We start from the raw sequence: 72,089 nt of genomic DNA, 5'->3' as shown, positions 1-72,089 counted from the left end.
GGAGTTGTTTTTCTAATTTGCCCATAAATATGTTGGCATATGATGGAGCCATTTTGGTGCCCATAGCAGTTCCATTAACTTGCAGATAATGGTCTCCATCAAAAGTGAAGTTGTTGTTTTTTAGTACCAGCGTGAGCATTTTGACCAGGCATTCAGTAGGTGGATATTTCACTGGTCGGGGGTCCCAAACTTCTTTACATGCATCAATGCCATCTGCATGTGGAATATTCGTGTAGAGGGAGGTGACGTCCATAGAGACAAGTGTCGTGTCGGAGGGGAGTGGATTTAAGGCCTGCAATTTTCTAAGATAATCGGTAGTATCTTTGATGTGAGATGGTAAGTCCTCAACATGTTGACGAAGATGGAAGTCAACGAATTCCGATATTTTTTCCGTCGGATGACCGTTGGAAAACAGTTGAAAAGAATTCCAAACTATCCAAGATTTTTCCCGAGCCTCCCATGATAGCTTTTAGGCAACCCAATAGTCTGCGTAACCTGCTAGTGCGGGCTGAAGTGTCTGATAATAGAAGTACTTCTGGAGAATGTCGTTCGTGTGATGAAAAACGCTGCAAATGCTGCCTACAGATGCATCACTCATCAACTTTTCACAGTAAGGCAACAGAAAATAACTATAAGATATTTTGCAATGTTAACTGCAAAAGTATGAATGTTATTTACATTCTAGAATGTTCGGTTTGTGGCCTCCAATATGTTGGTGAGTCAAAGCAGCCTTTCCACAAACGTCTCAATGGCCATAGGAGTGATATCTCTAAGAAGCCACTTCTCCCAGTTTCTCAGCATTTCAGACAGTCTGGTCACACACTTGATGACTTTAACCGCATGAAGATCCTAGTGATTGAACAGAACATTCACTGGAGTGATGCCCAGCGACAGGTTCGGGAAAGCTTTTGGATAAAGGAACTAAATGTACATCATCCAAACGGCATCAATAAAAAATACTAAGTTTTATTTTTCACTCATTTTGGGTTGTAAATATACACAGTCACGTATATTTGAGTATTGAGTTTTGTTTTATATTATGATGTTCAGGATTTTGGATTAAATCAATAGACCAAAACTTACCTGTATTATTGAGCTATTTTTATACATATTATCAGTATTTTTAAAATAATTGACACCGAAGAAGGCTATTTGTTAAGCCGAAATATTTGTCAACACGATTTATTAACAACATCTTCGTATAATACCATCTTATATTAGTATCGTTGTGCAAATCTCTAGACTTATATATTTATATATATATATATATGAGTTTGAATTACGTGTATGTCATAAAAAATGAAAGCAACACGTTATGAATGTAATGCATGCTTCCGAAGCGCTTTTCTGGATTTACCTTTTTCACGCTCAATGCCGAATATTTGAAAGCCTAGGATGTATAAGAACCGAAACCGTTGACCATCTATATACTAGTAACCAAGAAGGACCTAAATAAAATTAGCCATATCAATCTAAGGTCAATTTTGTCTGAGGGAGTTGAAACCTTAGTTTCTTGATAATTTCAAAGTTTATAAACGGTAAATTTTAGAAAGGTTTGTATGAATTATGTTAGTACCTAAGTATTGACTACTAAGCTGATGATACCCTCGGGAACTGATAGTTCACCAGCAGAGGTATCGGACCAGTGTGGTGTAAAAAATAACATCTATATCTAGATAAAAATAAATACATCAAAGTCAGTAACTGAAATTTGGTTTTCTAGATAAAAGTATGAAACAAGAATGATTTTGAAGTCATAGAAATGCTTCAACATGTATGGCATGTTAAGTTTATGGATGTGTTTTTCTTAAAGGTTCAGGAAATATGGAAAACTGTCGTACGGTGACCTCTGGATGTTTATATCCTGGTTTTTTGGTCCCTCGTAGATAGTTGTTACATTGGCAGTCATACCAAAATCTTTTTATTTTTATATAGACGGGTAACGATCGTCGTATTGATGACTTAGGACATCTTTCAAAGGAGAACAGTTGCTTATGACAGTTTTTTTGGTGTTTTTTTTGTTGTTGTTGTTGTTGTTGCTCTATTTTCAAATTTAATTCTCATGAAATGAAAAAAAAAATAAAAGTTCGGTGGCATGATTGAAAATACATAAAACCTAAGGTATCTTGTTTATTTTAGGCAAAGGGACACCTACTTGTACCAAAGGTAAACCATATATTGAGAACTCAAATTACGTATGTTTCTGGTTGATCGAAACACTTAATGACTTCAATACTAGTTTAAACCTCTGTCAGAATGATAACGGAAGTTTAGGAATTATTCCAGATCAGAAGACACTGGATTGGCTCAATGTTTACAGGAAGGATGCCGGGTATGTACATTGGCAATTGATTAAAAGTAGAAAATACAGCATACCTGACATTTTCGGATAATTTCAATTAAGAAGTAATCATCTTTATATTCTGAACCTCTGAATCATTTCAATTACTGAATATAATTGTTCAAATAAAAAATACACTAAACAGAAGAAAAGCTCGTTATATTTAACGCTTGAGTCCTAATTTAGTGCATACAAACATTTGTATAATAATTGCTGTACTAATTATTGAAAAATCCTTATTTACATTTTGTAAATTTTATTGCAAAGCTACTCAAAAAAGATATGCATGAAATTTCTATGTATATTGCCTCCATATAAACCCTAACATAATCCTTTAAGAACCCAGGACATAACTTCTGATGGTAGATTCAGAGAGTACTTGTAACGAAGTAAAAATGGTATGAAAGCCTTTGATTGACTACCACTGATTCAATTCTGCCACTGATGTTCTGTTATTCACCGGGGATTCCATCTCCACAGTAGCCAGTACTAATGTTTCAACATTGAAAATGATTATTATATTCATTATTATCAGATGAAACTCACTGAAAGTTAAATATCGTTGTTTTTACCAGTCTTTGTTAATGACCAATTAATTTTTAAGCTCCATGTAATTTTGATATTTTTGACTTTTCAAAGATTTTAACTTTGAACATTCTTTCGTGTTTTATAATAGTATAAAACATTTAGTTTAACTGCCCCTTACACTAGTATTCCTCGTGCAATACATAAACAGGGATTGAACGAATAAGTCCAAATGTGTTTCATAGAAAAGAAAGATCAATATCTTATAGGAATGACAAATAATTCTTTGTAAAAAATAAATGTAATTCAAACAAAAAGTTCAATCATCAAAATGCCTGAGTTTTTAAAAAAGAAATTTATATATTGAAAACAGATCTGTAACCTTTGAAGGATATTATTTTAAACAGACAATGGGAATTTTGGTGGGAACTTACTGTGTCCTTCTTCTTACCGACTTTTCCTTTATGTTTATGAGGCAGACCGTATCTAGTATACTATATCTCAAAAAGAAGCAATCATTATCCCTAATTTCGAGTTTCGATATCCGATATATACACGATGTCCTCGCACTGAATAATTAAAAGTTTGGAGTCTCTATCCGAATGAACTTGAATTAAATGTCTACCAAATTCAAGAATTGGATGCCTCTTTTTGTAATTTTATTGGAGTGTAAAAGGGTTGAACAAGGCAGATTTTCACACTAAAAATGTACCTACGATCAACGCTTTTACAACCATATAGAATTACAAAAAGAAGCATTCAATTATTATAATTACATTTTTATGATACAACTATGAAATTAAGAGTTATGGAAAATTTTTTGTTTGTTTTTCTATGCATTGTTGTAACGTTGTAATGAGAGGCACGAGCTATCATGAATGTTAAACGACAGGATTTATAACAATATTTCTAAAATTGCCCGTTTATAAATTTTGAAATTGTAAAAAAAACCTAATGTTTCATCTTCTTCAGGCAAAGTTGGCCTTAGATAGATTGGGCAATTTTTTTATGTCCTTTGTGGTTCATAGCTCTTCAACGTTTTCGGTCCTTATACATCCTTGGCTTTCAAATATTCGGCTTTGAGCGTTCCTGATGAAGGTAAATCCAGAAAAGCGCTTCGGACGCATGAAATATATAACGTGTTGTTTCATTTTTTAAAGTTAATTCAGAAATACAATTAGGTGTTGGAATGCCTCCCGATTACTTTCAGCCAATCAAAAGTACGGATTCTTATGAAACATACATGTTATGCAATTATATATATAGTTAAGGCAACTTCATATCTTGACTTACATCTATTAATGACAATGTTTTTCTTATTGTGCATTTTATGCATTGCTCTCTGTTGTTGATCATTTCTCATGTTGTAAAATGTTTTCGTTGCTATAGCATATTTAATAATTTCTGCAATAAAGTAATCATCCATTCTTTCATTCATTTAATGAGAATCTTTTCCACCAATGAGACGATTTCAATTTTTACATTTTGTTATGGAATATCTGTGTCACAGATGACCACATATACGCCCCACTTGTCGTGACCATAATTCCTTCCCTTTTTTCTCGATTGTAACATCACAAAATTGTAACATGTCATGAGCAACAAAATGGGTGCCGCCAGTGGAACATAAACTGCTAATTATTCCGGAGCACCGGATCTTATTCCCGTCTTTTTGTTGGGTTTGTGTTGCATAATATTTATTTTTCTGTGAGGATTTTGATAACTTATCTTTTTGTTGTTTTGCCTTTTCTTCTTTTTTTTCAATTTTCAACTTATGGTGTTTAGTTGCTCTCCTGGCATCTTCTCACTCTCTTCATCCAGAAAAGCGCAAGAACGTGCAAAAAGATAGATATCTTTACCTTTGACTGAATGAATATTATTATAAATTATTAAAACAAAAGTTGAAACGCCATGATAGGATATGATTTATTTATTCGTTGTTATTGGCTTTCAAATAACTTTCAATAACTGAAAGATTTCGATCGATATTTTGTGTCTTTTGTATTTAGGCAAGTTTTTATTTTGCGCTTAACTCTAATCTGATGATTTGGGCCAATTCCAACTGATGTTTACAATTTGTTCTTATATTGTGCTGTTTAATCTTGTTACATTCTATATGTGCCTGTCCAAATTCGCCTGTAATTCAGTGGTTGTCGTTGGTCACTGTCTGTCATTTTTCATTTTCGTTTATTCGAATTCAGACCGTTACTTTTTGCATTTGAAATGTTTGACATTTTGTCATGTTGTGAACATTTATATCTGACTAAACGGCATGTGTTTTGTGCATTGTTGAAGGCATTACGGTGACCTATAGTTGTATACATCTACTTCATTTGGGCTCTGGTCGAGGGCTGTCTCATTGGCAATCATACCACATCTCCTTAATTTTGTAATATTACGATAATGATGGTTGAAGATTATATATTGCTTTATCAACGTCTTTTCGAACTATTTTTTATTGATTGCCTTTTCATTGGCGTATTATACCTAAACTTTTTTTTCATTCTATTTTACATGTAATGGAAAAGTCACTAGATCGTGTTAATTAGTTCTTGATAAATTAGCATGTAGCACGTAAAATGACCAATAACACACAAGGAAATCGAAAATAATGAAATACTGGAAAAAGAAAACAAATCTATATGAATTTCAGTGTTTTGTTCCTGAAAATCTGTTTTCTTACGGTAAACCATGAAAATAGTAACTTTAAAATGAAAAATTAATGAACAAAATGTAAAAGAATTATATCAATAAACATCAGGCCATACCTATGTATTTTGAATTCTTTAATGGACACTAATACCGTTTACCGTAAACATTATATTCAAATTGTTTCAATGATAATGCTATTGAAGGGGTTTCTTTGTACAGGAAAGATTTGAAAGAATTCTACATCGGTTATAAAAGAGACACTTCGAGCAGTCTTGTGACATTGGATGGCCGACATCAAACCTGGGCACCATGGAGAAGTGGGCAACCAAGTGGTGCTACGGGTGCTTCCTGTGTAACGTCGTTTAATTTAGATGGTACTTTCTGGGAAGAACATTGTACTGACACATACTATGCTATTTGTCAGTGGCCAAAATTTCTTGGTATGGTGAATATTCATTATGTTCATATCATGTATCTTAATCAGTTTTTCACAATATTTAAGAATAAGAATTCAAAATTATATTTAATGCTAAGGATCCGGGAATATGCAAATCGAGCAAATACTTCATTCAAGTTTATTGTGTACATATATTTATATATGTTTGTTCAACCTGTTCAAATTTGTTTACAAAAACAAAGTTTGGAAACTGATTACATAGAATAAACCAGTTGAGATTCGGAAAACATTGATTAGTTGGCTAAATGTTGCAAATCAAAATAAATTACATGAAACGGCCGCTATAAAGTAACTTTTCAAATTAATATCAATTAAAGAGTAAACGTCAATCGATGAGCAATGAAACAACTCTGGCAAATTAACCAAAAGACAACAAATAATATGCAATGATGTACTCGTATCCAAACCATTTGTCAAGCTCTAAATTGTTCCACATCTATGTAGATTGGTAGTGAATTCAACAGTTATAAATATTGAGAAGTAGTATACACGTAAAAATCCACAACAAAACGAACAAAACGGTTCAGTCATATCCCACAGTTAGGGTTCACGAGAAAAACGTGTTTGGGATAAAACAGATAAGCGTTAGTTCGTTCAAAACGATACAATGAGCATAGTCGGCGAATGGTTTCGTGTAAACGCACTAACGCTTTTCCATTGTGTCTCATAACTAATGTTGTGACGACTTTTTCTAATAACAGTTCCTTTCTTTTGAAAATTACACACTGTTATTTGTGAACTTAAATCTCTAAATTACAATTGAATTAGATTTATACAGTAACGTTGGTTGTTTTTTTTTTTTTTATAGTAAATGAAAATTAATACAAAATCATATGAACGTACAGTAGAAGGAATATGATTCAGAAATTTTTCAGTATTAAAGCATGATGTAACTAGAAGAAATAGTGTAAATAAACTTTTTGATTTACATTTTTATATTTTACGAATATGTCAAAATATGCAGCGAAACAGATGAAATTGCCAAAAAACATCAGAATAGCTATGTTCTAATTTTTTACGAGTTACATAAAATCTCCGATAGTAACCGAATAAAAACTAATATCAATCTTTTCTTTCTTCTAAAATATCAATGATAACTAAAAAAGGAAAGCTGAAACCGAGATTCGAACTATGTCTACAAGTTTCATTCTCAGTTCTCATATGACAGTTGTTATCCATTCGTTTGATGTGTTTGAGCTTTTGATTTTGCCAATTGATTAGGGACTTTCCTTTTTGAATTTTCCTCGGAGTTCAGTATTTTTGTGATTTTCCTTTTTTCTCAACGTTAGCTTTTCGACTCATGCTAACCTTGCGGTAAAAACTAATACTATTCAAACGTCGTTTTAAAACATATAACATACCATACGCAAAACTATAAATCGCCTTCAATCTAGACAAGTTCTGAATAAGTTCAGCACAATCTGTCAAATACATATCATTTAAACATCAAAGTCATAAAACAAAAGCATTCAGAAAGGAGAAAAAAAACCTAATTTGGGCCAATTCTACTGTTATCAATTATAAAATGATAACATTTCACGTGATTCTTATATTCTATTGCATGTCAGACTACTGTTTATCAAATTTTGTTGGAACAAATATGACTTAAGCATGTCTTTTTGTAGTCAAATATTGCTGTGACGTCTGACGGCCTTTTCTATCATTTTTTGTGGTCGTTGGACATCAGATCGCAGTATATATGAAACACGTTGAAATAGCCGTAGAAGATCCATTTTCAAGTAGATATCTTAAATATCATTCGATTTCTTGTTGATTTTACTTCAAAAATATGTAATTTTTTATTTACGTACTAGCTAACTAAATGATTAAAAGAAATATACAAAGTTAACTTATTTCGGGAATGGTGCACTATAAACGTAGGATACAAATTTCAGTGTGCTCAAGACGTATGTTTATAGAATACTGTTCAGGCATGCTTGATACAAAAACAAGAATATTCATAAAACTTGATGATGCATTGAACCTATTGCTGTCGCCTTTTTTCTTCTTTTTCTACCAAAAAAGCCCCTACGTCATTAATGATGTTTCAAATTATACATACTTTTGGGAAATCTTCATTTCTCATGATCGTTTCATGATCCTATAACCACCATGACTTATTTTGATTTAAATAGGTAAATTCGGAGTCTTTTGACGTTGAACCTGAGACACGTTCAATTCTACTAGCTAAGCGATATTTTATAATTTTCAAAGATTTCTTATAACTTGTCAGAATTTCAAAATTTAGAAATCAGTAACTCTTTTTTTCAAAGGGATAAAGATGAAGAGGAGATTCTTTTAATCTATTTGTTTCAATCAGGTTTTTGTCATTTTTTTTGTTAGTAACTCTTTCAACGTTAATTTTACAATTGTTGTTTACATTTTTGTTTGTATCTCTTTCCATGTTAATTTTACCATTGTTGTTCTTTTTTTTACTTTCAAATAGTTTTTGATTTATACTCGATTAGTTTTTTCTTATTATAATCAAATTATCTCTGACTAATAAAATTCAAGGTTTGGGTTTACATTCGTATAAGATGTATTTTAGCTACAGGGATTTGTAACTTGAGCATTTAATAAATCTAAAGCTTGCCAGTATCTCAATTTGAAGCTTCAGGTGTTTAAATACTATTAATCAGCAATATAAAATACTTTAAAAAAAATAATCATTTTCTATTGGAGTGACGAAGTGTATGCTAGCTAAAGCACATTAGAAAAGTATAAAAAATTGAATCCAATGCTGGGTTTTTCCTTTTTCGATACATAATTTAAAATGGAGGCGAGAGTCTTCAGATGTTTTCAGTCTTTTTTCTACTGTAAAGAATTCCAGAAAAAAAACATGTTAAAAAATTATGAATCAGGATTTAAACTGTCAAAAGAAAGAGAAAAAACTATAAAGACTGTCATTGATATACAAGCGAATAATAAAATATAGAGATTTAGAGCATTAACATATGTATGTGAATAGATCCTTTGAATCATAAAATGCTGGTTTTTTTTTTAGAAAATTACGGATATTTGGAAGATCGAACATCAATTAAAATGACAGAACCTTTGATCTTATTAGATATTCATAACTCACGAATTTTAGTTTTAAGACTTTCTATGTCAATTTCATAATTTCCACAACAGCAACATATGTTTTCTAGACACATTCATTAACCAAGTGCATATCACTAAAATTAACATGAAAGTCTTTAGCTATGAATATTAAACAGATGCTTATGTTTTGAGGTTGTATATCAGGTCTTGTTTCGGAATATTTATGACTGTAAAACTTAATCAAATCAAATCACAGACTAAAGGCCACGCACATTTTCTGAAAGAAATCTTTGAAACATTCCGTTTTAGGATTTTCAAATTAGTTTTTATCAATTAAGTTTATAGATTGTGATTGCTGTGGCTTTGATTTGTTATAAATGTTTTAATAAGAAAACAACTGCTAAAGTTAACTCCATATTATCATAAGCATTATCATTAATGTTTCTTTACTTATGTCTATTTGTACAGTAATTATTATATGTAACATGCTATTATGCAAATTATGGAATTTGATGCGACTGTCATACAAGTGAGAGGTTTAGCTAGCTATAAAACCAGGTTTAATCCACCATTTTCTACATAAGAAAATGCCTGTACCAAGTCAGGAATATGACAGTTGTTATCCATTCGTTTGGTGTGTCTGTTTTTTTTATTTTGCCATTTGATTGGGGACTTTCCTTTTTGAATTTTCCGCGGAGTTCAGTATTTTTGTGATTTTACTTTTTTTATGCTAATATATAAGCCGATGTTTGGTTTGATAAAGTATTCGTATTCGTAGATAAGATTATTAATATAAAAAAGAAAATTCGACAAAGTGCAGAACAGAGCTAAATAACAGAGTCAACGCTATTTTAAGTCAATACTGTCTGCGAGAAAGGTAACCTTAATTTTGCATTTTTACGTTATTTATTAACCTAAATAACGATTGTTTACAATTCAAAAGTATAATTGAAATCATGGCAGTTCTGACAAAACTGTGCTGGGTGGATGGTATTCTTGAGGCCAAACAGTCCACATTCAGTGGTACGTTTATAGTGGTAGATTTTGGCATCAACAGTTAACCCTTCTTCAATTCTGACAATTCGATTGAGAAAACAAATAAAGATAACTGACAAAAACCTGAGGGAATGAATAATGTTGTAACTTTTGTTTGCTTTGTTTTGCAAGAAATAAAAACGATACTATTATATCTGAAAGAAAATTAAAAAGAAAGTGTGCAATTCGTCATCCTATTAATATTATTGTTATATATCAACGCATGACAGTTTAATTTAATCGTGTCATTCTTTTTTGTTTAAAGCGACATTTTGGAACCCAACACCGACTAATTCAGCAACAACAGAAAAAGTTGTATCAAGTAAACACAAAATAGAAACTTCCACAAGTAAAGTAATATTCAGATCTGTAACAACGGCACACAACTTGGGAACTACAACAGATCAATCTTGCCGGTGTACCTGTAAAACAGTAAAAGTTAATTCTACTTTAACTGCAGAAGACAAGGCTAAAATAGCAGCAAATATTTCAAAGGAACTTTCTGTAAATGTAGAGACTTTGTCGTCAACTATTCGATCAAAGACTTCAGCTAAAGACGACAGACCATCTTCAGCTGGTATAGGATATGTAGGAGTGATACTATTGGTCACTGTCTTTGGTGGACTTATGATTTTAGATCTTCCTGTTTTCTGGACCGATGTAAAATTACGATTGAATAATTTGAAATGTTGCCAAAAATCATAGCGTATTCAATGTTAACTTTCACTACACAATAAATCTTATAACTGCCTTATACACTCTATGTTAGATAGGGTTTTCCTAATTTTAATTACATAATTTAAACTGTCTAACTTGCTCAAGACTTAAATGTAAATATTAAATTTTGTTTGCAATCTAGCAGAATTCAATCTTGTAATTACTTTTATTGATATTTTCTGCTGAAAGGATTTTTACATCAAGTACCACTCCAGGTAGATGTAGAGAGCAATTACGTTAAACATGCATGTCGCTAAACATAATTGTTTTACTACGAAAGGAAACACGTTTCTTCTAAAAAAGTAAAATCACAAAAATACCGAACTTCGAAGAAAATTCAAAACGGAAAGTCCCTAATCAAATGGCAAAATCTAATACTCAAACACATTAATCGAATGGATAACAACTGTCATATTCCTGACTTGGTACAGGCATTTTTTTATGTAGAAAATAGTGGATTAAACCTGGTTTTATAGCTAGCTAAACCTCTCACTTGTATGACAGTCGCATAAAATTCCATTATATTGACAATGATGTGTGAACAAAACAAACAGACATAATAGGTAAAAATGTCAAAAATAGGGATACAGCAGTCAACATTGTGTTATAATCTTAATCACTATAAAAACAAACAAATATGTAACAAAGAAGCACAAAAAGGCATATAGGCAAAGCACATAAGCAAAAATGAAAGACAAGAACACAAAAATTGTACCATAGAGCAATAACACAATGATGGCATGTATAAATATAGAGTCACGTCAAATGGATATCACCAAATACAGACTAAACAGTAAAAGTAATATTCATAAAGGCAAATAAAAGAATACTATAACACGTTATTAAGATGATAAACAACGTTAGTACCCAGAATCTATACTTCAAGACCATCGTGTATTATTTGTGAAGTTGATACGGAATATTTATCAACAAGGTCTTGGTACCACCCTATGAACTTGTTTAAGCGTTTTTAAAAGCTTTATACATTTGGGCATAACATCTTTGGTTCAACCGATTTCTCACAAGCAGTAACGCTTTGTTAAAGGAAACTCTAGCTCTTAAATATAAATCGCTAGCTCCTAAATATAAATTAAGATACTCCATAATGACATAAGGTTCGCGTAGCTTGTTTGTATTGAGAGATAGTTTTGGTGGGGAAATTAGAATAATGCTTTTTGTTGTTGTTAATTTTGTACCCAACCCGAATGCTGATTTCTAAATGAAGGTTAAAGTTTTAAAGAGACTTGTTTGCATTTGTAGTATTATTTATTTCAAGTTTTTTTATGCATCATTTTGTAATTCAATGAACGTACTCATCAAAGTTTGGATAATTCAGTGAGGACATTTGCAAACGAATAACTTTGTGAAAGAATAATATTTATATATGTATAACGTGAGGGTACCCACATTGCACCCATTTTGACAGTTTTTTCACCTACATTTATAAATGATCCAGACATAAATTTCCATTCTGTGTTTATTTGGTAGATGTATCCTTATTTACTTTATATTTTTCCACAATCTTAATTTTGAATCCATATTGAATCATAGAAAAATGGTCTTGGTACCTTCCTTTGAACTTTGATTGGGTTTGAACCGACCTCCAACCGATCCATAATTCTGTAATGAGGAGTACCTAAATTGCATACATGCTTAAATTAACCTACATAAAAATCGAATAACTGATGTTTTGTTTTATATCTCCAAATATTTAGAACAATTTGACAAAAGTCCATGCTTCCTATTCGTTTTTCAAGAAATGGATGCCTGTAACATATTTTGATTGCTCATTTTTAAAAGTTGACTTTTTGTGGACGTTGCGTGGCGACGGTTCCGTAGATTTTACTTTTTCCAGTGAAAACGTCATCTGTTGATAAATAGTGTGAACGTTTTGTATACTAGTAAATCTAAATATATTTAGCTATGTTGAAAGACGTGCATGATGTCAAATCATAAAAAATACAAATTATTTATTCTGTAAGAAAACTTTTCCCAATTATTTTTGATGAATAGATGCAATTTGGGTATTCGGTGCAATTTGGGTACTGAGACGTTATATAGACAAATGATGGTACAGAATATGGCCTAGTTTAAAGTAACTTGGTGAAGTTGGTGGTTTTTCCTCTGATAATAATATTAGAAAAATATAATATAGATTCCAATTTACACATTGGTTGTAATGAATACCGTGATTTCACAGTGAAATAAAAACCGATAATTTCACTAATCTGACGTCATACAACAATAGATGTTGTCAAGACATTGTCGATGACGTTGCATCAAAACAAATTATGCATGCGCGGTAAAAGATATAGTAACTGATCCTTGCAGTTTGTACTTTATTTTTAATTAAAAGCCCCTGGTCAATGTACTAAAAAAATTAACTAATCGAAGAAACGCAAATTTCAAGTTTTAAAGCTTATTCCAGAAAATCATGAGGAATAAGGTATCATTTGTTCTTTGGTTCCAGATTAATTAAAAAGTTCCCATATAATATTTTAATCAGGAATTTTATGTTAAAGCACATATGGAGTCCCTTTATGTTTTACATTATTTTATTTTATATTGTATTTTCTTGTAGACTTTTTACACTATTGTTTTGAATATTTGCATTAAGAAAAAAAGAACCGTTTGTGTCGTTATCTTCTTTCATATATAACGGCAGTTCTATATTATGTGTTAATACTTCAACGGTAAAAATAATGTGCAATGAAAATAGAAATTTAAACTTTAATGTTTACGGTAGCAATTTACTGCACCAGATGAGTTCTATTCAGTGATTCCCAAGGCCAAAATATTTGAAAACCAAAACTTATTCAAAATATTAAATACACATTTTTAAATATTATTGCTAATGTGGTTCGTTCTGTTGACTCTGACAATATAAGTATGGGAATGTTCGTCAACAGTCCCTATTATCCGTTTAACATAAATCAATGGTGAAAAGTGTATACTTTAACTTTGAGTGTTTTAGTACAATTTGAGGTCACGTGAACATTGATTCAATATGTATTTAACCGACATTTTATTCAAAACAAAAACGTATGAACAGGTTAATTGTTACGGAGGTTAATCACTAATAACAATTATCATATGAATCAATAATGCTTGATATCAGATGATTTCAGTTGAAATGTTGTTAGATATTGAATAAAAGTTATCGTTATTTCCCCTGTTGTTGGTTACATCTTGACATATTGTGCAGTATTTTGGCAATGCCTATACATATTGTGCAGTATTTTGGCAATGCCTATACATATTGTGCAGTATTTTGGCAATGTCTATACATATTGTGCAGTATTTTGGCAATGCCTATACATATTGTGCAGTATTTTGGCAATGCTTATGTATATTGTGCAGTATTTTGGCAATGCCTGTACATTTGTTCAGTATTTTTGGCAATGCCTATACATATTGTGCAGTATTTTGGCAATGCCTATACATATTGTGCAGTATTTTGGCAAAGCCTATACATATTGTGCAGTATTTTGGCAATGCCTATACATATTGTGCAGTATTTTGTTAATGCCTATACATATTGTGCAGTATTTTGGCAATGCCTATACATATTGTGCAGTATTTTGGCAATGCCTATACATATTGTGCAGTATTTTGGCAATGCCTATATATATTGTGCAGTATTTTGGCAATGCCTGTACATTTGTTCAGTATTTTGGGAATACATGTACAGATATTTTCGCTTATTAAGACTGTAATGAAAAGGAAAAATGTATGGTACAGCCACATCTTCGATACGTTTTAATCAAAATTAATCTCTAAGCTATAAAATAACGTCCGTCAGATATATTAAAGAAGTTATATTTTTGTCTGAAATATTTGCATCAGAGCTTCAAAACTACAAAAACTGTCACAAAGGTTTGTTTGTGTTATTGGATCAAAGTTTTGATATGAGCAAATACCTCACCCGTAAAGATAGTGTGCAACCAGATGTATGATTCAAAGTTGTTATGTGGGTAGACATCTTTTTGGGTAAGACCATGAATATCATATGATTGGAATCATCAGCTAAGGATTACACTTGACCCTTGGTATCGTCCTTCTTCTTTCGGTAGTCCATGTTTTGGTACAAACATGATCAATATCATACCTTTCTTAAAAATCTGATGATAAATTTCGAAATTGTTAAGAAACATAGGTTAAACTCTCGCACCCAAAATTGACCTTAGATGGATTTGGATTTTCTTTTTATTTTCCATTTGGTAAAATAGCTACTCACGCATACAAGTACAATTCATTTTTTGTTGGATTTTATAGTTCCTAATAAATAGTCCCAAAGGGTATCATCATCTCAGAAGTCAGTGTTTTTGTTCTGACATGAATTATAGTATACTTGTCTTAAAAATGAGACAGAAGACACCAAAGAAACAATAAAATCAAAAATAGACAAAAATAGACAATATCATGGCAAAAATTTTAAAAAAGACGACAAACAAACAGTCTACAAAACGTTATATTTAAAAAACAAATCCCACCAAATACCAGGGGGGTCTCAGGCTCTCTCGCGTGATGAGAGCCTGCTCCACATGTGGCATCCGCCGTGTTGTTGATCACAAGTAATGATTAGGTGAAAAATCCCATTCGGTGATGTAACAATCGAGGTAAAGAGGACTGGATTATAGCTATGACAATTGAAACATAGCCGTGGTCGTCTGTGACACAGATATTCCATACCGGTCAACTAAATCATGATGGCGTCCGTAAAAATTTTGAAGGAACAACTTAAACTTTAACTTTTGGAATCCTTGGTTCGATAGCTTCCTTGTAAGCAGCAACCCTTTGTTTAGGACACCAGGATAGGAAATGCAAATTCTAAAATGTCGTATGGGAGATATATACAGGCGTTGCTGGAATGTTTTTTACATAGAAATGGAAAGTTCACAGTAGGAAGGCTGAAATCACCTTTATTGTCGTAAAGTTTACCGGCCCTCAGTGTCAATTTCAAGATGTAATATAAGTTTAGATATCAAGCAGATTTAACTGTATTAACGACATTAACGGCACTCATCTTTCTGCACCAGATGTGCATTTCGACAATTAATGTCTCTTCATTGATGCTCGTGGCTAAAAACGTTATAAAAAATAAAAAGCTTATAAACCAAAAAGTACAATAGTATCGCCAAAGACGGACAAGGAATCAGAGCTTTGCACGAGGGAGATATATTTCTTAATTTAAAATAACTTACAAAATTTTGAAACAGGAAATTAAAAAAACCCACAATATCCGTATTTTTATGCCGGTACCGAAGTACTTGCTACTGGGTTGGTGATACCTTTAGAGGATAACAGGCCACCAGCAGAGGTTTCAACCAAGTGGTAGTTATAACATTAAAGGCACCAATCTTTCTGCACCAGATGCGCATGTTATGTGATGGCTAAGTTCTTAATATAGGTAGATAATATCGTGAGCTGACTTAGCTATTTTGTGTGGAGCTACAAAATATTTAGTTAGATAGATCATTAATGAATCTTATACATCATTGGCTTTCAAATGATTTGGGTTTGAGTGTTCCAAAAGTAAATCCAAAAAAGCGCTTCTGACGCATAAACTTATAAAGTGTTATTTTATTTTTGTTTTGAAGCTGGATTGTCTTTTGCATTTAAAATCTTTAATGATCATTTAATTAATGCAATGGAAAAGGCAGACAAAACATATACGTTATTTTTATATATATTTTAAGATATAATTGAATGTAAAATCGATTATGATCCTACCTTAGTGTTATGATTGAAATAGTGTTTTAGTATATAACAAGAAGGAAATATGGCATACTTATCATTGAGTGGCTGTTACCTAGCTAGAGATAGCTAGGTAATTATTTGAACTTAAAGGTAACATAATGCATATATTTTTTAAACAATGAGTAACGATCCATAGCATTTATATTGTATGAGAAACTCTAAAGAACCCTTTGATATGTGTAAAACGCATGATATCGACGTACGCGACGGGTGCTACTAAAATTAAGCAAACATTGCATGAGCAAATTGTGGAGAGAAACGAATAGAGAAAGAAAGATAACCGCTGCACTACATTTTACTTGCGTGGTGCTTATATTGTGCAACTACAATAAACTTGTGTAAGGGCTCGTATAGCTTTCTAACCAATACATGACAGAAGGATAAAAACAAATATACAATTTTTCCATAAAAAAATTACCAAAAGCAATGTTGTTAAACTGCTTGGCAAGTATTTTAACCTCATCAAATCTGTGAAAGGAATTTTTCTTGACTTGACGGAAAATATAGTTATATGTTATTAACTCACATTTCATATAGTTTGAAGATTCAGGAAGGCCAATCCAACTTTGTATGTTACCATGAACCTCTTTTCCTTAATTTTCATTGATTTGAAATATTAGACTGACACTTCTCGATGTATACTAAGAACATTATCGTCTTTAATTGTTTCATTAGAAATCTTACCACACCTATAATTTTTTTATTGAAGCTGATAAGAAGTCAAACCAAGCAATCTCTAAGACTGAGTTGTATTTATGCCAACACGAATTATATGCCAATTCTTATTGTATCATTTTGTCAAGTTTGTACAAATTCCCATAGTTGTGCGTGTGTTCATGTTCGTGTTCTTATCTATACATTTGTAGAGTGATAACGTTTAGCATTGTATTTTCTTTAGTTGTTTTTCATTGGTTACCATTGATACTCTATAAACAGAGAATACTGTTTGTATGTCCTTACGATAGTCTTTAAGGGGTCACACAAATTCATTAACATCCCTTTTTATTAACATTTGGTTATTATTGTTTTGAGTCTATTACATATCCATATTATTTATTACTTTATTTCGAAAATTTTAATATTGAGGTTGTTGCTTGCAGCTGTATATGTGATTGTGTGTTCGTGTGTAAATGAGAGCAGGTTTAATTACATACTTAAAGTAAAAATATCATAAAGTCCTGCGACTCTTTTCACAAAAAATCTTAAGAGTAAAAATACTCGTAAGTCATACACATTTCAGTATAACTTACGATCAATTTTAATCGTAAGATTTTTTGTGAAAAAAGTCGCAGGACTGAAGGTATTACTTTATTTTGATAACTAAACTTATTCATGATACTTTAGCAATGCATTACTGGTTATGATCCCCATAACATTTGTGCAATGATGACTGGGGCCAGGTTCAAAGCTAATTCTGATCGCGGAATTAACCAAAACCATAAGAAAGCTTTGATTGTATAAGTGATTTGCAACTTTCGTTTTGTAAAATTTCAACCTTTAGTTATCGGCTAAAAAACAGCATATCAATATGCGCGTTGTAAATCTTTGCAAATAGCGAAATATTGATTACTATTTTTTTTAATGTTTCACTTTTTATGTAAAAAATTCTTTGTCAAAAATGTAGGAATTTCAGTAATGGGACGTCAAATAATATATGTATTAATTACAATGCAGTCACATTCTTTAATCCACAAAATTTGGATTTTCATTTCGTTTTTTTTTAACAAAGAAAGTTGTCAAAGAAGGATTTTTTTCAAATTTTGTCTTTAAGTTGCATCCAGTGTTGAGACAAAGATGAAACTCATAATATAAATAATAAAGTATAATATACAGGGCAAATGCAGATAAAACATAAGTTAAAACCCTATTTTTATCTTCCGCGTGATTGAAAAACATGGCCGTATTTATTTTAATGCTTATAACTGGTAACTACATTTAAGTCCAGATCTTACATTTAACGGACGATATTCAGAACAGGGAGTGTCGTGAAGCAAGGCATTTCATAGATTTTGTTGTCGAAGTTGTAAAAATAATCATTAACGCATCTATAGTGTTTTCTTATCTCGAGATTAAAGGTGATTGTTTTAGCTTATACTTCACATTTACTGGTCGTTGGAAAAATTTTGAAAATTGAAAAATGAAAAGTCAACAGAAACAGTTCAATTTGGATTGTTTGTTTATGGTGTATGTTATTTATCTAATGATTAATTATGTGTACTTAGGGTTTTTCTTTCCAATAACATCAACTGCTTTCACTAGAAAATATGTTTGAAATTTAATTTTGAATACAAGGAATTTCATTAAAAGTATTTTAACATCTACAATTGATCAAATTTTGTCGTTTCTAACCAAATTTTACGAATTTCTGATAAACTCGGCGGTGGAATCAAGAAATAAAAAGAATACTACTATGTAACCTTCGTGTATATTATAATTGCTTGTTTTAAGATAACAAAAGTTCGACGATAACTTTCTCTCGTATCATTGCATACATGTACCAAAATCTTGAGAACAATTCATTTATATCAGATATGAAAATATTTTCATAGCATAGTCTTTATGAGTACATTCAATATATTACTTCACCAAGTTATGTTGAAGTATTCTGATGGTCTAGATCTAGGAATACAGCCAGATGAAGATAGTGCCATTGTACGATATTATTATTTTTGTTTATATTATCAGCATAGAAGGTGCGTATTAAAAAACATTTAATAATTATAGTTGCAGGTATTATACTTTAAATACTCTCGTGCAGATTAAAGATAAAATTAACATGTGAGTAAATGTATATCAGTATACAGTTTTAATTTTTTTTTTTTAAATGTGCAAAAATAAAGTTGCTACTTTATCAGAAGAGTTTGACCAGTTTTAAATCCCTTTGACTTTTACATTGTCAAACTTGTATAGTGTTGACTTTGATTGCACATGATGAAAGCTATTCGAGAGACAAGTGGCATACGCACAGAAATCTGTAACATGATTTTTTTACATAGAAGTATTTGAAAATGGATCCCACCAATTTTTGAATATGCGATTATTGTTCTAGACCACATACATTAAAATAAGACGAACAGACACAATCCACAAAACACTACACAGAAAACAGAAAGGATTGAGCGACACGAACCTCACAAAAAACTAGCGATGAGCTAATGAGCCAAGGGAAGATGCTCTGTTCCGCTAGAGACATTCAAGTTGGTCATTTCAAGTAAAAATATAGTGATAAATCGCATTCGATGATGTCATACATTGGGAAGGGATAGTCGGGATTGGGGGCTTATACAAGCGGAACACATCCCTTGTTATGTCAAGGGTATTCATAAAGGTCAACCAAACCACTGTCCCAGGTTGGGGAGGGTTGGCGCCTTCAAACAGTTTAATCCCGCCACATTCTGCATGTGCCTGTCCCAAGTCAGGAGCCTGTTATTTAGTGGTTGTCGTTTGTTGATGTATTTGTTTTTCGTTCATTTTTTGTACATAAATCAGGCAGTTAGTTTTCTCGTTTGAATTGTTTTACATTTGTCATTTCGGGCCTTTTATTGCCGACTATGCGGTATGAGTTTTGCTCATTGTTGAAGGCCGTACGGTGACCTATAGTTGTTAACTTCTAAGTCATTTGGTCTCTTGTCGAGAGTTGTCTCATTGGCAATCATACCACATCTTCTTTTTTTTTATATATACATATTATGTTATCTCTGCCACTGGTATGAATAAAGGTCAACCAAATTACGCGAATTCAAGACATCGTCGCTCGTTAATTATTCTTCCCGAAACCATTTATTCTGAAATTCTATATAAATAATTAGTCTCCCTAACAATCTAGGGTAAATTCTTATAGAACATGACAAGGTTGATTTTCTTTTTTGTAGGTGTTTATTTATCTACATGTACAATTGGAAGACCATACATCAGTAGCTCAAATCATGAGTGTTACTGGTTGGTCGAGACTCTCCAGAATTTTAAGGGTCACCTGAACATATGTAGGAATGATAATGGAAGTCTAGCTGTTATTCCTAATCAGAAAGTTCTTGATTTTCTTAATGCATTTAGAAAAGATGTGGGGTATATCATACATTATTACAATTTGTGTAATTAAATAATATGCTTAACTAAAATATTAAACCTCATGTTCAAAAAATAAAACGTGAAATAAGAATTGTCAGTTTAAGGCAAAACAAGTGAAAGGTTTCAGTTGTGCTGTAGCTTTGTTAGTAAATACGAAGCAAACATTTTGCTTTGATATCTTATGTTTTTATTGATACTGACATTGATTTCAATTGGTTTTTTAATAGATTTAATCATAACTTAATATATTTTTGCATCAGGGTTTCAAGCTTAAATTAGTATAAAACTGCATAAACTTTACCCATATCCTTTTTGGTCATATTCATTTGTAGCTCTTCAACTGTTTCGGTTCTTATACATCCTTGGCTTTCAAATATTCGGTTTAGTGCGTTTCTGATGAAGGTAAATCTAGAAAGAAAAGCGCTTCGGACGCATAAACTTTAGAAAGTGCTGTTTTCATTTTTTAAAAAACTAAATGATCTTATGTTATGATTACTTATGATCCTACATTTTTTCGATACTGTTCACTTATATTTTAGCATCGCACGAGGTCATGCTTTTCTCAGACTGTTTAGAAAACGCTTAATTTATTCAGTACGGAATAAACTAAACCTTAACTTTTTTTGCAGAAAAGAGTATGAAACCTTCTATATTGGATATCAAAAGGTCAACGGTTCATTTAAGGAATTGGATGGAAAACAACAGATATGGGCGCATTGGGAAACTGGCGAACCAAATGGCATTGGCCTATGTGTATCATCAGGTTTTACAAATGGTAGATTCTGGGATGAAGAATGCACAAGTTTTTCTTATGCTATTTGTCAAGGACAACATCATTTTGGTATAGTTTTTAAAATTTGTTCAATTCAATTTGCATTTAGCAACGTTTTAGTATAATAAGAACAAAAAGAAATTAGATATTTGAATATAAGAGTCACAAACCGTACAACCAATCTGTATCATTTGTTAAAAAACCGACATATACGATTATGCACTGTTGTTGTCATATGATACAAGGATGGAATTTCACATTTTTATCAAAAAAACTAAGCACAATTAATGATAATGTACAATTTCCCATGTATTATACTGTTTATTCCGGGTTTTCAACAGAAAAGCTATTTATTTACCGTTTGCAATCCTCAAAGAGGTTTTATTATGACTACACAACTGGTAATATTATAGAAATATAATCTATAGATATAAATGCAATTTTCAAATCTAAAATTGCAGTAACTATTGTAATTGGTGATTTTTTTTTACAATGCATCCCTTGATGACAATGATACATCATGGACCGTCTGTCAATACGACGATACATGGTGTATCCAAAGTCTCCGTTTTCATTTTAAAGCGAAAATAAAAAGATAATTACAATGATTTCCATCATGTGAATTCAAGCTCTCATTCGAATACTTGCTATAAGAATAAGAAGATGTGGTATGATTGCCAATGAGACAACTCTCCACAAGAGACTAAATGACACAGAAATTAACAACTATAGGTCACCCTACGGCCTTCAACAATGAGCAAAGCCCATACCGCATAGTCAGCTATAAGAGACCCCGAAATGTCAAATGTAAAACAATTCAAACGAGACAACTAACGGCCTAATCTATGTACAAAATAATGAACGAAAAACAAATATGTTTCACAACAACAAACGACAACCACTGAATTACAGGCTCCTGACTTGGGACAGGCACATACATAATGTGGCGGGGTTAAACTAGTTTGAAGGCGCCAACCCTCCCCATAACCTGGGACAATGGTGTAACAGTACAACATAAGAACAAACTATAAAAATCAGTTGAAAAAGGCTTAACTCATCAGATGGATGCAAATAGAAATACATCTAACAAAAACACAGAGCGGACGTGGCTTGGTACTTATACATCCCCACAACAAAAAGACACTAAGTACAGATCTGACAGTACTCACAGTTACTGACAGCTAGTTCAAAGCCAATAACAACTAATATAAAAAATCATGCATCTAAGACTAAAATATCAATTGGTACACATCCAACAACAAATGGATTTAGTGTAGACATTAACAGCCAGAGGAAAACATGACCTTGTGCAATGCCAAGATACAGGTATCGACAGTTTGTAGAGTCATGAATGTGCATATGCATATAAAAATAATATTTAGTTTGATTTTAATTTACTGATAACAAAAACCAATATAAATACGAATAAAAACAATATTCAAAGATCTAAATACAGTGTTGAATTGGTAACCTCTTAGAATAAGTTTATTTAAAGGATCGATAAGTATACCCGGATCGTTTCTAAATTTCCGGGCTCTGTAAACAAAATCTCAGTAAAAATAAGGATGTGCTATCCTGTTTGAAATAAGTTTTCTACAGGTACAAACAAACTTCAAAACCAAATCTGTATATCTATGGAAGAATTTAGTAAAGGTTTTAAGTAATTTGTGGTAACGAAATCCCTGACTTAATAATTTACCAGTAATACATAGATTACGTTCATTGAAATCTAAAACGTCACAACAGACACGGGCATATCGAACGAGTTGTGATATATAAACATCGTAAGATGGTGCCAAAGGAACATCACCGTCCAAAAAAGAAAAAATAACAATAGGGAACGAAAAATCGTCCCTTTTGTCGGAAATTTTAGTGTAGAGTTTCCCGTGTAAAACTGAAATATCTAAATCTAGGAAAAGACAGTTATTACCGTTTATATTTGATTTATTTAAAGTAAGTTCCTTTGGGTAAATTTCGGCAGTATATTGAGAAAATTCTTGATTATTTAACGAAAAAATATCATCAAGATAACGGTAAGTTAGCTTATATTTTAAATGATTGCTGAAAAGGGACGATTGCTGTTTATATAAATGAAAGAGAGAAAAGCGTCATATATAAAATCACTTTTTATAATAGATCATGTCAGCTTTTAGATTAAAAACAGAATATATTACGTTTACTAGCTACAAGCCTGTCCATTTAGACTAAAAATGTACAAGAAAACCCCTGTCTATTGGAACATTCTTTATAAGCAAAAAATAAAATGAAATAAGTCTTCCTGACACGCTCTTCGGGTATATCGGGTTTTGAACAGATGGTACAGGTTGGATGTACGGCGTGAGTAAAGTGTGAGTCAGTAGGTGGTTATTTCAAAGGTACAATTTTTCGGCCTCAATTTGGTCACATTATGCAGTGGCAGAAAAATATCCATTGTTTACCTGGCCTTTTTTAAATCATATATATATATAGCTGAACTATTAACAAACTGGATTCCATAAATCGCATCAATCAACACAATTTTTATTTTACATAAAATAAATTTTCAAATGACTGGCTTTTGCGGCCAAAAATCTTAGTATTAAGGAAAAAGATAGATGTAGATATGCACAGCATATCTTGCAGGCACTTTCTAGCGACGAATATTCTGGGGTTATTATTATAACAAATACTACTTAAAAAGAATTTCTTCAATGCAAGATATTACCTATTTCGTATTGATCTTCAATTTGTTATATATATATATGGCGCGGAATTAGGGTCATAATTATCGCTTTTAGCATATGCTAAATCCATTTGAGCTTATGCTGAAATGATTTTAGCATAAGCTAAACTCATTTTAGCATAAGCTAAATTCATTTTAGCATAAGCGAAATTCATTTTAGCATAAGCTGAATTCATTTTAGCATAAGCTAAAATCAATTTAGCATATGCTGTAATGTTCAGCTTATACAGAAATGTTGGCGCGGAATCAAGGTCATAAATATTAAATTCCGCATATACGATCAATGAATTTAGCTTATGCTAAAATGAATTTAGCTTATGCTAAAATGATTTTAGCTTATGCTAAAATGATTTTAGCTTATGCTTAAATGAATTTAGCTTATGCTAAAATGATTTTAGCTTATGCTAAAATGAATTCAGCTTATGCTTAATTAATTGCGTTATCCAATGAAAATCTCGCTTTCTTAACTACTTTTATGCTTTACTCTGGCATAAATAAAAAAACACTTTTCTCAAATCAATAAAGTTCTATTTTTCACAACACATGTACATCTATGGTAACAATAAATCAAGAGAACAAATCAAACTAATATACAATTCAATTACGGACTGCAATTCGCATATACACATAACCCAATAATTGGTAAAGGAGAGATAACTCTCTTAAAAGTATGCCAACTTGACCAAACGTCTTGACCATACCAAACTGACATATAAAATTCCCCTGAACAAATAAACACCCCCCGCTTGTTTTCAATGGTCAAGGCGTTTAGGTCATTTAAAATAAATCAAAAATTCAATAATGTCATAAACAAATATGCCTTTTTATGTCTTCAATCTATTATTCAATCAATATCAAATCTTTGTATACTATACTAAAAAATCACTATCTACTGCATATTCCACTATAAAATTGGTGATACAGAGCAAACTTTAACAAATGATGACACCAGCAGAGACCTTGGCTCTTATTAAATGGAATTATATTAAAGCAACACACTAGCCAGATACGCTGCCTCAACAAATACAACCATAAAAATAGGTTATTTCTGGTATTCTACACACAGTCCGTCATTACAAATGACAACACTTCAAATGCAGTATTTTTTCTCTTAATTGCCTAAATGCAGTATTTGCTATTTATCAAACTTCAAAAAATGAAAGCAATCTCTAATGTTAATATATGATTTCATATTCAACAAAATGAATTACTAAAATTTAAAACTTTTACTACTAAATTAACTTCTCTTCACTCAAATCGTAAGCCTGAAAAAAATATACATTGAAGAATAAAACTTCAATAAAAATTCAAGAACAGTAAATTTGAAATAAAAATCTTTTGAAAACTGCTATCATAGCAATACTGAAGCAAATATTCTCTCGATATTTTAATAATAAAACAAATCTATTCAAAACACCTTTCCGCTAACTGACACCCATTACATTGTCAATTACTTACTTTTTCTCACAAAATTATCACTTTCTATTTATACACATATTATTACTTTTAGACAAATTTTATAAAACCAGACACATTGTTATTTTAAAGAATTCAGTACTTCAAATATTCTTGTCACAAAATAACATCTGCGTATTACGATAAACAAATCAACATTGTCATAAAACGTCACAAAACATAATTCAATAATGTTCATAATAAAATACACTTAGTCTACTAGTCTGCACATGGCGGTTGTTTTGTTTGTACTATCTTTTGTGTGTGTGAATTAATCTGTTCGAATGGTATACATAATGCATTCTGTGTCGGTTCGCCTTTAAATTGCACACGGTATTCTGTTTTTCCATTTCTTTTCCGTTGAGGTAAAATTCGCTTCACTTTATAATAAGTGTCTGATTGGGTCGTAAATTCATCGGAAGAATTTGTATTGTATCCAAAGATAAAATTTGAAAACGAACAGGATGTTTGCGAGATCGTGTTGAACGACGCACAACCACCATGACTGCCTTATGTTGATGATCATCATTATATTCTGTGGTCACAACATTATTATGCAGTGGGTCACAACATTATATGCAGTAATCACAACATTATATGCAGTAATCACAACATTATATATGCAGTCGTACCAACATTATATGCAGTTGTCGGAACAGTATATGCAGTGGTCACAACTTTTAATATATGCAGTCGTGATAGCATTTTATGCAGTTGTCGGAACATTATATGCAGTGGTCACAACATTATATGCAGTTGTCACAACATTATACGTGTTTTGTTGATGAAGGTGATGATCAGTGATGGTGATGATGATAATTGATGTATGTGATGGTGGTAGTTCAGATTCGGTAAACTTCGGACAAATTTTATCGGAAATTACCGAATCCTGTCACAATTGATAATGCCCCGCAAACAAATTGAAAAGTTATTGAAATCATGTTATTATTTAGGCAATTCGATTGAAACTTTATCAGAAAAAATAACGCCTGCTATTGTCTGCAAATTGGACAGACATCATTTTATAAATATAGGGGAAGTTCATTCTGACTGAGGAAATGATGAAACTAAGAGTTGAATGGATTAACCATAATTCTGTTCGTCCTAAAAAATACGCATGGCATAATTTATATAACGATATTCCCGGGCTTGTGTTTCCTATCATGATTTCCTTGATAGAGGATTGCTGCTCACAAGGAAGCTATTAAACCAAGAGTTCCAAATGGGCAGGTTGAAATCATCCCTTCGTAAATTTTACGGACGCCATCACGAGTCGGTTGACCGTTATGGAATAACCGTTTCACAGATGATATTGGATATGTCGTAACTACAATATCCTCCCTTTTCACGAATATGACTTACCGAATTAGACTATTTACCGGATTTGTAATAACATAAACAACACGACGGGTGCCACATGTGGAGCAGGATCTGCTTACCCTTCCGGAGCACCTGAGATCACCCCCAGTTTTGGTGGGGTTCGTGTTGCTTAGTCTTTGGTTTTCTATGTTGTGTCATCTGTACTATTATTTGTCTGTTTATCTTTTTATTTTTGGCCATGGCGTTGTCAGTTTGTTTTCGATCTATGAGTTTGACTGTCCCTCTGGTATCTTTCGTCCCTCTTTTATATAAAATAATAATGAAATATCGTTATTATGTCTCTTAACGGAGAACTATTGTTTTACTGTGAACTCTTCTCGTTGTTGTTATTTGTGTTCTAATTCTTTTCAGATACAAGCTTGTCTTGTTGCTATATAATAGTCTGGATATTTCAGTTATTTTTGATAACAAAATGTTTTCCATATCCCATGTTAGGATCATGTCAGAGGTTGAAAATTTTATATCTGAATATTTTTCGTTATCTGGAAATTTACTTTTTATGGTGGTTCTTGATTGTTTCTGTGGGGCTTCTTTCTCTTAGATGAGAAAATTATCAGACTCTAAAAACCATGAATTTGCATCTGTAGTACTTTGAACAAGACCTTTGACCACCCACTTTACTACAGGTTAACCAGTTAATTGGTCGAACGATGATCCAAGTAACCTGGTAGGCAAACATTTAAGGAAATTTAGGAAAGACTTGAAACAAAACAAAGTGGCTGCTCGTGCCTAGTTCCATCCATTGATTTGTTTGGTATCAAAGATAGGAAAGGCTATCAACATTATTTTCGTTTTTCTGGTTTTACGGGAATTGATAATCATTACAAAAATGTAAATATTTCGGGGCCTTTTATAGCTGACTATGCGGTATGGGCTTTGCTCATTGTTGAAGGCCGTACGATGACCTATAGTTGTTAATTTCTGTGTCATTTGGTCTCTTGTGGAGAGTTGTCTCATTGGCAATCATGCCACATCTTCTTTTTTTTATATATATAGAATGAACATTAAAATTTAATAAATTACATGAAATTCTGTACAACATATATACATATCTTAATATTATTAAACTAGAGGATCATGTGATCTTAAGCTTGTATCGTTCACTTGATCTAAATATGATCATTGTTGGTTTTAAGGAACACATAGTTGAAGCTTTTTCTATTGAAGCGTATTTTATACTTTGGACCTATAGTGCTTGGTCTCCAAGGGCATGAATTTCTTCAAACTTAAATCTTCACGGCCACCCTACTGAAGCTTCATTGAAAAATCTAACATCTTACATAGCTTACATTACCAACCAGGTCATGTACTTAATTTGAATTTCAACCGTACAATAGTGGCTTCGATATAACCCTTTACTCATAATCTTATATCGAAATCTACATGTTTAGGACCCTGTACCCTACACATTCTCAGTCAAACAATCATGTACTTCATATGAGGTTTTGGAAGAAGGTTAGTTCAAAACTAAATTGAGTGTACACTTCTCAGAATTCTTATCGAACTATTTCATTCGTGTAAAAAATCGAACACTGCCTTTTATAATAACTAGCAATTAACTGATAGACAGACATTCTGCATTAAATAAATGAAAGTATAACTTTTTCCTCTTTTTGCAAAAATCAACATAACTTTATAATATAAAAGGTTTTTTTTTTACATTTTTTAGTTGTTTACTTACTAATTATATCAAATTTTAATCACTTGCTATGTACGGATGTTCCAGACCATATGCCCATTTCAAAATATGTATACGATCTGTACGTGCGCGGTCTGTCTAATTTTAAGAAAATTGTCACTCAAATCTAGAATTAATAAGAATAATTGAAATTAAAAGTTTTAATTAAATACAAAAGTCACGCTACATTGTAACTTTATCAGTTAATCTCCTATATTAAGGATGAAATTGTGATAAAATGCTCAAGACGTTAAGCACAATGTTGGTGACGTTTTCTGATTTCACGTACCTGACACCAAAATTCGGCTTTAAATTAGAAAAATAAAGGAAAGATCGAGTGTTATTTTGCTTACAAAATCATTAAAGATCGTAAGAAATTTAGTTACAGATGGCTTATCGTTTTTCATTAAGTTTTGTCGATCAATTTTCCGAATACTAACAAGAAAAATCTTATATTTTTCGTGTAGACGGGTGTTGTTCTTCGAGTGTTCCTCCTATTTTCGGGTTCTTAATAGTAGATAAAGTATAACAATGCTATACCATTTGAGAGAGAAAAGTTAGGGCTTTAGGAGGACATGTGTGTAAGACGTAAATAACGCAATTTTCGAACCGAGTAGGTCTTGTAAGAAGTCATTATTGGTTGTAGACACCAAGGAAAAATATCACTCCCCTACGGCACAACAGTTCAGAATGCATTTATAGCGAGAGGATTATGTTCTCAAATTGGTGATAGTGCATATCTTTTTGTAAAATAAGTCTGGAAAACTCAAAGAAATCCAATGTAAACGAGCGATTTCCATGAAAACCTCGACATCATTACCGAAAATCTAGCACAAAGTACATTGTCACAACAACGTTTAAAAAAACTGTTCTATAAAGAAATTATCAATATTGAGTAAAACTGTGCAAAACATTTCATCTAGTCAGAAAATGTAACATGCGTCCTAATCTATAACATTTGAACGACATTCATTCGGACTTCAATCTCATTTATAGCAATAAACAAAATCAAAGTACTGAAGTACTGAACATCGGATGACCGCAAGTTCTTGTGGATGGTCCGACAAGCACTTGTGGCAGAAAAAAAAAATCACATCTCTTTACCTGAAAGTGAGGTTAATGTACAGATATAATATTTTTCTGGGACAAGTTCGTGCGTGAATGATAAATTTATGACAGGGAATTCAACCTCACCGTAATTACTATTATATTGTAGTGATACAAATCAGTAGACCCTGGTTTATTGTTATATATCATATTAATACTTGTATATTACAGTTACATGTTTATAAAATTTTCATGCATTTGTATATCATTCTATTCTACTATATTAGTAATAGTGCAGTGCAAGTGCATGGTGGACACTCTTCTGTAATAATTCGATTTTTCTAATAGAATGGATTTGAATAGGCATTCATATTTTCCAGCAAAAAAATGTTTAATCATCCATGCAGAGTTATCGTTCCTTGAGATTACAAACGTTCTTGAGATATTCTTCCGCATGCGTGTGCATAGATATTAATGATTTGTATATACATACAACAAAACATTTTAATGTTATTAATTTGTCTTCTTTAAAAAGTATTTGATGAGTATTCATTGAAGAAATGAATTTATAACAAGTGATAAGGAATGTTAGTTTGCACTTGATGATGTCTACGTATTCATCATGTTTTTAGATCGGTTAAAAACCCAAAACGAATATTACGTAATGGAAATCTAGGCGATAGCAATACACCAGAATGCCCTCACGGTCATCCGCTGTAAAAATACGAAGTATATGAATCCCCAAAGGTCTCCCGTCACAAAACTTTATACCAACGTTTTACGTTAGTAATTCAGGAGTTGGTTATAGAAAACATTGAAAAATAATGTGTTTTTCATTTTTGAACGGAGAAATTAAGCCAGTATGATAAATTCCAAATATAAAAGAAAATATTCTATGCTTTCAATTTTAATCGATTAGTATCGAATATCGAAGCGTTAAAAGGGTGTCTACCAAAATGTCACAATGTTAGCGTCCTCTTTTTTTCTTTGAATTATTAGGGACAAGTTGTTACAAATCATCAAAATGACTGAAAACAACATCAGTTTTTCGAAAAAAAATCACTTTTATATCAAATTCCTTTGCAAGACGAACATTTTGAACAGATATATCATGTTATAGAGGGGTATTTGCAAAAAATACCAGTCAAGGGACGGTGAAATTTCCCAAGCCGCTAGGCGAAGGAAATTTGGTCCCAAGACTGGTATTTTTCGCAAATACCCCTCCATAACATGATATATCTGTTTAATTACACCGAATAGATTTTGATTGAAACTATCTGTAAATGTGAAGGGAAATCGTAGTACCGCGGGAGTTATACATGTACTTATATGCGTTAGTTCTGTCATTTTGTAACGTCATGGTATCTATATGTGTAAACGTCATTGTTATTCCATCATTAAATCGTTCATTTGCATAGACATTTTTTCCCCTCTTAATATGTATATTTCTGACAGTTTTCGGTTTAACTCAATCGATTCAATAGTGCTTAACCATGTTGTCGGGATAAAGTGAGAAAGGTTCCGAATAATTTTGGCGGGAACAGGCTCGCGAGGGTAAAAAAGGAATATCCAAAATGGCAAATACCACGGCAGAGAGGGGAATTTGAGGCAAATTCACCGGCAGTGGTGAAAAAACAGGCAAATTCGTTTGAAATGAGGAAAACATGTTAGAATATTTGAAAAATACACTGGCTAACAACCAATCAAAATCCGGCATTCTTATGTAAGGTGTAATTACGATATATATATATGATAAAGAGCAATGTACATATCATCAAATAAAGCGGTCACGTGGTGGTCTACCAAAAATGTCACACCATCGCCAATTTGATGTTTTTGACGTCCACTGTGTAGGTAACGTATGTTTGCGTTTTTGTCTTTTTTGAAACGTACCTGTTTTATTAAAGGAATACCTAAAATATTTATTTACAATAATTGTTTTATTTGACCTCGTTGAAATGCATTCCTCTTTTCAATATAACATTATTTGTAATAAATCCTGATTTGAGTACATTTCAATCAAACAGCAACTCAACAATAACAAAAAATACATATTTACACAAATCGTCCGAAAACCAAAGTGGAAATTCAAATATTGTTTGCATCATACATGTATAATAATTGTATATTTCAATTAGAATGTTGATCATTATTGACTTATGATAAATTAACCCAAACTTGGCCACAACTGCAAGAAATCAAATTGGGAGAATTGCAATTAGTTACAGTTAAATTACAACAACAAAAAAATCGTTATAAATGATATATTCCATACGTTACCATATTCTTTATTGAATGTTATACTTTCTTGATTGATATTAGTATACATATAGACTTACAGTACATACTCAGAAAACATCGGTAAAATGCGTTTGAAAATACTTCTGCTCATTATATAATTTTAAATCAAGAAGCAATGTTTTATGAGTTAAACGAATAACAGAATTATGTGAAACAACACCAATTAAACTTTGCCCCCAACTTGTCAGATGATTGTCTGGCATATCGACCTAAAAATCTACAAGGTTGACTTAAATATTTGAAAAGAAAATATCTGACAAGTTTTCTTAAAAAGAGACAAATTGAATTTACTTGAAGAAGTAAATGATACTATTTTGGAATGTGCGAGTGTATGTGTTATACTGTTTAAACACTGTTCCAGGGTAGGTAGAGGGTTTGGCGCCATCAAACATGTTTAACCTCGCCACATTCTGTATGTGCCTGTCCAAAGTTAGGAGCTTATAGTTAAGCGGTTGTCTTTTCTTGCTGTGTATTCCGTTTATTGTTTTATACATAAATCAGGCCGTGAAGTTCTCGTTTGAATTGTTTTTACATTTTTCATTTCGGTGCCTTTTATAGCTTACTGTGCGGTATGTGTTTTTCTCATTGTTGAGGGCCGTACGGTGACCTATAACTTTTAACTTTTATGTCATTTGGTCTCTGGTAGAGATTTGTCTCAATCATACCACATCTTTTTATTTTTTTATTATTTAAAGAAATGCCTAGGCCTTTTTGCCGAGTGATCTACGAGTTTATCTGCATGCAGTAATCACTATATCATGTCAACATTAAGGTTTTGAATTAGACTCCGCTCGTAGCAAGGACGTTCAACTACGATCCTTATTTTCTAGGATTGCCATAATCAGTTATCTACATGGCGATGGTCGTTGCTTTCTCTATGCACTCCGGCTTATAGTAGGGTGCCCAATCAACAAATTTGATCGATTTGGGTTAACGGAATAACACACGGCTATATTTTATGTCATTGGTAAGAGGAGAACAAGCCTCATCGAAATACCGTTGTCGTCGTTGTCTGCAGTGGTCACGTTTTTTTTTTTTAAATCAGGGTCAAAGGTCAAAGCAAAAATCCCAGGAAAATGCAGAGTCACATTTAGAAAGCTTGTTTCTCCTACATATATGTGTTTGGAGCAAAATAAATATAACTAATTTATAGAAAAATATCTTTTGTTTCTACATTTAGAACTTATTTTATATTTTTATCGCCAAAAATGACTTTAAATTGACAATTTTTACCTGAAATTTTCAAACATCTGTTAAATAACAGTGACCTTGACTTTTTTTAATTTCAAAATTTGGAATTTTTTATATTCAATTCGTTACAAGTAAGATCTAAAGATGTTTTTTAGATCTTAAATTTAATAATTTGTCGAAAACGAAATGTGTTTTTCACGTCTTTTGATAGTAATGAGTTCGTCAATTTCTAGATAAATATCAAATTTCTGTTGTTGAGTGTGAAAGCGTATATATTATTGATTTATTTCAAAATTTGTGTAACATAATTTCAAATTGGTTGAATATAAAGATCTTTGTATAGTTTTGCTTTACAGAAGTATAAATATTACTGCAGACGGAGGGGGTAAAGTTATGAAAACAAAACGTCTGTTAGAAACAGGTAAAACAACCCCATCCTACATATACAGATGACTATGATGAGAATGTAAGGGTAGTTTTGCTATATAGGGAAAACATCCAAACATATATTTTGAGTGAAGCTCTTGTTACATGTTGTTTAAAGGTAGATTCATAAGGGGGAATTTTGACAAGGGAGAAATTTTTAATTATAGCCAATTTTACCCTCAATTTCTTTAGGTCACTATGATCTGTTATGAGTTCTGACTTGAGATCATACAACATAACAACAAGATTTCGAGCTGCATCTATAGATTCATCGATGTCACAATTCGAAAGGTGAAATCTTCTTGGTTGTCCTGCAAGACTTTAAAAACAGAGCGCTTACCGATCCCAAACAGGGATGACGTTGTATAGCATCCTGTTGGTATAGAACCACTAATTCAGGCCCGGTCAAAAGGAACATACAAGAAAGTAGTACATATTTTAAACAAAATAGTTCCTACGCATAGCTGTATCTTTGTCAATAGTGGGAATATTTGGGTAGTTTTAGTATCAAATGAAAGCTTGGGGACTTGGGGTCACTGTAGAACCCTTGTTGAAAGTTTTATTTGAATAATAAAGAAGTATAGGAAATTTTAATAGGAGGGCTCATTTGGCCTGTTGTTCAGATCAGAAGTTCCTGTTTTTGTACTATCAAACTTCCGGGAACCAGTACGCCCTAATATGCAATTAAAGGTATGTTGATTTTTTCAGCACAAGTCAGCATAAGGTACAGTTTTGACATGAAATAACTGCCACTTTATTTGAACTTAAGATAAAGTAGCCATGTATGCTTGAAATTGCAGAATTTAACATAGAAAGCAATGGGGCTATGAATTAGTGGTTTTATACCTGTTACAGCATGTGCGGCTGGTAGAATGTTACAGATGACAGACCCGAGACTTTTGCATATTTCGTGGACAGGTATATAGCGGCGCTAACCTGGTGTGCAAGTTGTAGTGCCAGTTTGAAACCATAGCTTATGCGTATGCTGCATGGAGGTGAAGTAATGAACGTATAAGACCAGTACATCTGTATCTGGTGACTTTATTATTATCCTACCCTTGATTCCTTTCACACCGAACTCTTTGTTTACATGAATAGCATGTAAAATCATGCGAGTATCTGGTACCCTAAGAAACCACAAGATTTTGAAAAACGTGACCACGGTAGCTTACGACGACATTCATGATTGGAAAATGTAATGATTTTCCAATAGTTTGCATATAAATATAGCCGTGTGTTATCCGTTAACTTAAACTCGTTTTTAAACTAGACGACTTTTTCGATACTGGGCACCCTACTAATAATAATAATTCATAATCGATGTTTTTGCTTATTTTGAAAAAATTAAACCATGATACTTGCTGCTAATACCGAATTATTATTTCACTATCTCACTTTCATTAATGATTGAACAAACAAAAAAATCATATTCTAAATTTTTTATGTATCTCGTAGCTAGTGCCCCTTTAAGCAATTATATTTTTAGTACATTAATTTGGTGCATGAAATGAAATGATACGGCCATGAAAAGATTTATCTCACCTGGACATTATGTTTATTGATCATTGAATTGTTAATTTAATGTAATGCTTGTAGTAGAAATAAATTCAATATTATAAACACTGAAACAGGGAAGACGTTTCAGTGTGTCCAGTCTTGGTATAATAATTATATATACAATGTAGATATAAAAAAGAAGATGTGGTATGATTGCCAATGAGACAACTCTCCACAAGAGACCAAATGACACAGAAATTAACAACCATAAGTCATCGTACGGCCTTCAACAATGAGCAAAGTCCATACCGCATAGTCAGCTATAAAAGGCCCCGAAATGACAAATGTAAAACAATTCAAACGAGAAAACTAACGGCCTAAATTATGTACAATCGGCCCATCGGACCTTTGACTATTACCTATCATATGCACCTAGTAGGTAAAAAAAGTATTGACACTCTTTCAAAAATTCGGGGTAGGCATGTTAGACCCTTTAGACCCAAGTTCGGACCTTTTGAAGACAAACTATAAGTTGTCCCACCTGGGACTTTTGGCCCATTGGACCATAGACCATTACCCATAAATTGCACCTAGTGGGTAAAAAGTATTGCCGTAGGGAAAATTTGACACACTTTCAAAAATTGGGGCTAGGCATTTTTTAAAATATCTATCTTTGCCAAAAAGACTTTGGACCTATGGTGTAGACAAACCATGAATTGTGCCACCTGGGCCTTTAGGCCCATTGAACCTTAGACAATTACCTATCATTTGTACCTAGTGGGTAAAAATGATTTACCGTAGGGATTTTTTGTCAGACTTTTAAAAAATTAGGGATAGGCATGTTAGACCCTGTAGACATAAGTTCGGACCTATGGTGAAGACATGAGTTGTACCACCTGGGCCTTTTGGCCCAATTGGAACTGTGCTTTGTTTTTGGCATTTGATGTAATTATACAGTAAGTGTAAAAACAAAGTCAATTGGTTGGAAGAAATCGCTGTGTTCGTGACATTTTTTCTCTCTGCTTTCCTAACTAAATTTTGCTTAACCAATCGGACTTAAAGCCTAGACCATTTGATTTTCAGGAATAATCTTAAACTATTCAATAATTTGTCGACTTTTGTCTTGTATATGATATGTAGATGATGGTGGCCCTTAAAGAAAATCTACTAGTCCTAACTTTTGTTTCTATTGCAAAATTTCGATGGTCAAAAACCTTCGGATCACAACTTTTCGAAAATCTGAATTGTAGAATACAAGGTCATGGCGTTTCTCAGACTGTTTATGACTTAATCTGTTGGTTGTGTAGTGATTGATACTTGAGTCTGAGAGATCAAGATTTATTTCAGTCTTAGTGTAATTAGCTTTGGACAAACTTTCAGTAATTGTACATACTCTTATTTCGATGTTTTGTGTCTATAGCTATTGTCTAAATGTTAGTGTGTTTTTTTTTTTGTGTCTTGTACCGATCTTTTCCTGTGCTTTACCTTTTTTTTTAAAGCACTACGAAATTGTGCAAAATTTTTAAACAAATCAATTGATCAGTGTTTGCTACTCTCAATTCAATAGGAACGTTTTTGGCCATTTACCCAATTAAACAACGGGATCCGAAGTTTTTAGTGATTGGCCGAGAAGGTCGATTTTGCATAATTTTTGAAATGTTCTTTTTTGAAGATTTTCTTTAGTCACTATGTTTTACTTGATTTTGGTACATTGTTACTTTGAAATTTGATTCATGTCTTAATCAGACTTAATCTGAAATTAATATACAGATGGTCGAAGTCCGGGGTAGGGTGGGGTGGGGGTGGAAGTCCCTGGAGGTGTGGCACTGACCCCTCCTGTTACAGGTAAAAAGGGGTGGCAAAAGTTAAAAACGATCAAAAACAGAACTACTCGAAAACTACAAATGGGATTGTGCTGCAAATAGAAATTGACTTGTATTTCTAATAGTGCTAAATTATTGTACAAGATTTAAAAACATCATTTGTTCCAATCTCAACTTGTCATCTATTTTTTAATGTATAATTTTGTATACATTGTATTCGACCCTTTTAACCCCACACACAGTAGTGAAATTTTCATTCATGCGATTGGCCACAAATGTACACATTGTATATCTAAAGCACCGTTAAGGGTTAAAAGATAGAATACAATGTATACAAAATTACACATAGAATTTTATTTAAACAACAAACACGTGTCAAGAATTTTAAATAAATGTTCCGACATGCGAGACCTGGCTAAATGTTTATACAAAATCGACTTATTAATAATTGGTAGCAGAGGCGGATTTAGCGGGATGGCAGAGGGCCCTAGTCCCCCTTTTATATATGTATTTACATTAAGAAACAACATTAAATGTTTAGATGATAAGCACTTTACAGTGATCGTTTTAAGGTTATTAAAGGTCTGCAGTGAACGTCAACATTTATATATATATAGGGAGCTACCATTTGATTTTTATAGGAGGGGGTCTATGATGAAATTGAAGAAAGGCAGGACCTGAATATTGGACAAAACAAAATGGCAGGTTTCAAAAGATGAGATAATAAAAAAGCACGATATTATCTTAGAAAAACCTTCCACAGATAGAGCAAAAACAAAGCAGAATACATATTTCGTGGAAAAAAATAGTCAGGATGTAAAAATTCTTCCTGCCACCCCCTAGAAATCAAAATGTTGCCCCTTTTGAAACAGATGCACTCATTGGATGATATTTTCTTTAAATTCAGCAATTCAGTATATACTTTATTGAATTAAGGATATGCTTAAATGAATTTAGCATATGCTGAAATGAATTTAGCATATGCTGAAATGAATTTAGCATATGCTGAAATGAATTTAGCATATGCTGAAATGAGTTAAGCATATGCTGAAATAAATTTGTAGAATAATTATGACCTTGATTCCGCGCCAACATTTCTGTATAAGCTTAATAATTCAGCATATGCTGAATTGAATTTAGCATATGCTTAAATGAATTAAGCATACCCTAAATTATGTTAGCATATGCTTAAATCATTTTAGCATATGCTAAATTATAATATAGCATATGCTAAAATGATTTAAGCATATGCTAAATTCGATATTTATGACCCTAATTCCGCGTCATATATATACGTACTTTGACCTATAATGGTTTACTTTTATAAATGTTGACTTGGATGGAGAGTTGTCTCATTGGCACTCATACCACATCTTCTTATATCTATTTATATGTGTGTATAATTCAGAAGCAAAGGAACTGTGTGGTATTGTTTATAATTCAACAATCCAACAAAATAATAAGACCAGAAAAAATTCAACAGAATGATTTCTTTTACAGTCACTGTGAAATTAAGCCTAGCCAACATTCCACATGCTATAAATATTAGAAACACAGCGACTATTTACTTTATTAATATGTAAATGGTTAAGGGGTCTTGTTTAATTGGAATATCAATTTCAAATCATGAAGGTATACATTATAATATCTGAGATATTTTTTAAGTACAACCAATATTTAAAGCCTTTCTGACCCAGTACTCAGGATATATGTTATTGCAATGACCCCGAGCAGATCACCTGGATGTTGATAGATGTGCTCCACACCCCTTCACGAGAAGTGGAATAACAAAACAAAACAAAACACAATGACGTAAATAAGGAATAATAAAAAACGAAAGCTATAATGGAATCTCACAATATTGTATATCTACTTGTTTCTTACTTGCATGTACTGTTTATTCAATTCATTTTGTTTTGTTTTGCTTTTTCTGTGTTGTTCCAAATTTTAATTTGCAAGTTATAGTTATCTTATTTTGTTACAGATGATTTTCAAAACTCAAAAACAGCTTCTACACTAAAACAAAGTTTAATTACAGTTGCAATAAATGAAACGTTTAAAGGAAGACCTACGATACAATCAACCAAGAGACAATCCATGAAAGTTAATAGCTCACACACTCTAAATACAATAGAACCATGCCAGTGCCTATGTAGACCCACAAATCATCATTTTGATATAACTATAGACGAAAGAGTTGAAATAGCGAGGAACATTTCAAGAAAACTTGCTGTGAATAAAGAAACTTTATCGTCAACTATTCGGTCTAAGACGTCAGCTGAGGATTTGAGACCATCTGCAGCTAGAATAGGATATGTCGGAATTACAATATTAGTTATCCTTTTTGGTGGACTAATTTTATTAGATGTTTTCACTTTCCTCAACTATTTATTTCGGCTTGATAAAGGCTAGAAAAATATGATAGCCTAGCGAAATAGCTTTTTTGTGCTGACATGACGTTAATCAATAAATATTTTATCAACAAAATCTGATAGGATGCTGCAAAAGGTCTACATGATAAATAAAGGCAACAATACTATACAGCTTCAAAAGTCATTAATCGATTGAGAGAAAACAAATCCGGGTTACAAACCAAAACCGAGAGCAACACATCAACTATAAGAGGAACAACAGAAACACTGAAGTGCAACAAAAACAAACGCCAACATACATAGAAACGAACTATTAGATAACAACAGCCATATTCCTGACTTGGTACAGGACATTTATAAGATAGGAAACAAAACATTAATTACATTTTTTTTCCATTTCAGTCCGGTAAAACTGTATGAACATGAATTATATGCGGCTTTGAGAAGCTTTCAATAACCATGAAGTACTCAAAGTTCGATACTACATGTATGTGTGTTTGTTATTTGTGTTTGTGATTAATATCAATCTGACGCGTCCCACCCCTTTCCAACTGATTTTGAAAATATGTTCTTATGTTGTATTACAACACTGTCACGGATTTGAGGTAGGGGATGATTAAGCACTAGCAAACATCTTTAACCCCGCCACATTCCGTATGTGCCTGCCTAAAGTCAGGAACCTGTAATCCGGTGGTTATCGTTGGTTTCTGTCCGTCATTTGTTTTTTCGTATTATTCTTGTAGTTTTATTCAGGTTATTTGTTTTCCTTTTCAAACTATTTTACATTTCGGGGCTTTTTTTATACTTTACTATACGGTTGAGTTTTGTTCATTGTTGAAGACCGTTTAATGTGATCTTTAATAGTTCACATATTCGTTGGCAATCATACCAGATCTCCTTATTTTGATATACAAATGAGATACTTCTTTATATAAAAAGGTTCCATTTTCTGGTATGTTCTATATGCCAGGCTCCATAATTAACGGTTCTATACCTCAGTAAAGCAATACAAATTGTGACTTTGATGGAGAGTTGTCTCATTGGCACTCATACCACATCTTCTTATATTTATTGTAAGTTTATTAGGGTAAGATGTAACATTTTTGAAAATTACCATATATCATATTGTAATTTAAAACAATATTTTACTGCTGCTGGTAACCATTCACAAGTCATTTCTCTCAAACAATAATGTTCCTGGAAATTGGCATGACAAACATGGATTTCGATTGTATGAAATGCTCAATAATAAAACTCAGAAAAATTGTCATATTGAAGTATTTAATCTCTGATGCAAACCACTAATTAATTTTACGTGTTCGGCTATAATTTTGATCCTTTTCGATAACATCAAATCTTCAACGTTAGTATTGAAATTCTAATTATGACCCCGCCGACTTAGGTCAGAGCCATATATTTTACCCTTGTCCGTCATTCCGTCATTCCGCAACGAACAGTTATACGGAATTTTTTCTAAACGTCTTCACATATTGAGCTGCTTTTTGTATGTGAATCTACTATGATGAGTTACAGATCGAGTTTACGTTTGGTTCCTCTCCGCCGATTTTTTGCCAAAATTCAAGGCTTTGGACTCTCGTGAAAATAACAGTTATACGGAACTTTTTTCTAAACGCCTTTACATATTGAGCTGATTTCTAGTATATGGGTCGATGATGAGCTACAGATTGAGTTTATGTTTGGTTCCGCACCGCTGATTTTTTTTTTCTCGAAATTACGGGTTTTTTCTAAATGCCTTCACATAATTAGCTGATTTTTCGTATATGAGTCTATGATGAGCTACAGATCGAGTTTACGTTTGGTTCCGCATCGCTGATTATTGTCGAAATAACAGGCTTTCGACTCTGAAAATTTCGTGAAAATAACAGTTATACGGAATTTTTTCTAAACTCCTTCACATTTTTAGTATGTGAGTCTTCTATGATGAGTTACAGATCGAGTTTACGTTTGGTTCTGCTCCTCCGATTTTTTGTCGAAATTACGGGCTTTGGACTATGAAAATTTCGTGAAAATAACAGTTATACGGAATTTTTTCTAAACGCCTTTACATATTGAGGTGATTTTTCGTATGTTAGTCTTCTATGATGAGTTACAGATCAAGTTTACGTTTGGTTCTGCTCCGCCGATTTTTTATCGAAATTACGGGCTTTGGACTATGAAAATTTCGTGAAAACAGTTATACGGATTTTTTTTCTAAACATCTACACATATTGAGATGATTTTTAGTATGCGAGTCTACTATGATAAGTTACAGATCGAGTTTATGTTTTGTTCCGCTCCGCTGATTTTTGACGAAATTACAGGCTTCGGACTTTGAAAATTTCTACTTCTGAAAATGGCTTCTAGCTTTTTTTGCGAGCGGAGCCATTCGAGTCGTTCCGAAACATCTAGTTTCAAAATAGTTAAGAGCGAGCATCACTGAAGAGATCTTAATTGTCGAAATGCGCATCTGGCTTTGAATTTCCAAATAGTTTGGGCTCGAGCATCACTGAAGAGACATTATTTGTCAAATTGCTCATCTGGTTTTGAATTTCCAAATTATATGTTTCCTTGAGCATCACAGAAAAGACACTAGATGTCAAATTGCGCATCTGGTTTTGAATTTCCAAATAATTTTACCTCGAGCATCACTGGAAAGACATTATTCGTGAAAACGCGCATCAATCTGGTTTTGAATTTCAAAATGATTATATCTCGAGCATTACTGAAGACATAATTTGTCGAAATGCGTATCTGGTACAGACAAACTGGAACCATTTAATGTTGTTATTGTTATTACAGAACACTATTCAAGATAATATAAAGCATCTATATATAAAATTATACATAGAAAAGACAAGCTGATGTGATTATCAAAATAATGATATATATATAAGTATGTACTAGTATATTAATATTGTCATTTAAAATTGGTGTTTACACAAATTGATGCTATCATCTATGACAAAACAATACATACTTTTCATACGAACGTTTCGAGTGTTTTAACAAACAAATATAACTTACGCTTACTCTTTAAGTTCTTGACATGTTCTTAAAGAGTACCTATTGTTAAGTTCATAGTTATATTTGCAATAAAAGAGGTTAGCATACAGTATTCCGTAAATTAAAGAACAAAAACAAAACAAACAAACAGGATGGATTAAGCGCATTGCGATGCCAATCTATGGTATCTGGTGGAGAGTTGTCTCATTGACAATCATACCAGATCTTAAGCTTTTTATTTTAATAATCGTATAGAACACATGATAATACTATGCGCTACAAATAACATTCTGATCAACATGAAGAATAAAACTTTGAAATTCGTAAGTTGTTGTACTTTTTGTTTCATTTCTCGCCTGATTTTTTCTGCAAAGTGCCAATTGTATGTACTTACAATGTAATTATTCTTTCTGTCGTTTGATATTCTGGCTTCTGTGTGGTCGTTCTCTAAATGATTATTGACATTTTACTATGTTGTCCATAATTTGTATTTTAATTTTTTAAATAGTTAGTATAATGTAAATATAGTGTCTCATAAGCCAACTTTGGCTGGGTATTTGTCTTATTACTGTACATTGTATATTGTATAATCTGTATATAAACTTTGTGGACAATTATGTGATACTTTAATAAAATAAATATATTATCAAATTATTATTGTAATTGCTTGTCAGTGTGTTAAATGCACAACACTTTATAATATGAAAAATATATTTATTAGAAAATTGAATTTCTCATAGCAATGCATAGAATAATCTATTGACATACATTTTATATAGAAAATTGTAAGGAAATTTATAAAAATATGAAATTGAAACATCTTTCAGATATGACAGTTAGCCATTTGTACAACATAAATCAATTTATAGATGTAATATGATTATGGTCAATAAAATGTGTTGGCTCTCTCGTCAATAAATACAATTTCTACAACAAGATTTTTCCCATGGCTTTTATATATTGACAAAAGCAGATCTACTTTATTTGATTTACAATTTGGGAATACAATATAGGCGTGTAAGGATAGACACCTATAAAGTTAACATTACATTTTTGTTTATCCTGTTTGTGTCAAATCAGAATTATTTAGAGTCTTGTCGATCGTTTTACTCATCCTTTAAGTATGGTCAATTTCCCCTGTATTTGTTTCTCTCACAGGGTACAATTATTCAGTTGTTTAAACCAGTGGAGTTTCTTATATTATAGAGTCTTAATAACATACATCTAAAACATTTTCAATAATTTTACATACATCGTCTTTTACATACTTTTAAAAGATTTTCAATAAATTTACATACATCGTCTTTTACAAACTTCTAAAAGATTTTCAACATTTTAACATATATCAATAGAAAAACAAAGTATATGGGGTATCCATCCATGACACCAAATCAGAACATGCACAGCAAAAAACACACATTGCTGTTCTTCGTCTCAAAGTCACAGTGAGGCCTTCAACACAGAGCAAAAAAAAATCCCATCTCACTGCAATGTTAAGACGGCCCCTAGCATTGGATTGAGCAGAATTCTTTGCAAAAATAATTCGGATAGACTTTGTAAGATGTAACACCACCAAATCGGGCCCGGTCAAAAAAAAAGAATATCGTCTGAATAACATACTTCTAAAAGATATTAACAACAATTTTACATACATCTATAACATGTTATTCAGCATAACACATTGTAGTCTAAGACAATTTTGATATGTCATTGATATTGCATATTTTACATGGTATTCAAAATGTTGCATAACCACAATTTCATCTGTGTCTTGAAGGACAATAGATAGCTATATATTTCCCAGAATTTGGACCTTGGTTAAAAATACCTTCATATGCATTTCATTGATAAATACTTAGAATTTCTAAAAAATTATCAGGATTGCAGTAATCTAGGTATATATGTTATATATATATGCATAAAATATGTTTAACTATATGTCAAACCCGATGCAGTCAGCAAATTATACAAGAAATCCTGGAATTATGAAATTTCGGAAACCGTAATCCTAAATTTTGATGATAAACTACACATACATGAACTTAGACATACAAGTTATGGGTTAATGTTCTCAAAAGAATAATTTGGATTTAATCAATGCCGAGAGTATAAATGGTAAATACGGTTGAACTGGCTCCTTCCATGGATTTGTACAATTACTAGAAGTTAATTAGGTAGAGTGCCTGCTAGGATACAAAACAATTTATTGCCGTCTTTTCCAAAATATTACTTGAGCTGTTTACAACTCTGTAGGGGAAGTTCATCTTCGGACAATCTACACATGTTTGATTTATATTAGTACGTACTGTTGTATATAAAAATACAAATAGGTTCAATGAATGAATATTGCAAGTCATCTTTTATATTAAAAAAAAAACATCCAAAACAAAAAGCTGATGGTCAGTTGCTACATTATTGTAAATCGATTAAAACAATTAAGAACAAATCGGACAAGGTTAACCTTTATCAGTGGACTGGTGGAGGAATTAGACTTACCAAAATTAATGGGATTCGTAATGTCAGCCTGTCGCTCGAATGTATAATGTTTATACAAAGGATATGACCCAGTTTCAGTGAAATGCTGAGGCAAAAGATATTTTTATATCAACTTGTTATCACCAAAAAGATATTCATAACACAACCTGTTATTTCAAAAAGATTTTTTCAACAAAACCTGTGAACGTCAAATATTTTAAACTAATTAGAAGGCCTCCATCAAATGTTGCTTTTAAGTACTATCATAATTTAAGTAATATTGAAGGAAATGAAATTCACTAAAGCTATTGCTGCATACATCGTATCTAATGAAATCCTTATTAGTAGGACACGTGACAGATATTGATCATAACATAGGACAGCATTGCCTAGCAACAATGCCATTACGTCTGCAAAGCGATAAATCCAAGATTTCTGCATCTGCGTCATACGACATTGGGTTTTTTCACAAATAATTAATATGATATACATGATGAGATTTTGTAAATATTGCCAAAGCATTCATAATTAATGAAAAATGTCAGCATTGTATGTTTTTTTTTAAATTTAAGTTCATTTATATGTTTCGGAGTTTAGTGTGACGTCCATTTTTGCTGAAATATTACACATTTTTGTTTAGGGGCCAGCTTAAGCCCGCCTTCGCGTGCGGGATTTTCTCGCTGTGTTGAAGACCCATTGGTGGCTTTGGGCTGTTTTCTGCTCTTTGGTCGGGTTGTTGTCTCTTTGACACATTCCCCGTTTCCTTTCTCAGTTTTGTTTCACAAAGTACTCACGGGAAAAAATATAATGATCATGTTAATATAAGAAAGAAGTTTTGTTTAACAACCTGATTTTAATCAAGAAATAAAACGTTCGAGATTCTATTCTTTTGAAATCATTTAATAAATATCAGCAACCCAGACGTTATCAAATGTTCTCAAAATGTTTGAATTTTAAAAATTATACTTAACGTAGTACAGATTATCCTAGGGAAAACTGATTTTCTTGTTTTTAGGTGTAGCTTATTTTTAGTTTTCTGTGAAATGTTTTGTGGACTGTTGTTTGTCAGGTTTTTTTTCTCCTTTTTTCCTTTTCTATTGAGTAATGGTGTTGTCTGTCTATCTTTGCCTTATAGTTTTTTTTATTACCAACTCATCTCTCGGTTTCTTCCTCCCCCTTTTACATCAAATGTAAAAATAAAATCAACTGTTGATCCACTACAGCAAGTACTACTAAACGAAATCCACGAACTGTTTATACGTGGCGAGATTAGTAGAATCGCAAGTTTAGTTTTATACGTCCAAAGCCGCTCTCGTATCTGATACATTTCATAGCAGTCATACAATTTTATAGGCAAAAGACTGACATTATGTGAGTTAGCGAGTGAATGGAATGCTTTATCACGTACAGGTAGATTGGCATGAAATTTTTTAAGAAGACATTCCGGATCTCTGACGTCTATAATGAGGAGGGTCATACATACAGGAGTATCCAACAACCTCCGAAACCAGTTGGTCAACGAAGTTCTTAAATGTTTTATTTGTCAAAGTCATCTACTTCATTCCGCTTCAGATACTCAAGCTATGATTATATATCTAAATGAGATTAAATTGAGACATATGTTAAAAATTGGTTTACCGTTTAAAGGAACAGACATTCGATATTTAAGGAGGGAGACATGGAAGGATTATTTGAAATCAATAGTGTCTGGATGTGAAAATATCAAACACATATCAATTTTACATTTTTTCGTTAGAAGAAAAACCTAACATCACCAAATTTTTGAGTTAACAAGTTTCATGATTCAAAATCATTATCCCACCCCAGATGCGGATCGAGGATTTTGAAGAAGGGAGGCCCACGGGCCCCCAAACTAGACAAAGTTTGAATTTGAACAGGTACAAAGTCTGGGTTAACCATAAATGTAGCTCCATAAGGGGGGTCCAGGGGTGCCTAAATCCGCCACTGCATCCATACCTCTAAAATGATTACTAACTAAAATCAATTTTCCCTTAAACGAAATAGCACTTTCACAATGAAATCAACAAAACTGTAATACAAATTACATCATAGGTTGACATTAAATTGTTTGTGTACCTATGTAAAATTCTGTTGAGTATCATGAAAGTTCAATCTTGATGGATAACAAAATGTATTAAGCTAATAAAGCAACATTTTAAATGACATATGAAATATAAAGTGCGCATAACTCCATGATAAACTTGCTTATGTAAAATATGTATAATAAATAGCTTCATTTCCCATTTTTGGAGGACAATAAAACTGTTGACAATATTGTTTGGAAGTACAAAACATATGTACTGCCAGTATATAAAGTATAAAACCATATAAATAGGTAGCCGTTTACTGTTTTCGTTTTCTCATTGAAAGTATATGATGTGTTGGGAGCGTTACTCTCTTGCTTGCCAAATCAAAGCATTAAACATTTAATTTGCTCTATATTTATTTGTTGTTCATATGTAAGAGGTTTCTTTGGTCTTGACCCATTAGGTATAAAATATAAAATAAATTTCATGAGATCGACATCTTTTTAATTTTGTTTACTGGACGCATCAATGATGTTTTAATTTGATGTAGTTTGTAAGTTCAAAATGTTATAATGAAGAGTTCCGTTTAAAAATAATTCACAGTGATAGTGCAATTTCAAGTAGTAAAATAAGTAATGATAAAAACGGCGACCTGGAAACGGTACGTTTAAAAAAAAAAATTATTAACAAAAAATTTAAGCCGACAATGAGTTGTCTTGTTTAAACTATCTTACTTCCCGGTAAGAAATCATAAAAGACCCCAATGCTAATTATGGCAAATAAAGTGTATATAACCATCTTTAGAATCATCACAAAGAATTTTTGTTTTTTTAAATAAATAAAGGAGTCAGTCACATCTTACTTCCAAACCAGGTTGGCCTTTATAGTGTCGAAATAGATTAATTTTTAGACTGATTCATCGATTAGGCTACGGTAAATTGTTTACCTGCAATATCAACTCAATTATTTACCAAGTATAGGGGTTGCAAGGTGACTAAACGTTTCTAGACTATTACGAAGTCAAGCGATTGCACGATACATTTTTTCTCAAATAGTTGTGAAAATTCTTGTATTTTCTCATTCAATTTGCTCTACTTTATTCAAGTATGAAATTTTCATAATAACCCATAGAGAAATGAATTATCACAGATTTGAGCTATGTTTTACTCTTCTAATTTGACCTGAACGGGCGTGACTTAAGTATTACGTTATTGTGCCCGATTTTCAGTTCAAGATAATAGTGAATGATATAATGAATGCCTCTACACTATTTTTTTTAAACCATACGTGATCCTACATGTGCCCGATCAGGTAAAATTTATGACGTAATTTGACTTTAAAATCCTAAAACCAAATTTGTTAGTGAAACATAACCTCATCATGTTTACATATATGTTGCATTATTAGCTTTGGTAAAATAATAACCTCTCCTTTGCTATTATATTTAGTCTCATACGAGGCGCACTCTATCATGCCCTTCCAAATTGGCGTATTTGGCAATAAACCTGCTCTCCACATTTCGGCTTTATTGCACATAAAATGAATTCTCTTCAAACCATTAGCTAACTGATGTACAGCTAAAACGGTTCCAGTTATGTCTATAACTTTAGCACCAATTTGTCTTGCATACCAAATTAGCCAATTATCCACGAGCGGTCTACCTATGACTAAATTTGGAACAAATTCCCATGGAAATAATTCATTTGTTATGTAATAATCAGCTGCAAATCCCCATGATATATTGCCATGTTTTGCTAGTTCGTCAACATCACCAGTAGCATTTATTTCCGGTTCGTGCAATCTCGATATATTCACGTCTATTCTCTTACCCACAACGAGAATTGGTCCTTTTTCGAAATAAGGACTCTTCGTTATTTCTATCAGTGTTTTTACTAATCCATCATTAAATACTAAATCAGCATTAACATATGCGTAGAGTTTTGATTTTGTTGGTAAATCCATTGCTTCACGGAACATCGATCTCAAAATTGGTGTACCAAAACACGCGGTTTCTTTAATAGGCAATATATTCCAACCACCCTCTTTTGCTAAAGTTTCTATTTCACTATCATTTGTGAAGGCAATAGTTCTAACATTCCCGCTTAAGGAATGCCAGTTATTCACTGCATTTGTATACACAACTGGTTTCTGCATGGACGGGTTCCATGTTGTAAACATTGTCAACAATGGAATGGCTTCCTGTTTACTTTTCCAAGTCATATTTAAATATTTTTCATAGTTGAAATCAAATTTTACATTACGTCTGTGAAATAATCTAATGGATACACACGATGGACATTTGACCACCATATCCGAGGCAATATGTATGAGAGTGAATATCGTCAGTAAAAGGATGACACTCGATGTAAGCAGACGCCAGTTTGGTTTGTAATATGTTAATCGCATTGGAATAGTTTGCCATGGCATCTCCACTTTTTATATTTCTCATCTGTGTCCTTTTAAGATATCTGAAAAAGAAATTGAAAGTAATTTGCTTTTGCAACCTCTTAAGCAAAACAATCGAAAAAAAATTGGACCACTAAATGACAACGCCAGATAACAACTACTAGTATACGAGATCATCTAGATTTTTCCACGAGAAAAACGCAATTACTGATCGGTCTCTTTGATGAAAATTAATAAGTTCTCGGATAAATTTATGGTGTCATTGTAACTCTTACCTTTTGAATGCAAGCTGTGGTTTATACGTGTCTAATTTTCCCCTTGATATATGATAATGTGTTTTTTGTTTTCAATTTTGTTTTATTCATGGATTGGACAGTCAAGATCGACTCATCATCGCAACAACTTTGTTTTTATTATATTCAAATAGTTTTACATAGTGTCTTAATAATATTAAATAAACATTAAAAAGAGAATTGTTTCCAATGTGTTTTTTTTTAAATATTTGAATAAATAATTGATTTTTTCCATTTGATTAACTCCGCAATAAATATGCTCACGTTGCAACAACATGTACCAAGTCAGACATATGACATTTGTTTTCCATTCGTTCCGTTAATTGGTATGGTCCAACGATTTGATTTTGTCAGGTTTCATGGACTTCCCCTTGGCGTTCGGTATTTTTCCTTAATAATTACATCATGCTTATCATTTGAGTCTTTGGTGGACAGCACACTCATTGATAACTTTACAGCACCTCCTAACCTAATTATGATGAAACTTTGTCCAAATATTTACTATCTAATGGTAGTGTGTATCGCTTGTTTTTTTGGGTTATTTTTGTTCCGAATAATTTGTTGGATTTCCTATAAATGGCAGATTGCGTTTTTTAATTTATGTCAACATAAGGAGAATTTTTGCTGATTTTCAAGATGATGAACATTGTTGACTTGCAAACCATTATAAAAAGAGGGCACGCATTCTGTGAAATAAACTAAAGGTTTCAACACAGATCCTAACAATGTACGTGTACATACATATTGTGACTAAACATTTGAATTTTTTTTGCAGATTTTCCAAACTTACAGCGATAGGTTTGACTAGCCATAAAACCAGGTTCAATCCACCATTTTTTCTTAAAATGTCCTGTTCCAAACCAGGAATATGGCAGTTGTTATCAAATAGTCCGTTTTATGTATGTCGGCGTTTGTTTTTGATGCAGTTCAGTGTTTCTGTTGTTTCGTTGTTTTTCTCTTATAGTTGATGTGTTATCCTCGGTTTTAGTTTGTAACCCGGATTTGTTTTCGCTTAATTGATTTATGACTATTGAACAGCGGTATACTACTGTTGCTTTTATTTACAATGTAAATTTTCAGCAGTATTCTTGATGTAATAAATCTTTGAAAGATTTTGAATTCTTCTACCTTTACACAAGAAGACACAAAATCAACTGTGTTTCATAACTAGATGGCTAAAATGAGCATATATGGCTCACATGACTCCTTTGCATATCTAGATGGCTAAAATGAGCCTGTATGGCTCGCATGACTCCTTTGCATAACCAGATTGCTAAAATGAGCCTGTATGGCTCACATGACTCCTTTGCATAACCAGATTGCTAAAATGAGCCTGTATGGCTCGCATGACTCCTTTGCTTAACCAGATTGCTAAAATGAGACTGAATGGCTCACATGACTCCTTTGCGTATCAAGATGGCTAAAATGAGCCTGTATGGCTCACATGACTCCTTTGCATAACCAGATTGCTAAAATGAGACTGTATGGCTCACATGACTCCTTTGCTTAACCATATTGCTGAGACTGTATTGCTCGCATGACTCCTTTGCTTAACCAGATTGCTAAAATGGGCCTGTATGGCTCACATGACTCCTTTGCATATCAAGATGGCTAAAATGAGCCTGTATGGCTCACATGACTCCTTTGTATAATCCTGTCGTCATAAAGAAAATCTTGATGACGATAATCATCAAGTGACCATAAATCATATCTAGTACATATAAACAAAACACAGTGACTGCTTGTGTATTTTATCCCCAGCCTCATATTCGATTTTTGTTAATGCTGATGGTAATGTATGATGGAAGCTCAGGATATCAAACATATTAGTTATAAGAAAACGGATTTTTGGGTGTAGTTATTTACAATGAATTTAGGGATAACTTATCCTTTGCCGCTTGAAAATGTTTCGATGTGTTTCCTGTTCTTCTTTTTCTCAACTTCTTAAATCTAATTACGATGGGAATGACTGGTAAAGGCGTTAATTCATAAGTTTGTTAGCATCTGGCCCATTAAAGAACTCTGCAGAGCTGTCTCCGAAGTTGACAAATGTTTGTCAAATCGATTTTTAATATTAGTTGTATTCATGTTTGACGATACGAGACATCAGTCATAATTCAGGAATATGATAATAAAAGAATTATTTACCCAAAGTTTGAAAGCAATGTACCCATAACAATGGTTGTTAACAATTTTGTATTTGGATGTTTGTCAACTGTTTTTATAACAGTGTTTATAGCAGTTACAGCCAAACAAGCTTCGTCATTTCAATGGGGCACTCCCTGACAAGACAATAAATTTCAACGATAAGTTAATTGTATATTGTCTGTTGAACTTGACCAATTATAGACCAATTGAGCCTGATAAGTCCTCTTAAGACTAATGATCAAATATATTTATTATACGACGTCGTGGAAAAAAAGTGATATAATTTATTTTCGTAACTGTAATTTGTCATGCTGTGTTTGAAGTTTCAAATTTATTATTCTGTCTTTATCACATCAAACGAGTACTTAAAGTATTCTTAACATGTTCATTTGTTTTTCTAGTGCTACTGGAAGTTTTTAAAATATACAGTTGATCCAAACTGTTGATGTAACAGTTATTTTTAGTGCTGGATTGTTGTAATCGAATTTCAACTGAAAATATTTTTTTACCAATAAGGATGATATAAATTCAATATTATAGAAAGTTATTTAACATGAACGATAGATAGACATATTTCTGTCCTATGTCGTCTAGTGGCAAATATTACATCAGGAAGACAACAAGAAATGTGTATCACAATAGTGTGTTAAACAAGTGTGTGATACAATCAGCATAATGGTTTCTTTAAATATATGTCTTCCATTTCCCTTTCAATAGAGATGCCGAAGTAAAAAGCTCAATTTTCATTCATAAGACATTTTGAATTGCTTTGACGTTGCGCACGATGTTGGTACTACTTAGCGTTACACGACGTTCCGCATAATGAAGCGATTTCGACGATTTCAAAGAACGTTTCAAGCGTTCAAGCTTATAATTGATGAGGTCAATTTACTGTTGTGAATTTGGTAACCGATTTCGGTTTGTCTGAAAATGCAAAGTTTAACAAATAAAACTCAAAGTGGTCGTACACATATTTTTTTAATGAATATTCATTTATAGGAGTTGTCAGTCTTTCCAGGCCATAATTGATCATTTTACTTTTGGCAGCAGTTCGCATTAATGAATCATACATTAATTTCCAAATTTATTCAGATTTCTTTTTAATATAAATTAGATTTTGATTTTATTTTCCCTTTTTAATGCATGTTTATACATACTTCTTTTGTTGCATTTCTTTCCGTTTCCGTTTCCTTTCTATATTTTATCATTTCCCGATGCTTTCTTTGTCGCAAAATTTCTAGGTAGTTAAACATTTTGGATTCATGTTTTTCTCATTTCCGTAATTTTGTGGCATTATGCATATCCTTTGTTTTGTTATAATAGCCAGCAATGGTTTTTCTCTATTTTATTTTAATAACAAAAAAATTATGCATGTTGCTTTTGATGATTTAAAACTTGCAGATACACAACGTTCCTTGAATAAAACAAATGTCATGAATGTGCTGAAAAAAAACTAAGATCCCGATATTTTTTATATCAATCTCATATGGTCAACATTTGAATTTAAACTTAAACTTTTCCTTTATCATACCTTGGTTATATTATAACTTATATTTTTATTTTCATTCGAATTAAACTGGAAACAAATAATTATGAAATAAAATTAAAAACCCGAGCATGACATCAATTACGTTTTGCGAACGTTGGGACAAAACGGCTATACTTTTTGAAACGATATAAACATCTTGTTGCCTATCAAAAAAATGTTAAACACTATATTGTTTAAAAAGAAAAAGAAAAAACTTTTACCGCCAAGTTTTATTTTCTTTGATCTAACTATGCTTATTTAATATACAGCCGGTTAAAACCTCAATTGTAAAGAAAATACAGCGTTTTTTTCATTGGGACAAGATGGCTATACTTTTTGAAGTCATTGCAATAGAAACTATACGCATGGTTTCCGGCAAAAAAGTATCATGAACCAAGAGAAAAGTAAACAAACTTTCAAAATATCATAAATATTAATCCTCTCAGCTTTTCCAATTTCACGGTATAAATGCGCAAACCCGATATATGCTTACCTTGCATATGCTTGGACATTTTTCATACCGTTTTCAAAAATAACATTTTCCGGTTTACGGTTTCAGTGATATTGATTTTGCTTTAACACGCGAATAACAATAACAATAGCAATACTCTTGTGAAGTTTTACGATGGTCAGAAAAAAAATACTGTAGGAAAGAAACGGAACTCCGATCTTTTGCACACAAAATGTAACGTTGGACATTACGTTTTTGCGTAAAAATAGGACAATTAAGTGTTATAATTCTTGATATTTTAAATTTCGGTTCCTTTTTATCTTTATTTTCAAGTCTAATGTAATAAATTCAACCAAAAATCAGTATATTTTTATCGAACTGACCAGTCTACGTATTTATTTTCATGCTAATCTATAGCAAAATGGAATTCGTACCAACATCGTGCGCAACGTCATTCACGTCAAGAACATCCGAGTTCTTATCCGTTTTTTTATTGGGATTTTGTGGCTCAATCTTTAGTTTTGTCTTATCAGTTCTTTGTCTGTTTGTCTGTTCGTCTTTTTCTTCTGTTTTGCCATGTTATGTCTTTCTTAATTTAAAAAAAATGTTGATTGCCGCTATGGCTTGATTGTTCCCGTTTTTATAGGTTAAGGCTTCATTATAACTATAATGAAGCATTTTCTCCTTTTTCTACAAATTTAAAATTTAGGAGATCAGGCGGAATTTCAGCAATATAAATGTCCGATTGGATCACATTCTTGAATGAATTTTAGTTTTTTTGGTATGTTTTTTCCTCACGCAAAACCAAGTTATGATAACTTCATAAGTACATAGACTGTAACAGTTTTATTTTGGTTCTCAATTTTTTTGAACTTATAAAACCACCCGGTAGATACCATTAAATGGCCAAAATGATAAATGTTATACTCAGAAACACGATATGGTTGTTTTTTTCTATGATCGTGGAGAATTTATATATTTAAGTGGCAAATCTACTAAGAGTATAAAACATGCAATATTTTGGTCGATTTTGTTAGTCTTTTTAACATTATTTTTAACTTAGTACAATTCTTTTGCTGCAATTTTAACATTAAAATCCACCATTCAGATTAATGGTGGTAAATAAGATTATTGCAAAGCAAATGTGAAGAAAAATATCCAAAAATGAATCTCGGGGAAAAAATAAGAGCACATTATTTCGCGAGACAAAAAAAATTGTCTAACAAACAGTTACAAGCGGGATCTCAGCAATAATTAGAGAATCGCTTATTTTCAGCGACTCAGTCGCGGTGCTTAAAGTTCAATATACATACACGCCTTTACATGTTTGATTGTGTATCTATTGTCTTGTCGGGTTGATGTCTTAATTGTGTATATCTCACTTTTTTAAATTAAACAATGCACTTGATCGATTCATGAACTTACGATAAATTTTAGTCGTAAGATTTATTAGTGAAAAAGTGCCCAGGAACCTCGTCAGTGGTTGTTTTTTTTATTTATTTTGTTTATATCTTTTTGTTTTGTTTTTGTAGGGGTATACCCTACATCTCAATTTATTTATATCTTAACATTTAGTATCTATAATAAAGAAAAATAAATAAAAAATTGCAAAATGTTACCTTGATCGTGAATATATCCCACATCATTTTATTTAACGTCATTAATCAACGTATTATTCAACATGAATTTGACATTTCCATAAAAGTTAAGTCCTTTTCATTTCGTCTAGGTGTAGGTTTAAGGGACAATTATTATTATTTTGATTTGCATTAAAAATATCTAAGCTGTTACACACCATTGATGACTTAACGTACTATGCCGCAGATAATTTTATTACCTATCGACTTTCGATGAGAAAAGGAAATCTTTTTATGCTATTTAGACCTGAAAATAATTACATCATAAGAGATTTGTTGTCTGAGGAATATTATGAACAAAACTATATCAAAACGAATTTTTAATTCGTTATAGTTCAGTTAAGAAAGAAAAACATTTTTATTGTTGTATTATTTGAAAAGAACGAAGTTAGACGCGTCATTATTTACTTGGAATGCAATCTCCTATATGATAAGTATGGAAAGAATTGATAATAATCGGCGGGGTCGTGAATTTCTAAAAGCCGAAGATTTATTTGTATCCATGTATTTCTAAGGGAAAAATAATAATTATCGGGGGGGGGGGGGGGGGTTCACTGTGGCTTTCCATAGATAAGAACACATTTTTTTTCTTTTTAGAAATGTGCGGAGGTAAGAATGAATAACATTGAGTTTGGAAATGGGGAATATGTCAAAGAGACTACAACCCGACCAAAGAGCAGACAACAGCCGAAGGCCACCAATGGGTCTTCAACGCAGCGAGAAAATCCCACACCCGGAGGTGGTCCTCAGCTGGCCCCTAAATAAAATTGTGTACTAGTTCAGTGAAAATGGACGTTATACTAAACTCCAAAACATATAAATGAACTAAAATTAAAAAACATACAAGACTAACAAAGGTCAGAGGTACACATTCTACCTTCAGACGACCTTAATATACAACACTATATGTATATTGTCGGAAGATATACAAGTTTGTAGGAGCTTTAAGGAACAGAACGAAACACCAGTTTTATATCGAGTACAAGTAAATAATATATTTTCCAACAATGAACATATATTGTTCTTATCCTGCAACTTTTACTTCATTTGAACGTTCTGTAGTTGTTTTTTTTTAATTCAAAAGTGTTGTCTTCGGTTTTTATAGAAATCGACATGGTTTAAACGCAAACTTCGGAGAGGAACCAACAATAAACTGCTTCGAAGAAGAATATTTTATTCCAATTAAGGGCCCGAAGGGAAGAAACATTTGACATGACAATACATTTAGTAACATCAATAATTCGAGATTAAAACAAATACCATTCAATAAAATCACGCGATATATAATAGAACTTTCTAAAGTAAATATTTTAAAAGCAGCTCATGCTTTTATAATAAAAAGTCCAAGTCTGTCTGATAATAGGTTTATAACTATATGTACGTGAACAGTAAGCTTAACATTGCCGTTCGCTCAAGAAGCTAAATATATATGTATGACTTTGTATGTCTCTGGCTCAAGACAGAAGTAGGGTGTTATTTGTACAATAGTTAAATATTTGCTATATGAAGGAACTTATACTGTATACAACGAAAAAGTTGCAAGTCCGATAGCCTCAGAACCATTATGAATAGCTTTCTTTTGAAAATCGTTTTGTGTAAGGTCATTCGAACCTCGTTTGGGATTGTCTTATTAATGTCATGTCTTATTGTTTTTTTTTTAATTTTAGGAATTTGGTGTTGATGACAGATCTTTCATAGTTTCTTTTTAATTTATTTACAGCTGTTTAGACTCGGGATGATTTAGATCTTGGTATACTAGTATTGTATATATACAGGTATTATACCTATATATCATTGAATACTGTATGATGTCCTCTATGGGGCATCTTTGTAGCGTTGTCGTTGGTTTGCTGTCTCATTAAAGAAGTTATTCCGTATCTCTCTTTTCGAATCATTTGGATTTTCTCGCTTTGAATGATTGGTCCAATTGAAGTCGGACTATAAGAATTCGCGAACGTACAATTAATTATGATATTGTTTGTCAATAGATATCCGAATAATGACTTTTAACGTCTTTTTGCGCCGAAAAAAATAGTCACATCTAAAAACATATGCCCCGAAACCGGGGTCTTAATTACCTTTAATTATCCTTACTTTCAACGGTTGATGGGCAAGGCTTTGTCAACAAAGGGATGATTAAAAGAATCGATTGTGTAATTAATCGTTTAGTAACTCGGACACATAAAATATACCACTAGTGAGACATATTGAGAAGACGCAAAGCTGGATTGTCGTTGAAATTATTTCTTCTCAATTACATAATTTGGTGAACTAAATATTTAAAGACAAAATGTTGCATTTAAATCACATCAATACCGAAGCACTGGTTATCGGATTGCTGGTACCCTCGGGGACTGATATTCTTGATTGGCAGAAATTCGTTTACAGATTACAAATCGGTAGTTAGAAAGTTAAAATTTATTGTTTTTTTTTTCATTTCTATTTCAAAGCAATCATATATGCTCCTCTAGAAAATTTAAACAATAAGAAAGGGAAATTTGAAATCGTGATATGTAGTTGAAAAGCTGACATTTCTATTATCGGGCATAATTCCTATTATAGTATATGGATTGTATAGCACTGTTTTGTAACCTGAAAATTATATTTATTATTAATCTCAATTTTGATTAATATGTGAACTGGAAGCAATCAATCGAACAACGAAATTATGGCCGTAATTTTGTGTTACCTAAGCCCTTTAGGGCAATTAGTTAACGTTACGATAAATTATTCAGTATTTTTTGTTGAGTTTACTACTAAAAATGAATACACAATTAATACATATACACAAACCAATTAAGTCAACTGGTCATCGTTTACAATGTACTTGTAAATTTTAACAATAAGAAAAGGAAATTTTGAAATCGTGATATGTAGTTGAAAAGCTGACATTTTTATTATCGGTCGTAATTCCTATTATAGTATATGGATTGTATTGAACTCGAGTTGACAAACAGGTTTCACGTAGGTCGAATCTAATAACTTTTCTCTTCATATAAATCTTTCTTCAAATCTGATACAAGTGTTCGCACAGAGCTTGATATTTGAAATCGAATACTATTTGAGAAAAAAAATGACTGGCTTTAAAAAAGCTGAAGATAAGATGAGTTTTTGATTCATATACTTTCATTTGCTTTAGAGAGACCGACAAAAAAAAATTATTTTACTCGAGTTTCTTCCTAAATATGGGGTTTCTTCCTGAACATGCATGAAATATTTGCCACTGTACGTTAAGCAACCAACAATCAATCAATCCTAAATATGACTGCTTCATTGGCAATCGGTCATTAATTATTCTAATCCAATCACATTATGCAATAATTTCTGCTTAAGATATTGATGTCTAAATAAAGTGAACTATAAAACAAGCGTAGATCATTAGCCTCGAGTACAGTTCTGTATTGGAATAGTCTGAATATTGTTTGGATGAAGCTTCAATATCAATTAATTACATGAATACCATTTTACGTGACCAAAGTCATTGGTATTTACTTTTTCATTAATTCTGCTGGTCAAGTATTGATTCATATCATAGATTCACCTTGATAACAATGATAATACTTAATTTGATGTATGATTTGTTTCCATAGCACTTTCATAGAAAGGTTTAGCCGTTCGCTATCACTTTTCTTGCCACGAAACAAAATCAAAGGAGCGCGAACATGCAAACAAAAAATTAATATTTTATGTGTTCTTTTAAATACAAAGGTATTGCAAGTGGTAGAGAAGAAATGCTGGCGTTTGCTAAAATATTTTATTTGTATTTATTAATTTTGAAGTTACTTTGATATACTATTGGTATCGTCAGAAGGATCATTGAAACATCTACTGTTTGGTACATAAATGACTATTAAAACTTTATATCTATGTTTACAATGAAATTTCTACATGATAAATTTATTCGAAGTGTTAACGATAATATCCTACTGTGCAAATTGCTTTTTCCAACCTTGTGTTAGTGTTTTACGGGAATACTCGGGGTTTCCTAGGCAAACAACAATATATAAATGATTGCTAAATTGGACCTAGAAAACAATACCTGGTGGTAAAACTGCATTGACCAGTGGCAAAATACAGAGTATTTTGACTGAAACCAATATTTAATTATTTCAAAGTTGTCACATTTGACTGAACATTTGGCCCAGTGATTATTCAGCCTTAACCGGACCATCATTATTTTATTGGACTTTGTGCCACATATACAAATCATAAGGTCTTTGAATTCAACTCGTCATTAGTCCAGTACCAAAATACCGAAGTACCAAGAACTTTAGTTTAATGTCTGATCGTCTTTCAGGTTGAGTGATGTTTATTGTATGGTATTACATGAGACGTGACATTAATTCAAGTATGAATGTATTATCCCTCTATCTGTATCTTATCCTACTTGTAATTTTCTTTGTTATATCACGTACTTTTAAAATGTGCATGAAATATTTGTCGAAGCAAACAATCAATCAATCAATTTATTCCATATTGCACTATATGGCGACATTTTACAAAAAGTAACATGATATTAATTAAAGGTAAAACAAGTTTCAACTAAAGATTAATTTTTTTTGTATATAAAGGTGTACTAATGACAAACAATATGAAAACTATGCACTAATACTTACAAATCGAATTCCATGTATATTTATTTATTTCATTCCAAATAAGAATTTATAATTTCCTAAATAGCAGTAAACTTGAAACAATCATTCCAAATTTAAAAACGATTTACTTGTGTCCGAAAATCACATGACCACAATCAATATATTGACAAATGGTAATTTCTTTGGCCATCTATTAACTATCTTCATTGTAGAAATGAATGTCCTATCGATTGCTGAATAGATAATAATTTGCATCCATATATATATACAGTGTATTGTTCGACAACTTTGTGTCGTTTCAAACCCTGCTTAACAAATGATATTGGAATTTCCTTCTCGCCTCCCATCCACACATTGCTTTCAATTAGTGTCTGTCGCTGATTGAAAGCCATGTGAATGTCAGCTTTGTTCTTTGGATAGGTGAGAACATGAATGATGAAAAGAAATATTATACACAAATCTTGAGACCTTTTATGTGAATGAACAAAAGGTATTGTATAATAATGATATTACTGGATTTATAGACTAACTTTACATTTGTAGTATATTATGTTGTATAATTTATGTCCTAGTTTTCGTGAGAGTCCACAGCCTCCTTTCACATACTTATTCCATATACGTATGAATAAAAGGAGAGCAGCTTAGCGGCATAAATTACTAAACGTTCATTTGCGCAGAGAATTATTGTAATTTCAGTGAATCAATATACTTTTCATCTGTTGATATGGCATGATTTAAAATTTTTTTTTTTAAATATTTGGTGTAATCAATTTGATGAAATTCATTGTAAATAATCTAAATTTCTTTTAAGTACAAAAGAGGGGTAAAGGTAAAACAGAACCCATTTGAGTAATAAGGAATATTCACCGTGAACATATTAAACTCTGATAAATTACCTTAACATTTAGGACAGAAGTGCATGGTCAGATAAAGTCACAATATGAAATCGTGTTTATCTATGGACTTATAAGATAAAATCATTGACCAGTGAGAACAAACCAAAATGTCCAGTTTGGTCTTAGCTTTCCTTTTTATTGTTCTTAGCAAAAACATATTTCCAGGGGAAGCAACTGGTAAGTACTAGATCGGTTTAAGATTTGTCAATTTCAATATTCTTACAATTTAATTACATAGAATAGAGAATGGAAACGGGGAATGTGTCAAAAAGACAAGAACCTGACCAAAGAACCTGACCAAAGAGTAGAAAACAGGACAAGGCCACCAATGGGTCTTCAACGATGCGAGAAAATCCCGCACCCGGAGGTGGCCTTCAGCTGACCCCTTCACAATGATGTATACTAGTTCAGCGAAATGGACGACTAAACTCCGAAACATACAAATGAACCAAAATTTAAAAAACACACAAGACTAACAAAGGTTAGATGTTCCTGACTTGGGACAAGCACAAACATGCGGCTGGTTAAACATATTTTGGGAGATCTGAACCCTGTTAAGATTTAGTGATCCAGCATTAAGTACTCTCGCCCTACCGTTTAAGTATAAGATTTATTGAAGATACGAAATGTAAGATGGAAGAATTGGCTATCATCTAGATCGATTGATTGATTGCTGTTTTTAACAATCATGGAATATATAAAAGGCATATTCAGGACAATAACATGTTATTACTATATGAATATTACATATTTTGTACAGGATCAACTCACTGAGTCTGATTTTTAGCGTACTAGCTTTCTTACTTCGAGCAGACCAGATTTGGCTCTTATCATACATGCCGTTTGTTTGACGAAGAACCCTAGTATGTGAACCACGATTTCCGCATTCGCGACAAGCACGCCAACAGGAGACCACTAAAGCAGATAGCTTTTTTTTAATATAAGCGGTGGTTTTGCAAGTGATGATAAGAATTCGTATTTGATGAATTTGAATATTTTAAAGATTACTAGCTTTTTTACTTTAGAACTTGTTTGTGCTTTCAAGAAAAGCTTTACATTACGAATCTTCACATAAAATCAACAAAGAACTATGAATCCCTGATTGATACATAATGTGCCCAAATATGGAATTGTCACCTCGATAAACAACTTAACACCAACCTTTGATTGAAAATCGTACATTAAAAAAAAGAGGCATTCAAACCCACCAGTCGAAGTAAAACGGACAACGCCATGACTAAAAAACCAAAGACGGCAAAAAGAAAAACAAGTTAAAAAAACACCACATAGAAAAATTGAGCGACACGAATCCCAACACCATCTTGAGTGGTGTCAGGTGCTCTGGAAGGTTTGGTCTCAGGTGCTCCAGATTTTACAGATCCTACTCTAAAAAAGTTTTGAAAAAGAAAAGCATTAAAGTCTATTAGACACCACGAACTGACATCAATAGGAGGAAATTAACTGTTGTACATTTTGTCTCTTCACTTACCAGTGGATGAATACCTGTCTCATGCAAATTGTCGGGCTTATAGTTTCAATACTTCATTTTATTATAAGATAGACAAAGGTGAAATATCATTTTCTTGTTAATAAAAGAAAAGCGGCAAAAGAAAGAACATTGATACAACGCTAAATGTGACTAGTAATCTTATCGCTTACTAAACACTGGAATACATCTACGCCAACAGAGGTACATAATGTAATTAGTGAGGTAATTCTGCATGATTGGTCAATTTCGCCCTGTCACTATTCTGTTACGAGCAATACAGTATGATAATTATTAGATAATCTGTACAATGTAATAATATACAGTGGCGGATCCAGGTGGTGGGGATTGGTTCCGGGGGTTGGAAACCTCCTTTTTGTTTGACAACTAATGCTTTTGTATGGAGACATATGGTTGGAGCCCCCTTATTATATGGCATGCATGTGTTGGAACCCCCTTTTAAAAATGGCTGGATCCGCCTGATATCTCTAAACTAGAAACGTAATTCTAAACATAAAAGTATTTAATTTTATCAGACAACACGGAAACATTGAAGAAATGTTAGTAGTCCTCTTCAGATATACATCTTATGGCGGTGCTGCTGTGAATTTTTAGAATTTAGATACAATTTTCCACTGAAATGTACACCGGTTGAAATGTCACTTTGATTGCTATTCTCGTGATGCTTTTTTTTTATTTGCGCCGAAATTTAAGCGAGGAATCCTGAAAATGGTTTATATATTCCTCTGCCAAATACAATCTGCTTAACTTTGATAGGTTTTTGTTCTTTTGGGGTAACCCCTTTTTTTTTTTTTTTTAATTCTATATAATTTTATTTGAAATGTACATTTGTTAGAGATACATAAAGTACCGGTACCTTATCCCGGTCTCGTTGACGTTAGTATATAGCATTTCATAAGGTTAGTACTTGTTAGTACACAACATACAGTTTTGCTAAATAAATAAATAAATAATGTATAACAGAATAAAAAGAAACTACTATGATATACTATAAATCTTAGTTAAGGAGATAAATTTATTTTTTCTGCAACCAAATTGTAGAAGTTTTTATATTTGCCTTGTTTATTTGTCAATATTTCGTAATGTTGGAAAAGTTCACTTTTAAAAATTTCAAACACATTAATTTGTTTTGTTTTCTGCTCGGATATGTAATACACTTATTAATAGTAAAAAATACGATTGTTAGAAAATCGTTGATATTGTAATAATTTGTATCGTTTATCTTATATCCATACAAAAGTGATGCCAGTGATATTATATGATGTCCTATTTTAAGTTTGTCTAGTATTAGTTTTATTTGATCCCAAAATGATTTTAGATATTTGCATGTCAGAAAGTAATGATCATAATCTTCAATGACATTACATATATTACATAGAGGAGTTTTAGTTATTTTCCAAGAGAAATGTAATTGTTTAGTTGGTAAAATGTAATGTAGAAATTTCCATCTTAACATTCTCAATTTATTATCTTGGATATAGTCAAAGATGAAGTACAACATTTGTTCTCTTTTCCTTGTATTGTTATCTAAATTTAGAATTCTGTCCCATTTTTGAAATCCTATTGCTTTCTCATAATATCTATTTAAAAGCGAGATGTAGATATCTTTCGAGGAAAATATTTTTATTGGTACCATTTTTCCTTCTCTATCTTTGAATTTAAATTCGGAGTCGGTAGCAACTTTTGTTTTGATTGACTCTTCTTTTATGAGCTCTTGTAACCACTGTTTTGGTATTGCTTTCATCAATTTAGAATATTCCGAAAACCAATTAGCATGGCAAGATAGTTTATCCAAAATCTTATTTTGATTAATTTTTCCTTTATCATCAATTATGTCATTTACAAATAAAAATTTGCTGTTTATCCAATTTTTGAAAATAAGACATTTACCATTTAATTTGATATGCTTATTGCCCCATATTAGTTGCTCTCTGATATGCTTATATGTTAGTCGATTTGATTCTTTTTCAGATTTTGAGTTTATCCATTATATAATTATTTTTAAGTAAAATTCTGGAACAATTTCTTTTAGTTTATTGATTAGATTAATATTGTTAAAGTCCATTTTAAATATAAGGAATTCTTGTCCAAACTTGTCTAAGTAAAATTTTGGAAAGACTTTCCAATTGGGTGATGAGTCTTCATTATCAATGAGTCTTTTTACCCAATTAATATTTATGGATTCTATATATTTATCTATGTCTATCATTTTAAGTCCGCCGGCAAGATAATTTTTACTTATTATAGCTCTTTTAATTTTTTTCTGGTTTATTATTCCATATAAAACTATATATTATTTTTTTAAATTTTGCGAGATATTCTTTATCAATATCTGTTACTGATGCAACATAGGTTATATTTGGTAGGATTAGTGATTTAACAATAGTTATTTTACCTAACATAGTTAATTTTCTATTCCAATCTTTCATTATTTTTTCCGATTTTTCGTATTGTCTTTGCAAGTTTAATTTTTTACACTCATTTTTATTAAGTCCAAAATATATTCCTAATACTTTTATCGGTCCTTGTGTCCACTTAATGTTTTCAACTTTATCTTTACAGGATTTTAAATTTCCGAGCCATATCCCCTCTGTTTTATTTCGATTAAGCTTTAGGCCTGAAAGTGATCCGAAAATTTCGATAATGTTCAAAGTTAATGAAACTTCTTGTTTTAAATTGAAAAATAAAGTGGTGTCATCTGCAAGCTGGCTTAACTTTAGAGTATGGGTTTTATTATCTAGTTTGATTTGAAAACCTTTAAATTTTTTATCTTGTCTTAATTTACAGGCTAAAATTTCAACAGCAATAACGAAAATTATAGAACTCGCGGGACACCCTTGACGGATCCCGCGCTCAATGCTGAAGGGTCTTGAAATCCACCCATTATTTAATATACAACCCTTTATATCTGTATATAAAGTATTTATCCACTTCAATAAAGACTTCTGAAAGCCAAATTTCTTTAATGAACAATACATAAATTCCCATTCTAACGAGTCAAATGCCTTTGAAAAATCTAAAAAGAGAATTGCCCCGTCTACGTTGAATTTTTCTGAATAGTTTATAATATCTTGGATTTGTCTAATATTAAACCCAATATATCTGATTTTTACATACCCGTTTTGATCACTGTGAATGATTTTATGCAATACTGGTTTAAGTCTTTGTGCAAGAGAATATGCTATAATTTTGGTATCTACATTTAATAAAGTAATTGGTCTATAATTGTCTAAATTTAACGGGTCATTTTTCTTGTAAATAAGGGTAATTAATCCTAGTTTCTGTGAATTTGTCAATTCTTTTTTCTCATAAGAATGGTTAAAGACATCTACAGCAAAATATTGTAAGTTGGACCAGAAAGATCTATAAAATTCAATTGGAAGACCATCAATACCCGGTGATTTGTTAAGTTTCATTTTAAAAACAGAGTTTGTACATTCCTCTATTGTCAGCTTTCTTTCAATTTCATTACTTTCGTGTGTAGTTAGTTTGCTGTTTATTTTTGTATTTTCAATATAATTCTCAATTTCTCCCAAATCTGGCTTAGTTGACGTATATAAATTTACATAATAATTCCTCCCCGTTTCTAATATTTTACCTTGATCCTCAGTTATTTCCCCTTCATTGTCCCTAATAGCAGTAATATTTTTTCTTGTCTGTCTCGATTTCTCTAATCCCAAAAAATAATTTGTATTTTTTTCGCCTTCTTCTACCCATTTAACTCTTGATCTTATTTGTGCCCCTTTTATTTTATCAGAATATAGAGTTTGTAACATTTCTTCTGTTTTCTTTATTGAATCTATTATGTTATTATTTTTCTTTTCATCAAGGACATTATCCTGAATTTCATTCAAAAGTTTAAGTTCTTGTTCAAATTCTTTAATTTCATCTCTTTTATTTTTAGCTTTAATTTTACAATGTTCAATAGTCGTCTCCTTTACCTCTATTTTAAACAGATCCCACACGATTGCTAAACCTTTTCGGTCTCTTAATTTTTCATATTTATCTATTAAAGTGTTTATTTTCATTTTGTATGATTCGTCTCAAGAATACTATTGTTTAATTTGAAATAACCCTTTCCTTTCTCCCCCTGACAATGATTTATCTTAAGTGAAATTGCTAGATGGTCTGTATATTGAATTGTAGCGGGTCTTATATCAGTGTGGAGTACTTTAGGTCTCACGTCTTGACTAACAAGAAAATAATCAATTCTACTAGCTACTTCATTGTTTTTTCTTCTCCAGGTATATTGTGTTTTATTTGGATTTATTACTCTCCAGATGTCTATAACTTTTAGTTTTTTATTAAACTTTTCAACGCATTTGTCTTATTTTTTATTTTTTGTTTATATTTTCTATTCTTTCTGTCTTTTATATTAAGCGTTTCATTCATATCTCCCCCTATAATAAGTATACCAAGGCTATATTTTTCAATGACACTTAAAGCTTTTTTAAAGAATATATTTCTATCTTTACATGTGTTTGGGGCGTAAAGGTTAACAAAAGTAAATATATTTTTATCAATTTCTATGTTGATTAAAACAATTCTTCCCTCTTGATCTACATATTTGTCAATACTTTCATGTTTAATTATTTTGTTAATGTAAATCGAAACACCCTTTGCTTGTGTACTTCCAAAACTATGATATAATTCTCCCGTGAATTCTTTGTCTATAGAATTATCCGAAAAATGAGTTTCTTGTAAAAATATAATATTGCATTTCTGTTGTCTCATCCATTTTTTTAGTCTAATTCTTTTTATATGTTTTCTCAACCCCTGACAATTTAAAGAACATATGTGTAATAGATTAAGTGACATCTTGATTGTTTTTTAAAAGTATTCGATGATTAATAAATAAACAAAAATAAAACATACAGGTATTTACAACTATAGAAATTAGAGACAAAATAAATGACACACATATTATCAATGACAGAGTTAACCTTCACCCTGTGAGTTGCAATATAATATACATGTACGCACATACATTTAATTCCATATTGACCGACTTTGATAGGTTTTCACCTGTTTCTATATTTAGGTAACCCCTTTTTTAAATCAAAAGTGTAAAATATTACCTATTTGTAATCTACGGAATCGTATAAGTTGTTTTTTTTTAACTTGGTTTTACAATATTTCAGGTTGCTGGAATTTTATAGGTGACGTTCATTTTCTACTGAATACTACCCAGAACTTTAATACTGAAAGTATAAATGGTGAAAAAGACTTTGTAGCAAGATTTGCGGAATCTTTTTCTATTGGACAAAACAATGTTCAAATAGGTGTTACATTATTTTCATCCCAGATCCATCATCAGTTTGATATGGGTCTCCATACTAATCTCACTTCTATGCTTGAGGCTATCGAGTACATCCCAAATCGTTTAGGCAGTTCACAGACTGATAATGCACTCGAATGGGTCTTTAAGCACGCGTTTTCTAAGGAAGCTGGAAACAGAGATAGTGTGCCTAATATACTTATTGTTTTAACTGATGTATATGCAGTTAAGGAAATCCAGACTCTTGCATCAGGACTCCAAGGACATGACATGAGCGTTTTTGTCATTGGTATTGGACTATTACCAGACCCCTCCGAATTGGCACAGATAGTTACACACCAACAGGGAATTTCCCCTGTATCAGCCTATGGTACGCTTTGGGATCTACAGATTAAACTTCAAGATTCAGTATGCCAAGGTATGTTAATTGTTTTTACGATAATTGTCTCCGTTTCACTTTTTGAGACATATCCTTTTACAGGGTGTAATCTGTTTCTCGCGAATTGTTATAGTACAAAATGTATCACTCACTATACACAGGTAAAATTTGAGCGAAATCGTTTTTGTCAACTCTGTAATGCCCTTTTTTTATGTACTAGGCATTTTGTGATTTGGCACTTGAACATGTATCATTCATAGAAAATTTACATTTTGATTAATTCTTGCTTGAATTATCTACTTTTCCGGCAACCTCAGGCGAAGTTGACATAGACGGTTTGTCAGCTATTATTTAAATACAGGTTTTTTTGGTGTACTTAGACATACATTTCTATATCTTTTGGGCTTTAACATTTGGCTCTGAGCGTTCCTTATAAAGGTTAATCTTGAAAAGGGGCTCGGGCATGCAAATTAGGGATGTCTTGTTAAGATTTATGATCACTGGGTCGGTGTCTGTAATAGTTATCCCATGAAGACGCGGGTTGTCAGTGTAAGATCACCCCGATAGCCGGAGGCCAGAGGGTGATCTTACACTGACACACCAAGTCCGAGTGGGATAACTATTTTACATCCCTGCTCTTTTAGAATGTATGAAAAAACATTTTAAGCTTCATGACATCTAGTTCAGAATGCCATATAATAATTATAATATACTTTATATATAACTATATAGTATATACCCTTTATGAGTCCCGGACACAATGTTTAAATATGTTAAAATAACCGTCAGTTCGTATACAGTCGTCCTGGTGTAGGGGTATGAATCGTGGCTTTATATGCGTAAGGTCTTGACTTCGATTCCCCGCATGGATACTACAAAAATTTTGAAAGTTTGTCTTTATTCCGCATAAATATTTCTGCGGTGGTGTGTTTGACATTCCCGCCAATATGTTACAGAACAAAAGAAAGCATGCAGAAAAAAAGAAACTTGAGGTAGGGTGATCTGGTAGGGGTGATCCGACTCAGATTACCCCTGTTAGAACAAAGGAGTTGGGATGTAACATTGATTAACTGCTGTTATCATCTGTCAATATAATCACTGATTAAATACAGGAAATAATTACCTTTCATGCTTTGTGAAGCACCTGAGTTCTTTCCGTTTTTTTGGTGGGGTTCGTGTCGCTCAATCTTCAGTTTTCTGTGTGGATGTTGTTGATTGATGTTTGTCGGTTAATTATTTTCAAGTATTCTGTTTATATTGTTTGTGTACTTTTGATTTGATAATTGTTGTGTTGTCCCCTTGGTAATTGTTGTGTTGTCCCCTTGGTAATTGTTGTGTTGTCCCCTTGGTAATTGTTGTGTTGTCCCCTTGGTAATTGTTCTCCCTTTTTTGATTCGATTATAATAATTAATGAACTCTAAGCTGATATTTTGTATGTGCATTTTATTTTATAGAAATGAAGGTTCAAATAGTAATAGTCATAGATGCATTATAGACAGTTTGGTTACCCATTTAAAGGTTTCTGATTCTATTGTTCACTTTGTTTGTATGCATCAATATTTCCCTTACTTCAATATTTTAGCTCTGGGTGCTTGATTAGATTAAAGTTCTTCTAGATTTTCAATTGAAGTCGACATTTCAACAATTGTAATGATGTTTGAATATAAATTACCAGTAATCATGTCAGACATTTACATGCTGGCAAAGAAATTTGGATACACATGTTTTACCTGGGAATAGCATACTAACAATACGTTACGTCTCAGGTTTTAGTCATAATCGAATTGTACAAGTAATCAAACTTTAATAAAAGTTTAGGAAATTCAACATTCGCATCCAATAATTTCACACAGTCTAAGTAACTTGGTTATATTGAACCGTAAGCTTTTTATACTATAAATCGATGTCTTACTCCACAAACAATAAACAATCAGATCCGATAGTATATGACTCTCATTTTTCATTATGATGTATTCATCAGATTTGATTCTTCTTCTTTTTTAAGTCACACCTACTACTACTACTACTTCTACTGAAACTATTATACCAGCAAATTGTATTGACGCAACATATGTAAAGTGTGATGACATTCATATATGTAGTGACAACGCACTCAGGCAAAAATGCCCAGTAACATGTGGACTCTGTGGTGAGAATAACTTTTTAATTGCAAATTGTATCTAAAGATTATTAATAGTTTAACGTCGTACAGTTGATAAAAATAAGGCTACACAACATAGAAACGAGGAAGTATAGTATGATTGCCAGTGAGACAGCTATCATCTAAGAGAAAAAAAAAAAACGCTGCGAATTTTGACAATGAACAATCTCGTAATAAACAATTCAAACCTATTCTCAATTTTTTTGTTACTTATATGCTATTAGAAAATTATATGTGGGACATAATGTTCTCCTCTCCTTGCCGATTTGTTCCTTTATCTATATGAAGCAGATTTCATATAGGAGTTTCATAGGAAGAATGAACAGAAGCTAGCATTATCCTTTTACTTCACGTTCCGCTATATTCAACCAGCGTCTGCGTATTGAGTATATATCTCCTAGTTGTTACCCTTTTTCAGAGTTTGAATTTCCTATCTAATTTCCTTGATTTAGGTTGCTGCTTACAAGAAAGCGATTAAACCAAGAGTTACAAGTTGTGAAATTGAATTCATCCCTTCGATGATGATTGGGTTTGTGGTTGGTGTTCTATGTTATGTTTAACTGTTGTTTATCTTTTGATCGTTTTTAGTTTTTTGCCTGGTATTGTCAGTTTGTTTTCGACTTTGGGGTTGTAATATCTTTGGTATCTTCCGCCTCTCTTTTATTATTCGTTAAAGTTTCTACATATTTTAAACTACCACGACATGAAAAAGAAAAAAAAAGATTTGTTTAGGAAATACTAATTCCTAATTTGACACACCATTTGCTTTTCAAAAAAAAAGTATGCAAAGTGTCCGAAATTTAGAATTTAACTTATAATTTAATCAAAACAAAAACATTTTCGTTTTTATTACGAAATTGCTATCCTTAAAGTTTGTCAGTAGACAGTGGGCCTTCGTGTCATCTTGACACACCTAGTTGTTTTACAACTCCTGTCAAGTGTATTTTATTATACATGCTTTAAATATGTAAATAAATAAGTCTTATTTTTTATTATGATGGTGTATAATTCTTAATCTCATAAGATAAAACCTGCTTTCAATTGTTTGATGGACATATTAATAGTGGGTTTACCATTATTACCCCTATGTAAAAAGGACTTTGTTTATGTATCTTATCTTATAATTGTTTGTCCTGATCTTGTCTTTATTGCCGTCTAAATTCCATTTGCTGATAGCTGTCAATACCGATGTATACTTAATCTATCCTGAGATGAATGTTTTAGTAAGCATCCTTCAAAAGTTATGCTATATAGATACTTTATTCATAAATGGAGGAAGGAAGAGGGGGACGAAGTTTTTGTCTGTTTTTCCATTTTTTCTTTAAGTTTTATTCATTTAAGCAGCAAAAAAATTAAGTACCATGTATAATGTAAAAAAGAAGATGTGGTATGATTGCCAATGAGACTACTCTCCACAAGAGACCAAATGACACAGAAATTAGCAGCTATAGGTCATCGTACGGCCTTCAACTATAATGCTTTACAACTGGCATACTTGATTTCATTTTACATGCAATATTTGTTAGTCTTTCTTTGTCAAAAATATTTGGACTTTGTTTTTGAACTCCCCCTTTCATTACAACATACCCCCAATCCTCATTTAAAAAATCTAGAAACAAATGACAATATTCAATTTCTATTGCTTAAATTAATATAGCTTTAATTTCAAAGAATAACTTGTGGTTTGTTTTTTTTTTTGGTTTGTTTTTCAGACGCTGGTGTCAAAAGCACAACACTTTCATGGATTCATATTGTGGGAAAATAAACTAAAACACAAATTATTATGTTGTTTCACATAGTTTTATCCAGAAACCGTACAAGTGTGCATTTAATTCTATTTTAAAAAGCCTTTTAAATAAACGTCAGTTATCAAAACAAAGTTATTCAGATTGAACCATGGTAAAACTAACCTAAAGTCTTCAGAAGAAAGCTATTTTACCTGAGCAATATTGATTTCAAAATTTCAAAATCTCCTTCAGAAGATACTGAACGGACATTTAACAATCACAAATCAAAGAAATAT

The 72,089-nt window shown here is 32.0% G+C and overlaps 2 protein-coding genes across 2 annotated transcripts; one reads left to right on the top strand and one right to left on the bottom strand.

The window, feature by feature from the left end:
* Positions 1–45,946: 45,946 nt before the first annotated feature.
* LOC127701461 (uncharacterized) lies at positions 45,947–55,410 on the bottom strand. The gene is made up of 2 exons (XM_052205329.1): positions 55,233–55,410; positions 45,947–49,255 (listed from the first exon to the last, which is right to left on the bottom strand). Exon 2 carries the CDS (start codon positions 49,212–49,214, stop codon positions 48,147–48,149), a length of 1,068 nt encoding a protein of 355 aa, XP_052061289.1. The 5' UTR covers positions 49,215–49,255; positions 55,233–55,410; the 3' UTR covers positions 45,947–48,146.
* A 12,065-nt stretch (positions 55,411–67,475) lies between these two features.
* On the top strand, positions 67,476–71,873 carry LOC127702485 (collagen alpha-1(XII) chain-like). The gene is made up of 3 exons (XM_052206697.1): positions 67,476–67,944; positions 69,911–70,054; positions 71,779–71,873. The coding sequence occupies exons 1-3, from the start codon at positions 67,572–67,574 to the stop codon at positions 71,829–71,831; spliced, it is 570 nt and encodes a 189-aa protein (XP_052062657.1). The 5' UTR covers positions 67,476–67,571; the 3' UTR covers positions 71,832–71,873.
* Positions 71,874–72,089: the final 216 nt, after the last annotated feature.

Source organism: Mytilus californianus, unplaced genomic scaffold (assembly GCF_021869535.1).
Source record: "Mytilus californianus isolate M0D057914Y unplaced genomic scaffold, xbMytCali1.0.p SCAF_5, whole genome shotgun sequence".
In the NCBI taxonomy this organism is placed as follows: Eukaryota; Metazoa; Mollusca; class Bivalvia; order Mytilida; family Mytilidae; genus Mytilus; species Mytilus californianus.
This window is presented reverse-complemented; position numbering and strand designations above follow the sequence as displayed.

What these genes read in the sequence shown, in the direction of transcription:
- LOC127701461 (XM_052205329.1), bottom strand. Translation starts at nt 49,214, where the DNA reads ATGCCATGGCAAACTATTCCAATGCGATTAACATATTACAAACCAAAC.
- LOC127702485 (XM_052206697.1), top strand. Translation starts at nt 67,572, where the DNA reads ATGGGTCTCCATACTAATCTCACTTCTATGCTTGAGGCTATCGAGTAC. An exon ending in TCAAGATTCAGTATGCCAAG is followed by an intron (nt 67,945 to 69,910) that starts GTATGTTAATTG and finishes TTCTTTTTTAAG; the next exon opens with TCACACCTACTACTACTACT. An exon ending in AGTAACATGTGGACTCTGTG is followed by an intron (nt 70,055 to 71,778) that starts GTGAGAATAACT and finishes TTTGTTTTTCAG; the next exon opens with ACGCTGGTGTCAAAAGCACA.